Source organism: Ipomoea nil, unplaced genomic scaffold (assembly GCF_001879475.1).
Source record: "Ipomoea nil cultivar Tokyo-kokei standard unplaced genomic scaffold, Asagao_1.1 scaffold0805, whole genome shotgun sequence".
NCBI lineage: Eukaryota > Viridiplantae > Streptophyta > Magnoliopsida > Solanales > Convolvulaceae > Ipomoea > Ipomoea nil.
The window spans coordinates 3682828-3739396 of NW_017617233.1; the positions used below are offsets into that span (position 1 = coordinate 3682828).

The 56569-nt window shown below is 35.3% G+C and overlaps 6 protein-coding genes across 8 annotated transcripts; 4 read left to right on the forward strand and 2 right to left on the reverse strand.

The window, feature by feature from the left end:
• Positions 1–11365: 11365 nt before the first annotated feature.
• LOC109177496 lies at positions 11366–12651 on the forward strand. The gene is made up of 2 exons (XM_019326862.1): positions 11366–11880; positions 12404–12651. Exons 1-2 carry the CDS (start codon positions 11460–11462, stop codon positions 12484–12486), a joined length of 504 nt encoding a protein of 167 aa, XP_019182407.1. The 5' UTR covers positions 11366–11459; the 3' UTR covers positions 12487–12651.
• A 6218-nt stretch (positions 12652–18869) lies between these two features.
• Positions 18870–20366, reverse strand: LOC109177627 (U-box domain-containing protein 3). Its single transcript, XM_019327042.1, has 2 exons — positions 19928–20366; positions 18870–19746 (listed from the first exon to the last, which is right to left on the reverse strand). The coding sequence occupies exons 1-2, from the start codon at positions 20140–20142 to the stop codon at positions 18948–18950; spliced, it is 1014 nt and encodes a 337-aa protein (XP_019182587.1). The 5' UTR covers positions 20143–20366; the 3' UTR covers positions 18870–18947.
• A 4813-nt stretch (positions 20367–25179) lies between these two features.
• Positions 25180–27573, forward strand: LOC109177802 (red chlorophyll catabolite reductase, chloroplastic). The gene is made up of 2 exons (XM_019327270.1): positions 25180–25565; positions 26777–27573. Exons 1-2 carry the CDS (start codon positions 25206–25208, stop codon positions 27386–27388), a joined length of 972 nt encoding a protein of 323 aa, XP_019182815.1. The 5' UTR covers positions 25180–25205; the 3' UTR covers positions 27389–27573.
• Positions 27574–34765: 7192 nt separating this feature from the next.
• Positions 34766–35781, forward strand: LOC109177803. Its single transcript, XM_019327271.1, has 2 exons — positions 34766–35353; positions 35438–35781. The coding sequence occupies exons 1-2, from the start codon at positions 34868–34870 to the stop codon at positions 35495–35497; spliced, it is 546 nt and encodes a 181-aa protein (XP_019182816.1). The 5' UTR covers positions 34766–34867; the 3' UTR covers positions 35498–35781.
• Positions 35782–38845: 3064 nt separating this feature from the next.
• Positions 38846–41869, reverse strand: LOC109177801 (B3 domain-containing protein Os01g0234100-like). The gene is made up of 7 exons (XM_019327269.1): positions 41333–41869; positions 41124–41231; positions 40932–40963; positions 40678–40831; positions 40371–40577; positions 39902–39992; positions 38846–39792 (listed from the first exon to the last, which is right to left on the reverse strand). The coding sequence occupies exons 1-7, from the start codon at positions 41513–41515 to the stop codon at positions 39086–39088; spliced, it is 1482 nt and encodes a 493-aa protein (XP_019182814.1). The 5' UTR covers positions 41516–41869; the 3' UTR covers positions 38846–39085.
• A 4140-nt stretch (positions 41870–46009) lies between these two features.
• Positions 46010–53193, forward strand: LOC109177800. Of its 3 annotated transcripts, none has more exons than XM_019327267.1 (12): positions 46010–46424; positions 47200–47301; positions 48011–48098; positions 48356–48458; positions 48647–48782; positions 48948–49046; positions 49225–49330; positions 49411–49796; positions 49921–50100; positions 50746–50943; positions 51531–51854; positions 52819–53193. In XM_019327267.1, the coding sequence occupies exons 1-12, from the start codon at positions 46146–46148 to the stop codon at positions 52909–52911; spliced, it is 2094 nt and encodes a 697-aa protein (XP_019182812.1). In that variant the 5' UTR covers positions 46010–46145; the 3' UTR covers positions 52912–53193. The 3 variants fall into 3 exon arrangements, with proteins under 3 accessions (XP_019182812.1, XP_019182811.1, XP_019182813.1); XM_019327266.1 differs by having other exon boundaries at positions 48011–48091; positions 48349–48458; XM_019327268.1 differs by having other exon boundaries at positions 48011–48091; positions 48349–48458; positions 49417–49796.
• Positions 53194–56569: the final 3376 nt, after the last annotated feature.

The following is a 56569-nucleotide window of genomic DNA, read 5'->3' on the forward strand; positions in this document are numbered from 1 at the left end:
TGTAAAATTTGTATATATTTAAACTTTAGATATTTAATTCGTAGGTAGATCTATAGATATTTTAGTATTTTTTTTAAGGGTGTTATTTTTTAACTTTCAAATGTACCAAAAAATAAAAAGTTGAAGTTGAAAATGAATAAATAAATAATTATGGTGAAAGTTAATCACTAATTAAAAATAAACAATGGCTCTTTAATAGTGAAAATTGAAGTTCAGTCAATATTTTAATGAAGTGAGTGATGATTGGTAACCATGCATCCAATTGTATTTATGGACTTTAGGTTAGATTAGGTAGTAGACAAGAAAGGAAGCCTATGAGAGAAAGTAGGATTGATCTAAATGCAAGGCAAGAATAGAAGATTAAAGTTAGAAATTGGTATCTTTATAGTGACTTGATCTGATTGAAATTTTGGAATAAAGCAAAGTTTGAGATGTAAGTTTTTATCTTTAATTTTCCTTTTCTTTCGATCACACAAGTTTCAGATTATTTTTATTAAAAAAATAATGATTATATTAGCCATTTGGTGGGTTGATTTAGAATCTCTCTACCATTGTGAAAACTATGGTCAAATCTCATATGTCTTTCTAAAATGATGAATGATTAAAAATTAAGTAAAAATGTAATAACATTTCTATAATTATGATTGTGCATTTGAAAAATCTTCTCTAAATATAGTAATATACTATCAAGTATTTTAAAATTCACAGTTAAACATTATCAAATGCACAATTGTAATTATATACGGAGTAAAAGTCACCGCATTTTTTCTTTAATTTTTAGCCATTATATTAATCATATTAGATTGACATATGATATTAGTTTTCACATTCTCACGGAGGAATTCATATGAAAATCATCATCTCTATGAAAACTGTGGACAAATCTGGATCTAAGAGTTGAAATGAAGTAATAAAAAAAAAAAAAAAAAAAAAAAGACGAGATAAGTTTTATAAATGTTACAAACTTCAAAGTTTTTAATATTTAAAAAAATGACCTTGTTTTTTGTTTTATTATTTTTCTTCAATTTTCAACTATTAGATCTACTGTACTAAATGGATAACCCAGATTTGTTCATAATTATTCTTACCTGGAGAATGGTTCTAATAGGAGGCATGACCTATTTACGGTTACATGTAGTCATACCCTAGTAGTAAAAGGTCGCTAGTAAAGACATAAAGTTCATTATTTATAACTACAAATTTTTTCAAAATGGACATTTTGGGGATTGCTTACTATACGGTGTTATCTCGTTTTTGTCTAGTTTAACACTATTTTTAGACTCTGGTTGTTATTTTTTCTTTGCGTTCAATCATAGGACATATAGAGTCTAAGGCCCTAAAGGTAATTTTTTTAGTTTGGTTTTCTAACTTTAATAATTTGTTGTTCTCAAACAATTCTTATTGTAAAGAAAGAGTTCGTTCTCGTTCTCATCTTAGTAAGAGGAGGAGTTTGCAATGTCCTCTACTCCGAGCTAGTGATTTAATTTTTTTTTTTTTTTTTTGGCTTAATAAAAGTGTTTGTTAAAAAAAATCTCTAAAAAAAAAAGATATACAATTGACGAAAAATAATAAGATTATAAGATCTTTTCTAAATAATTTATTACAGTAGGAATCGAACCCCTTGTCCCAATTGGATGTATATAAAAAAATCTTTGTATCTTTTTTTTTTTAAATAAAAAAATATATTTTTAACTTTAACAAAAGATGCAAAAATTACAGGTTAAGAAAAGGATTATTCAAATCTGACCGCGTAAACAACGTACTACCTTAGTCCATATTGGCCCTCCATTAAAAGGCAAATTATTGTGTGAACCACAGTCCAAAATGATGTGATTTTGATGTTACAAAATAAAACATTTCTTGCTTCATGCATGTGTCAAAATAATGAACATTCTGAGATAAGATAATGTAATATATATATATTAAAATAATGAGTTTTCAAAAAAAAAGGTGAAATTTCTATGATAAGATAATGTATTTTATGAGTTAGAATAATGTACTTTATGTATTAGAATAATAAATTTTATAAGTTAGAATAATGTATATTGTACTTTATAAGTAAGAATAATGAAATTTCTGAAATAAGATATTGTATTTTATAATATACTTTATGCGTTAGAATAATATGCTTCATGTGTTTTTAGATCGTGATTCACGCAATAATGATTGCGATTAAAAGTGATAATAGTTATCAATGAAAAAGTAGAGTTAAGGAGCCATCGCCCATCGCCAAGCATTAAAACAATAATCATTTCACCGAGGCGCCATTGACAAATGGAGTGAACTTGATTGGTTAAATCCTAGTTGTCAATCCGATAGACAAATGGATGTCACATATAACGGTAGACTAAATGTTTTGTCCAAGAAAAAGAACAGTAAATAATGTATGTTCATCTCTTTGCAGCTCTTCCACTGCTGTTTGAAAAGGATGGAGCCACTGAGAAGGAATATACGGCGCGTCAAAAAAAAAATCACTTGTTAATCTATGATTAACCAGTAAACTAATGGGTAAACCAATTAATTTGTTTGACGGTCAATCATTAACTAGCACATCAAACGATTTTTTTTGTCAACACATCAAGAAGTGTTTTCTGGAGCTAATAGTTACTCTTTGACATTTGTGCCAACTAATTTAGACGAAAAAAGAAAGGTTAAATAGGTCATTAAAGTACACACGATAATACAATTAGACTATTTTATTTTTTTTTAGAATAAAGGTCAAATAGGCCACTCAATTGCACACCAAAGTGCAATTAGGCCATTGAACTCAAAAAGAATGCAATTAAGCCATTGAACAACACAAAAATATGCAATTTAGGCCAAAATGACTTGTTTACCTAGAATAGTAAGTTACCAATTTCAAAATTAATTTTTTAAAATAATTTTTAATAAATAAATAATTAAATTATTATTAAAAAAAAAAAAAAAAAAAAAAAAAAAAAAACAGAAACTTCCGGCCGGAGACGAATCGTCTCCGGCCGGCTACGTCTCCGTGGCCGGAGACGGACCTCCGTCTCCAGCCATGGAGACAAAGACCTTCGTCTCCATGGCCATGGAGACGAAGGGACGGTCCCTTCATCTCCCTGGCCATGGAGACGAAGGACGTCGTCTCCATGGCCGGAGACGAAGGTCTTTGTCTCTATGGCTGGAGACGGAGGTTCGTCTCCGGCCATGGAGACAAAGCCGGCCGGAGACGATTGTCTCCGGCCGGCAGTTTCTGTGTTTTTTTTTTTTTTTTAATTTATTTATTTATTAATATTTTAATTATTTATTTATTAAAAGTTATTTTAAAAAATTAATTTTGAAATTGGTAACTTGCTATTCTAGGTAAACAAGTCATTTTGGGCTAAATTGCATGTTTTTGTGTTGTTCAATGGCTTAATTGCATTCTTTTTGAGTTCAATGGCCTAATTGCACTTTGGTGTGTAGTTGAGTGGCCTATTTGACCCTTATTCCTTTTTTTTTTTTTCAAATTACAATTGAATCCTTAAACTAACCAATTTAATGTAATTAATCAAATTTACAGGTTTGTCAAGTTTCTAATCAATCATCCAAAATTTAAAATATTTTTTAAAAATAATTATTAAAAAAAAAAGAGCGCCTCCGGCGATGGATTCATTTCCATGGTCAGAGAGGCCGGAGACGAAGAGTCTCTTCTTTCTCCGGCCTTGGAGATGAAGAGTCTCTTTGTCTGTGACTATGGAGACGAAGAGTTTCTTTATCTTCGGCCATGGAGACGAAGATACCTTCTTCGTCTTTGGCCGGAGACAAATAATATTTCTTCTTCTCCGGCCATGGAGACGTAGGTCTCTTCATCTCCATGGCCAGAGATGCTCTTTTTTAAAATAATTATTTTTAAAAAATATTTTCAAATTGGGGTGACGTTTTAGAAACCTGAAAAACCTGCAAATTAGACTAATTGTATGAAATTGGTTAGTTTATAGATTCAATTGTAATTTTTTTTAGATTCAGTGATCTAATTACATTATCGTGTGTATAGTTACGTTCAATGACTTATCTGACCCTTATTCTAAACTCTAAAGAAAATAAAATTAAAGATTGAATTACACACACGTAATACTACTAAAAGAACATTGTTAGAATTATGAGTTAGAATACTATACTTTAATATTAGAATAATATATTTTATGTATTTTTAAATCGTAGTTCACATAGTTGTGTAGATCATGGTCCTCATAATAATAATAATGATTGATTTTTTTCCCAAATCAACTGCTATAAAATTGAATTGAGTTCACTCAACCCGCCCGGCCCAAATGGATAATATCTTTAAATCCTCCAAAAAAGGCCATGCCCACGGGCCATCAGAATACAGCCCAACTCGAACTTCTTAACAAATTTCTAAACATTTATTTACAAAATATGTATCTAATTTAAAAAATTCATCCTTTTCGTAAATTGCCACCCATCTCCTATCATTCTTTTTTTTTTTTTTTTTCTTCCGTGTGTTTTTAATTTCCTCTTATTTATAGGTGATACATTATATATTACTTTCAGTTTACGGTATGTATCCTATTCAGAAAAATATTAATACATCATTTAAAATTCTGAGTCAAGTATAAAACAAAATGACTAACATTGGTCTACTATTCGAGACAACACAACATGAAAAGATATCAACTATAACCCGCTGCTACAAGATCAGGTTCCTTGTATTTAAGTTATTCAGCATCTATATCTAATATATTCTTCTTCTAAATTGATTGAACATATTTCCTCTCCATTTGGGTCAGACCACTACATGCAGCAATCTTGTCAAAAATAAGGTTTGATAAAGACTCATTGCATCATATCCCATTTGCACTGTTTCTGCCAACAGTTATGCCATGAACTCAGATCCACCTTACAAGATTGATTCTGGTTAAAATATACAATTTATATACTAAATGTTCATAATTTACATACTGAATGTTCACAATTTGAATTATAAATATTTAATATATAAATTGTGTATTTTTAAACACATATTCACCTTGCAAGTTGGACCCGGATCCACAGAGTCAGGCATTTTCAAAACGAATTAAACGGCGTGTCCGATTACAGTTTCTAGAGGTTGGTACCTCGAAATATATGGGAGAGTGATCTGAGTAGGAGGCTTCAAGGAAATAATCTTTCATAGTATTAAACAACGTCTATATATTTTCCATTCTCTCTTTTCCCACCAACGTCTCAATTCAATGAGGAAAATTAAGCTTGGCTTTCTTGTGGGCACTAAGTCCGATACACAATATAGAAGTTGAATAGCTCATAGGTTGTCAAGCTCACGGCAATTCCATAATAATTTAGAGGAGTTAATTCCAGCAATGGTCCTCCGACTATGTTGATTTTTCATAATTGGTCCTTGATTTTTAATTTAGACAATTTAGACACTTGACTTTCGAATTCTTTCCAATGTTAGTCCTTCCGTCAAATGAAGGTTAAATGGATGTTAGTTTTAGGTGTAAAATAGTCATTTCACTTGCTTAGTTTATAATAATCTCTTCCAAGGCATTCTCTGATCTGCACGTCCCCATGTTCAATTCTTAAATTTGAGCGGTTTCATCTACTCGGAATAACAGCTTCCTTCCTTTTAGGGATATATATGAATATGATGATCGAAGCTAAGAATAGGTCTGTGCCGTGCATTTGCGCCATATATATATATATATATATATATATATATATATATATATATATATATATATATATATATATATATATATATATATATATATATATATGTGTGTGTGTGTGTGTGTGTGTGTGTGTGTGTGTGTGTGTGTGTGTGTGTGTGTGTGTGTGTGTGTGTGTGTGTGTGTGTGTGTGTGTGTGTGTGTGTGTGTGTGGCCTTTTTAACTGTGTATTCATTTTAACTGAATTGCATATTCAAATTAATAAAAAGGCAGACACAAGAAAATCTGCATGTTTTATGAGGTCGAGAGAATCGGGAGCACAGAAATGAAAGAAACACAAAAAGAGAGGAACCAGACGACTAATATGACATATGAGTGTTTTGATTCCTTTTTCTTGATAAAGAATCTGGACACGGGGAAGGAGTTTATCGTGAAAGAGTGCAACGAAAAGGGAATGTGGAATAAGCTGAGTGATCTCCAGACTGGGAAGCAACTAACCATGGTACTCCTGGATGGTTAAGGAGCTAATGCACAGAGCACATGGGAGATCAGACAGTAAGATAAACATGAACTCTTATATTAGCAAGAGTTTCAGGTACATCAAGAAAACCAGTGTGGCTCTCATGAAGAACATAAATGATGTGGCGAATTCCATGAGTTTGAAAATCACAGATAGAGATCCCACTTTGCCTGTGTATTAATATTTTAAAAGAGTGCTCACTTCCGACACTCTCCTGCGGAAGAAACCTTGGACTCAATTATGCCGGAGAAGCGGTCGTTCTGATTTTTAAATCTCTGCTCGCCGGACCCGTTGTATCTCCTTTGATCATCATTACGATCGTCGTGGTTCAACTGGGAAGCAACCAGCTTATCAAGAGCCCTCCAATCACTCACTCTATTATTATGCTCATCGTCTTCTTCTCTGTTACTTCCATGGACGTCGGAGATTGCCTGCGGATTGGACTTGTTTACAACGCCGGAAAGAATGTCGGTACAGACCTATTCTTAGCTTCATAAGATTCATATATATCCCAAAAAGGAAGGAAACTGTTATTCCGAGCAGATGGAAACGCTCAAATTCGAGAAGTTGAACATGGAGGACGTGCAGATCAGAGAATGCCTTGAAAGAGATAATTATAAAGTAAGCAAAAGTGAAATGACTATTTTACCCCTAAAACTAACATCCACTTAACCTTCATTTGACGGAAGGACTAACATTGGAAAGAATTTGAAAGTCAAGTGTCTAAATTGTCCAAATTAAAAGTCAAGGACCAATTGTGGAAAATCAACATAGTTAGAGGACCATTGTTGGAATTAACTCTAGTTTAGAGCATCCACACCAAAGAAGATTTCACGGTACACAAGAAAAATTTATCTACATGGAAGAGAGAGAGTGTAGGAGAGAGGTTTTTGAGCTCCTCCTGCAAATGTTGGGAGAATTCAGAGTTGGTGGGGCCTACTATAATTTATGCTAGTGGTGACAGCCACGCATGGCTGTCACCAATGCGCCCAGCGGGCTCGGCGCGCCTGACAATCATAAATATTTACATTTTTTTTTTAAATTCTGTTTTGCAATTTTTTTTTTCCTTTTTTTCTCTTCCATCACATCTTCTCTTTCCTAATCACTCTTACATTCTCCCCCAATTCTCCCCAACTAGTGTGGATGCTCTTATAAGAAATCATTTTAATCTGTAATAGATTTATGTTCATGTTTTAAAAACATTTTTTACTTTTAACTAAACACTAGAAAATGAAAGTGTTTTGTGGAAAATGAATCATTTTCCATAAAACATTTTTTATATTTTCAACGATGAACTCACATTAATGACTTAATGAACCTATAAGTGTGATTTAATGAACTTGTGAATTTGTGATATAATAAACCTGCAATATCTACTTAATGAACTTAATCGTAGTAGTGATATAATGAACTTGCAATAATGACTTAATGAACTTACAGTATTAACATAATGGACTTGTAGGTTCATTAAAAAAAATTGAAAAAAATTATCAATATTGATGTCGTTTAAAATATCCTCTCACTTAAAAGTTTTTTAATGATATATATATTTTTATAACTTATTGTTATTTGTACAAAAAGAAAAGGAGAAAAACAAAATTTATTATATTTTGATTCTAATTTTAGTTTAGGTTGCAAAATGGACTTTGGTTCATGGTCCATTTTCACCATCTCTCCCCTCCCAACAAATTATTATGTGGATCATGTTCCACACAGTGCTATGTGGACTATAAAAAAAATACATTTTTAATATACGAAAAGTACATATATTATTACGTAGAAACCACTTTTCTCTCCCAAAAACTCAACTGCTTTCTCTCCCATTTTTAGCTGCTCACATGAAGTAAAGGCTCGGCTGACACTCTGATGGAGGATTGAGCCGGTGGTGCCATTAGTAGACCAGATTTGTGAAGAAGCACCGAGTTCATCCAACAACTTCGGCTTCAAGTTTGTAAAACAGTCTACGATCCAAGTTTTCTATAACATTGCTAGAAATTTTTTTTCTATGTCTGACGGTAAAAAATGCATTGTCATCCTAACGATCTGTATTGTAAACATTTATGCTTATGATTAATGAATTAATTAGCTTTTTATTTTTCAAAAAAAATACATATATTATTTGTGTACTGAATGTACATTATTTGATAGTATAAAAAAATAATGTACTTTCAATACTTAAATAATGTACTTTTTATTTATGGTACATACAATTGTATGGACCATGATTCACACAATAATGATTGCTCCCTCCCCTTAAGTGACATTGGTTTAAAAAAAAAAAAAAAAAAAAAAAAAAAAAAAAAAGAAACAACTTTTTATTTTCATAAGCTGCCTAGGGATTAGTCAATCACACCATACGTTATAACATATTTAAGAAGTGAATAATATGAAATGACTTATAGGGGTGTCTTGTATTGTTCAAAATTAAATAGAAGATGCAAATAAGTAAAATTATTCTTTTTGTTTATGAACAAGTTGTCCCGTATCAACGTACAAATTAATTTCATATGTTGATCTATAACTTTCAATAGCTTGCCACACATGGTTATCTCATGATGGACTTTAATTTGTTCGGTCAAAGTTTATGATTATCTCATTATTAAGGTTAATTGAAGTCTTAATTGTTTAGTTAATTGTTTTCTTCCGAAATAAAAGCATTTGACGCCGGCAATCACGTAAGTAGAACGTGGAAGAATAAGAGTAGAGAAGAAAGTCCAATTTCTTTGAATTTCCAAGCTGTCCTCAACTACTTGATTGAGTGATGCACAACTCAATTCTATACGTATTGCTCCTTCTCTGATCTTTTGGGATAACCTTAAACCAGCTTTTAATAATTCAACTCACTACATCATTTCGATATTTTGAATATACCATAAGTTCTTTATTTTATTTTTGGTCTGACCCTATCTAATTTTTGAATGATTTATCAGACTTTGTGTTGCGATACGGCTATAGAGTTGTGAAAAAATCAAAAGTGACAATTGAAATTTAAACATTAAAAAGGGTATGATGGGATAATTGGCTCGATCGAGCAGCCAATTTAAATATATAGGTTATCACGACCTAGTTTAGTCGCTTTAATTTGGTTCAGAAACGCCATAATCTAATCCCGAAATCGATTCACAAATAACAACCCATAGGAATCAATGCGAGAGGACGTGGGATATATGGTCTCAACTTAGCTCCAAGAACCCGAGCCAGCGAAGACTGTATGGTGGGAGACATTACAAGAATATTAGGAGACTTATACTTCATTTAATAATCACGAAGAGCCTATTGACCTTCTTGATTTATACCCCTTTACCAGTTAGGATCACAAGACAGAATTTACCACCGTATCTTCTGGTAGTGAGGTCAGGCCCCCTACCCCTGAACTTCCATCCCTCTATTTACCACCTTATCGCTATCATGGGACATTTGGAACAGATCGAAATTGTGATGTTATTTGTCTGTTGTTTATAATGAAGTGGTTGGAATACGACATTATATTGTGAATGGAGGTGTGGTGTGGCCACTATACACACACACTCGGTGCATGCTGTGCTATATATCATATCATATCATGCACTCTATAGTGCCACTTCAAATCACACCCATACATATGATATTTGGAATCTGGGTCTTTAATTTGGAAAAAAAATATCAAGGCGAGTTTAATTTAAACTTCGGTAATGATATTGTGAGGATTACATCTAAAATGGACAAATTTCTTGTGTATATTGTTATTAAATTATCATGATTTACATCTTCAATTCCCAAATACTCTGTGGGTATCAGGGGCCCTTCATGTTAGGGATTCAACCTTTTGGGTGAAGTTTGATATTGCTTCTTTATCTTAGGCTACTGTCTTTTATTATTATTTTCATAGCACGCCAATGACCCCATTGTGCACATAATGTAAGTGTTCTAAACAAAAACTATGAATAGTATCTAAATCTAAATCTTATATAAAATTCAACCATGTTAAACTTTTAATTGGAATAGGAAAAGTTAACAAGGATTTTACCATATCCGTAAGTATATAATTAACAATTATGTCAACGCTGATTAATTGAGATGTGGTTCAAACTTAAAATTTTTCTTATTATAGAAATTAATGAGTAAGAATAATAAATAGTTAACAGAATATTCAGATATTAAAGTTTATACTAACGGAATGTATGGTTATTTAAGGGAAGAAAATAATATAATAGTGGGTAAATAAGAAAAATCATAAAAAAAATATTAAAATCAAATAATATGAACCATTCATTTCAAGAAACAATTACACCAACATTATTTTTTGTTCCTGTTAAGGGCCTAACTTTTTTGGCTTATATTAGATTGTAAGATTAAAAATGTGTTTTTATGGTCTACACAATACTAAATAATTTGAGGGCATAGATTCTTTAGTCTGAAAATGTTTGAAAAAGTATAAAAATACTACCTTGTAAAGAATCATGAGTATTTAAAAAATAAAATTAAAAGTAAATGAGGAAATAAATTAATGTTTATATTATGTAAATAAAAAACTATTCGAAATATAAAAATGTCGGTTATTTTTTATTAGTTAAAAGACAAAGAAGATTAGTAGAGAAGCAAACATTATGCTCATGTACTTTTTTTGGTTTATTTAATAGACATAAGATGATGGAAGTTAGATCAAAGACTAATACTATACATATTTATAAAAGTAATGCTACTCGTTGTTTCCAAATTTTTTCCTTTTAGTTTCTCCTTATGTTATAATATGGATATTTTATTTACAAATTGATAAGGTAAGTAAACTCATGGCCACCCAATAATTATAAACCACGTTAAAATGAAATTTATTCAAAAATACATTATAAGACATAAAAAATATATATATTTTTTATTTATAATAGAATAAATTTCGTCTAATATAATATATTGGGATCAAATCAAATAATTAACCATTCGATACATTTCAATTTCATAATCAATCAATTAAAATATATCACATTAATCAAAGTTTATCCCGTCAAAAATATTTTAAGATTTTTTTTTTTTCGTGCTAAGATAGAACTTTTGGTACAATTGTGCAAGTAGAATATATATATATTTTTTTTATCCAATACAAAAATACTTTACAAAAGGAATAAACTAAAGAACGGGCCATGCTGACTAGGACCAACCAATGCTTAGCGTGCAGGTCCCACCCGTGCGGGCCCACAGGTTGGACACTTTCTCAAGGGAGATATAGTCCAAGCAATCCTCATTTCCACCATTTGAATAAGTAACATATATCCCCGCCGGCGCCGGCGCCGAGCTCCCTGTAACAGGGGCTGCGCCACCGTGAGGGATCCATGTCAGGCGACCACGAGCGCCAGGAGGAACACCCACTTCCGCCGCCGGCGAAAACGCCGCCCCTTCTACCGCCACTCGCGGCTTCGTCGTCCTTGTACAAACAGAACACGTGGTCCCCGGAGACTTTCCGCGACGAGGTGTGGCAGCGGCGGAAAGAGAACCACGGGAAGCACCTGAAGCGGCGGAGCAAAAGCGTCACCGATGAAGATCTCAACGAGCTGAAGGCGTGTATCGAACTCGGGTTCGGGTTCGAGTTGGACTCGCCGGAAATGGACCAACGCCTCTCCGAGACTTTCCCGGCCTACAGCCTCTTCTACTCCGTCAACAAGCATCTCAACGACACCGTTTCAAAGACCGCCAACGCCTCCGATTGCGACACCGCCTCCTCCGTCGGCAGCCCCGACGCCATGTTCGCCCCCGGTAATCTCTCTAATTTTATATTCTATGTATCCCATTTTACCTATCATAATTAAGTTTTAATCTAACTATACTGAATATTAGTATACAAGAGATCTGACCTCGTATAAGAGCGGAAGCTATAACCGTGTTGATTTCCAGCCACAGTTGATGTTCCTGTTATGTTGCCTCTAGACCGTTAGTCATGTTTTGCCTTAGACTAGACTCAGAACTCTAAGTGGTGTATTGGTGTCTACTGATCAGTCTGAGTACAGTAACTTGAATGTGTTGTCTAATTCGAAAACCTATATCCCATCAATCCAGGTTTATATTAGACACAGAGTTTAGTTGACTAATAACTTCTAGTTATTCATCCAACCAGACCACTTAATAAGTCTAATCAACTTGCACTACTTAATTAAAGCCTTAATATATAATATACAATATATATTATTAGGGAAAATCTTAAGTGATTTTGCTTAAAAAGCAAGTATTTTGAAATGATTAATATATATGACATATGAATCTGAGTTTGTGGTGGATGAAGGAGAACGGCCAGAGATTGTGAAGACGAGGTTGAAGCGATGGGCTCAAGTGGTTGCCTGTTCTCTGCGTCACTCTTCCAACTAACGTACGGTGATGATGACGACGACGAATGATCAGTACAGTGTAACCAATTAAAGACAGGTTTTTTGTTTTGTTTTTTTCGATAATGTTTGTGTTACAAATTGATGATGATGACGATGATTTGCCATGTCTTTTCTTATGCTCTCTATCGTGTTCTTACTCCTTTTTTAGAGCAATGATTGTGAGAGGGAGGGATGGCCGGAGATTACTCTCTCTTTCACGATTCCCATTCCCATTTGTAGCTAATATGATGATAATTAGTATATATATTTATTGATGAATATATCAATACAACTATAATTGTTTTTATAATTTTTTTTTTTTTTGAAAAAATTTGCATTTGTAGTCCTCTAGTTATGCATGTGCTTCCTTAGTTATATCTCTGATCATCTTTTAACCCTTAAGTTATATGTCACGTGTAACGATTTTAATTTCTGAAAGACCAAATCAGTCATTTTTTTAAGTGACATATTGGTGATAGAAATAACCTCTGAATGATTAAAATTGTCACTTTAAACATATAACTTAAAGATTAAAGATGGTCACACATATATTCTGGGACTAAGTCTGTACAACATGTATAACAGGAGGGTTAAAAATGTAATTTTTTAAAAAAAAATAATTGTGTTACGTTCTAAATTAATTAAAATTTTCAATGATTATTAACCTCCTAATCAACATGGAGTTCTCTAAATGGGTTTGGTTATTGATTTAGCAGTCTGGGTTATTTGGAAATTGGTTCTTGAAATTATTAATAATATTTTAAAAATTGTAATTGTTATATAGATTTAAAAAAGATGCGGTGGCATTATGGTAATTTTGCTTATTGTTGAAAGCTTAAGGTGTGCATTTTCAAAGCTTAAGGTCCGTCATTTTAACACTTTAAGGTGTATTAGTTTTACAATTGAGAACTTAAGGTGCGTCATTCTAAAGTTTAATAAGGTGCGTATTTTTAAAGTTTAAGGTGCGTCATTTTAACATTTGAAGTGCATCCGTTATATACTTAAGGTGCATAAGTTCTATATTTAAGTTGCGTCATTTTAACACTAAGGTGCGCCATTCTAACACTTAAAGTGCGTCTTTGTAACACTTAAGGTGCGTCATTTTTACACTTAGCTTCTACCTTCTAGAATGCGCTTTAAAAAAAAAAAATTCATTGATTTGAGTCGTTGAACTAGATTTGATCAACGATTCAGATCTTACCGCATGTTTCATCTAAGAGACTTTTCGCACCAGATCTCATCATGAGCAATTGCTTAGACTGAAATAATGCATGTCTTGAGTGGACTCCACCTTTTGAAATATTCATCTAAAAGCGTTTACCAACTTCACTTAATGAGCTAGACTTGGGTGGAGAAGATTAGAAAATTAGAATGATTATTAGTATAAATTGTAGAATAGAGATGTTTGGTTTTGACTTTTTCTTTGGCATAAGCTTTCACCGCCCATGAACACCAACTCCATTTCAGTATTCATGATGACTACTTTTTTCCTAAAAGAAAATTAAATGACCTAAATTCAATCCACAAAAAAGATAGATCCAAATCATCCAATTGTCTCTAATTTGATCAATACTTGTGTTAGTTTAAATTTTTATCAATAATTCTTGAGTGATATTATTTATATAATATCAATTAATGTAATAATATGTAAATTCGAATTTTGCTAATTAATATAGTTCTTAGATGATAACAAAAAACAAAACAAGAAGTAGAATTTAACTTGAATATGATATGAAACAAGAACTTCTTGGTTGGCAAATGGTTGAGTATTGATAGGAAATACGATGGTTTATAAAATTATTAATTAAAAAAAAAACTCCTGAAAGTTAAAAATTATCAAGAAGAGTTCGAGTGCAATTTTATACATGAATATTATACAAATTTCCAAATTGAATATTTATGTTAAGAAAATTGAATGTACCTAATATTATTCATTTACTAAATAGTCTTATAACAATTTACAAATCTTTTGTGTGACTGTAAATGCCAAAAATTATTTTGATAAATTTCTAACCTCTTCTAAGAACTTCAATTAGAATTTACTAAAAGATAAAAACCAATGACACATACACATATATAGGAACACTCACATGATAACCTATTTCTAATAAAAAATAAAGAATCAATCCCAATATCTATCAAGAAAAATGTATCATATTTGGAGCAATGAAAGAAAAAATTATGTGAAATTTTGATAATTTTCTTGAACTTTAAAGTTAAGTACACTTCGCAACATTACATGGTTCATTTTGCAACACTACATATATAGTATACTTTTCACATAAACTTTAAAGTGTACTTATTAACAATACTTAATGGTACACTTTGCACCACTACAAAGTGCGCTTTTACATAATACTGGATGTCTGGATGCACTCTACAATGTTACAAAGTTCACCCTATAATATTACAAAATGTACTTTAAAGTTTAAGTTATTTACCAAAATGCATTGTGTTATTTTATTCTTTGCTTTAGAACTGTTAGATCTGATCGAATGGTCGACTAATAATAGTTTATAGTTTTCTCCCGAAACAAGTTTACACTATTGAAATGATTTGTAAAGTTAGCATTTTTCGTGTCTGTGTCATACGCGTCTTGAGTAGTAAAGAGGCCTAATTTACTAAAGACACAAATGACTCACTTTGTACTAGTGCAATATGAGTATTATTTAAAAATTCTCAAAATATATATTTTTTATACATTGATTTTGTGTGTGTTTTAAGCGATTATTGACCAATTAATGTCATTTTAATGAACTTATAGTATTGTTATAATGAATATTCAATCATATTTGAAATAATTATTATGAAATAATTATTTAAAAGACTAAATTTAATGCATGGTCGTAACACAAATTATAAACTATCACAATATTCAATTAAAATTAGTAATTAATGATTCATTCAAGATCAAATGCTATTTAAAAAATATATATACTACACCTACGATCTAAAAATTGTAAGGCACAACAATGTGTTCAGGAAGCAGGCTCAAATATATGCACTCGCAAAACAATATTCATTTCAAAGGGACAACATTGTGCTCGAGAAGGCATGACAATATGCTCTGCAAGAAGGAAAAAAATGCTCTGGAAGAATAAAAAAATTAACTTACTTACACAAAAGTATCATAATGCTACCATGTTTTTTTTTTAATTGCTTCATTCTGAACATTGATCTGGACTGAATCAATGAATAAGATTAAATCATATTTTTCACCTAAATCTTCTTTTTCACTTCTGTTATATATATATATATATATATATATATATATATATATATATATATATATATATATATATATATATATATATATAATTAGGTTCTGGTGCGGTTAGAGTGCTCAGGTGCAGTTTAATCTGGGCCATTCATCTTGCGTAAATCAACGTCCAGGATTATCAAAATTTTTTTTTTAAAAAAACACGGTGATAATTTTGTAATTTTTGAATCTAGGTCAAAATTAATGTGAGCGGTTCTGTGATTAATGTGCGTGAGTTTTGTATATAAGATGCGTGAGTCTTGTGCATAAGGTGCGTGAGTTTTGTGCTTAATATGCGTGGGGTTGTGCTTAATGTGAGTAGTTGATAAAACTTAAAATTTGGCTTTTGTGTTTAAGGTGCGTGAGATTTGTTCTTAATATGAGTGGAGTTTGTGCTTAATTTGCATAGGGCTTGTGCTTAATGTGTGTGGGGTTAGTGATTAATGTCAGTAATTGTTGAAACTTAAAATCTGTGAGTTAGTACTTAAAGTGCGTGGGTTTTGTGCTTAATATGCGTGAGATTGTGCTTAATGTGCGTGAGTTTTGTACTTAATGTGTGTGAGTTTGTGCTTAATGTCAGTAGTTGTTGAAACTTATAGTCTGTGAGTTAATACTTAAATGCGTGGATTTTGTGCTTAATGTGCGTGAGATTGTGCTTAATGTCCGTGGGTTTTGTACTTAATGTGCGTGAGTTTGTGCTTAAGATCTAACACTTAAAGATCGCGTGGCTTTCTTCCAGACACGCGTTTTTTTTTTTTAAATTTTCATTGATTTGAGCCGTTAGATCTAGATTTGATCAACGACTTAAATATAACCGCACAACCGCACGAAAAGCTATACCCGTACATGAACCCTTCCCTATATAAAGCTTTGGATCCATGAGATTGATGAGGATATGAGGAGGTAAGAGCCACGCCCAACTGTAGCCGACCAAGCTTTGCATTTATGAGATTGAGGAGATTAGGAGTCAAATTAAAGTCACACCAAACTGTTGTCGCCCAAAGCTTAAAAGCTAAGTTTTTGTCTTTATGAGGAGTCAAACTTTAACGTAGAAAATGATCATCAAAAGGAAATTAAATGTAATCATCTGAGAAGTTTTTTGAACTTAATTATTTTTAACTTATCCTTAAATGATCATCCTTATAAAGGCACCGGCCCTTATCTCTCCTTAAATGATCACCCTTTAGTTTACTCAATCCTCTTGATCCAATGCATGACTTAAGGTTCTAACCTTTAACGACTCATACTAATGTTTGATTCCTAAACCCTAACAATAGTATTATTATTTTTAGTGTTTGATTCTGAAAAAGCTATCAAATTGAGTTTATTAAGAAAATGTTATGACAACCATCTAAGAATCATATATATATATATATATATATATATATATATATATATATATAATTAATAATTATTATTTAAACTTGATTATGTAATTTTCGTAATATCAATTGAACCAACTATATCCGGAAAAGTAATTAAATAAGAAGCCTTTATTATTAATTTATTATACCCAAAAAGTGGATACTTATCCATTTCAATACCCACTCGAGTGTATATATAGAAGAACATTTTGTTTCTGATACAGCAGCTAAAATCTTTTTGTTATATTTGCAAAAAAAAACCTTTTAAAAACCGACAGTGATAGTCTTCAAGAATGAAGTTTGAATATCAACTTCATTTGTTTATACTCTCTCTCCTCTTTGTGCTTATTTCATCATCACCCACAAATCAAAATCAGCATCATCAACACCCTGCTACCATTCTATGTTATCAACTTGAGAGAATCCAACATTGCTTATCATTCCAACCACAACCATCAATATTAGCAAATGATATTGATATGAAATATGGGATAGGGAAGAGGTTGGTACCTACCGGTCTAAACCCTGATCATCCACCATCATCAACTTCAACAAAAGATATTGGTCTAGGATATGGAGTGGAGAAGCGATTGGTGCCTACTGGTCCAAATCCTGACCATCAATCATCATCAACGTCAACTAAGGTTTTAAATTTCATATTTGAAGGGGTGAAAAGACTAGTGCCTGGTTCAAATCCTAACAATCCACCATCATCAACTCCAACAAAGAATATCGATCGAAGATATGAGAAAGTGATGGGATTGGTGTCTACCGGTCCAAACCCTGACCACCCACAGTTGTCAACTTTAACCAATGATTTTAATTTGAGATTTGGAGAAGTGAAGAGACTAGTGCCTATTGGTCTAAATCTTGACCATCCACTATCATCAACTTCAACAAATGATATTGATCTGCTAAGAAATGGGGTAGTGAAGAGATTAGTGCCTACTGGTCCAAATCCTGACCACCCACCATCGTGGACTTCAACAATGGATTTTAATTTGAGATTTGGAGGGGTGAAAAGACTAGTGCCTACTGGTCCAAATCCTAACCATTCACCATCATCAACTTCAACTGGTCCCAACCCTGACCACCCACCATCTTTGACTTTAACAATGGATTTTAATTTGAAATTCGGAGGAATGAAAAGACTAGTGTTTACTGATTCAAATCCTAGTCATCCACCATCATCAAATTTAACAAAAAATATGAATCTAAAATATGAGGAGACAAAGAAATTGGTGTCTACCGATCCAAACTCTGACCACCCACCATCATTGGCTTCAACACATAATATTAATTTCTGATTTGGGGTGGTGAAAAGAGAAGTGGCTAGTGGTCCAAGTACTCCTGACCATAATGCCAACCATTATCCCCCTACCATCGGCTTCCCCAAAGGATTATTATAATTTGAAGTGGTGAAATGTTGGTGACTAGTTGTGATTTAATGGAATAATAATATGATTCGTTTTAATTAAGGCATGTTATTATATCGACTTACTTTTCTATGTGTGTTATGTATGTGTGATTTCAAAGAACATGCCAGTGAGGGACAAGGATGGTGGCCAATTTTTTTCATGCTTAGAAGTCACATTCATATTTCATATTAGCTGAGCATCAACCATTGACCATCATATAGAAATTAAAGGTCTAAAAATATACATAAAGAAAGTGAAAATCAATCAGTGATGAAGACGGCTTATGTAAAAAGTGTACAGATAAATGGTCAGATTTAAAAATTAACAGATTTAATTATCTCTTTCAACAATTTTTAAACAAGAACTTTGAAGATTTAAAATTAGTGTGACTTAAGTTATGATTGAATTGAATGAGATGAGATCATGTTCGAAGTTTGGCAATCATCTCCTCCAACACCGCCACCGACATTCCGGCTCGATCTCCTCGGTCAATCTGGCTCATAACCTCTTCCAACAGCACATTCTTCGCCTGCGTCTGCGGGTTTCTTTGACCGCCGCCGCCGCCGCGATTCGGGCAATCTCTGAGGAGCAAAATCAGCGCTTTCGCCTTCTCCCGGGCCGTCGCCGTCCCGTCCACCGTCAACTGAAGCAGCCCCGCCATGGCTCCTTCCCGCAATATCACCCCCCTGTAGCTCTCCCTGCAGCTCCGGCAAAGCCTCAACAGAATCCCCACCGCGTATTCTTTACACAACCTCGAACCCTCCTCCATAGCCTCCACCAACACCCCGACACAACCCGCGGTTTCCGCCGCCTCCTTCATCGCCGCGTCCGATGAACAAACCATGTTCTCAAGCACCGCCGCTGCTTTCTCCACCATCTCCGATGATTTCTCCGAGGAATTTATTATTTGGAGCAGCAACGCTACTCCTCCTCCTGATACGGCTATTCTCGGGACGATTTCGTGGCAAGTTGAGAGATTGTGTAGTACGGATATGATATCAAGACTGATGATCATGTTTCTAGCTGTGAAGAACTGTGATCTGAGCAGATAGAGAAGATGTTCAACCGCCCCTGATTTTACAATCTCCACCTTGTTTGCCATGCAAGAAGAAAGTGTCAAAAGCGCTGCGATTGCTAGCCCACATAACGATTCATTCTGGAGCTGAAGCACCATTGCTATCACTGATATTGCCCCAAATCTACCAATCAGGATCTTATTCCTAAAAATTAAAAAAGAATTAGTATAGGATTAGATTAGACTCTGATTGCTCCATCTCAACAAAAGCCTAAGCTGAAAGTTGGATTGCACATTCATGGCTATATGCTCAACAGGCTTGACCCTTCATGGAGCTTCGCGAAACGATATATTATACAAGAATCGGGAAGAAATTTGCAGCAAACCTTTCACTGCCATAGGCTAGATTAAGCAGAGCCAAGAGTGAGGCTTCAATGGCTTCATAATCTTGGGAATGGAGCATGGAGATCAATGGAGGAATGATGTCTTTTTCAGGTATTTTGTGGCGTTGTTTCCTCGTGAATTGCCCGACTTGCTTTGCAGCCATGACTCGGGATTTTGCATCGCCAAAGATGAGAGCTTCCACCACCATTTCCTCCATGGATGGAAGCCCTCGATCTCCAGTATAATTAACTACTGCCACCCTTCCTGTTAAGTTATTATCAGCTTATATATTTGGATGCAACAGTTACCGTTTGGATAAGGTATATAGTTTGCTTCACAAGTATGTAACGTCTTTGTAGCTTTTTGACACTCTTTTTGACATAATTGTTTGGCTTAGAAGCAATCTCTGTTCCCTTTTCAGCTTTCCACTTAACTCTCTTAGATGGAAATACCTTGCATTCAATCTCCACTTTCCTCTTATAGAAGAAACTATCGTCAGCTCTCCGTGCTACAGTACAACTAACATGTTGCCCGGTTGATTCCTGAGTGATAGAGTGTAAGCAAGTACACAGGATGGACCCAGATCAGAACAACCACTGTATAAGAGTTACCTCCATCACTAATGTGGTGGGGCTCCTTGTGAACACCAGACACTAGTCTTCTCACTTAATAGGTTACTAAATCATCATAATTTACCTTTTTAGTATCTGGTGAGCCGGGATATGGGGGCCTACGAGTGAGGAAATTTTACATTTTGTGGGCAAGAACATCTAACATGTTGTCCGCATTCAGTTAATTTCTAAGTGTTAGATTGTGAGTGAGGATACAGACAATAGCAATGTAAGAGTTACCTCCATCGTGCAATATGGTGGGCTCCTTGTGACCAGTCATCATAATAATTTACCTTTCCACAATCTATTGAGCTGAGATGTGGAGGCCTGAGGACGAAGAAATTTTACTTTTTGTGGGCAAGTATATATAATTAACATGTTATATACTTATATTATATTATAAATGGCATGAATTTAGCTTGGAACTTACATAAATGCTTGATTTATATCCAAGTTGTTGACTCACATAACGAGGTGGACGAGACAATATTAACCTAAAAAGTTTGGTAGATTATGGCTAAATTATTCAAACAAGATTGAACTTGGCACCTGAAATTTGCTTTGTTAGATTTGATGATTCACCTTCCCATGCATTACGAACAGATGTGATTGGCAAACGTGATCTCTTTCTTTTCTCAGTACTTTCAACAGACACAAGAAAACAGAGAAGAGATCATATATGAGATCATATATCTCTGACTAATAAGATTTGTTATGTTTCTCATAATGGATAATCTTAAAAATTCTAAGTGGGAGGCATGCATATCACTAGGAAAGTACGTAGTATTATTATAGTATTGTTCAATTATATTTCCCGATAAACAATGCAGATTTTCCCATATCTTTATGATGACAATCAGCTAAAACCTTTGCTTTAATTTGATTCTTTACTCAGACAAGTTTTCCTGTTCTTCCGGTCCATTACATACTTTCTCAACCTACTGAAACACAAAGAACCAATAACGCCTTCACTAGCTAAGACTCGAACTCACAACCTTCCAAATAGAAGTCCAACCCGAATACCATTAGACCAGATAGTCTTGGTGGGCAAGAACACTTAGTTAGTAATGAAATATGACTAAGGCAAGAACACTTTTTTTGAAAACCAGACTAAAGACTTTCATTAATCACTGAAAAGATTCGAAATACAATCAGGTGGGGTTTCAACCCACTCTCCCGAGACAGACAAAGAACCGGTTGCCAGGGCTAAGACATGAGCCACGCGGTTCGCTGATCTCTTGACATACTGGACCTTAACGGACCCTATGTCACAGGCAATCGACCAACATTGCTTCACAAGAATACCAACATACGATAAATCTAAAGAACAAGAATTAAAAACATTGCAAAAAACTAAACAATCAGACTCGAAAATGATGTTATCCCGCCGCAAATTCTTTAGCCACGTTAGTGCTTCTTTGGCTGCCAAGACCTCTGCCCATAACGCATTTGGGTTGCACTCGAGCTGTCCACACTTCGCTGCCACAAAACGCCCTTCATGGTCTCGTATAACAGCGCCATAACCAGCACCATTCGTGAAAACAGCAGCATCCACGTTGCATTTAAGATAGTTACGAGGTGGAGGCTGCCATTGTTCGGAGCTGCCACTCGTGACTCCCGTCGGGCAATCGGCTTGAAAAGCCTCTTTCCAGGAACTACGCAGGCGCAAGATTTGAATACGCAAAGACTCCATAGTAGGAGAAATATTCCGCCACACCTTATCATTCCTTGAAAGCCAAACTGCCCAAAAGGACGCCGCAAGAGCCACTGCTTCCTCTGGGTTCGGCAACTGCAGTGTAGCTTCCATGATCTGCTGTACGGTTTGACCCTGTAACGAAGGATTCAGAATCCCACTGCCTCGTGCGTAGACACATTCACACAGAAGATGCTCGACAGTTTCCCTGGGAGCGTCGCATAGAGGGCAACCACCGCCTATCCAGACTCGCTTAGACCTCAAGTTCTCTCGTACCGGTAAGATCCCACGAGCGCAACGCCACAGGAAAGATTTAACCTTGGGGGGAATCGGTAAGGACCACAAAGCATTCCAAGACTTGAAGTTTCCATCAAGAGGAAGATGGGAATTTGAGGCTGTTAATAAGCGATAACCATGCTTAACAGAGTATTTACCCGATATGTCGCCACACCATCGCCACGTGTCTTTGAACAGCGGACTGGACGGAGTTCGGATGATGCGCTGTATATCTTCTTCATAGAAAATTTCACGCAAAATTTCCATATCCCAATGGCCATGGCCATCGGTGAGACTATACACCGTAGCGTCATGCAGATGATCGCATGGGGGAGTGTTTAGATTTGGGTTTGCTGGGTGAGAGAGCCATCCCCAGCCCCATATACGAGTATCCCGGCCATCACCTATGCGTCGTCCCACACCCATTTTTAAAACCTCTTGTCCTGCCATAATGCTGCGCCAAAGGTAGCTTGGGTTGTTCTCCATAGGTGCATCCAGAAAGTCACATCTAGGAAAATATTTGGCTTTCAAAATTCGGCTCACCAACGAGGTCGGATAAATAAGCAATCTCCAGCCCTGCTTAGCGAGGAGTGCCACGTTGAACTCATGTAATTTTCTGAATCCCAGGCCACCCTTACTCTTTGGGACACATAACCGGTTCCAGCTGAACCAATGAATACCCCTGTGATCAGTACCACCACCACCCCACCAATAGCGGTTGAAAAGTTTTTCTAGTGTGTCACAAACTCGGGCTGGCAGAAGAAAAGTGGACATGGTAAATATGGGTAAAGCTTGCGCTATGCTCTTAATCAAAATCTCCTTACCAGCTTTGGATAAGAATCTATGTTGCCAGGAACCAATACGTTCACGAATTTTATGCTCAATGAACCGAAAAGTGGCGGTTTTATTCCTCCCTAGAGCCGACGGTAGTCCCAGATATTTGCCCAGGTCATTTGCTTCTCGGACCCCAATACATTCTGACACCAATGCGCGGGTTGCAGTAGTGGTATTATAGCTGAAAACGGCACTGGATTTGTCATAATTTATTAACTGCCCCGAGGCTGCGCTATACAAATCCAAACACTGTCTGATGGCCAAAGCTTCGGAGTGGTTTGCCCTGAAGAAAAGTAAGCTGTCATCAGCAAAAAATAGGTGGGAGACGGACGGGGCGCCCCGTGCAACTCGCACCCTGTGGATCGCTCCACTATTTTCTGCCTGTTGTAGCAACACAGATAGGGCCTCGGCACATAAAATAAAGAGATAGGGGGACAACGGATCCCCCTGGCGTATACCATGTGTAGGATAGACTGTACCCACGGTCTCCCCGTTCAGTTGAATAGAGTACCGCACAGTCGAGACACAGAGCATCAATAACTCTATCCAGTCCCGAGAAAAACCCAACGCTGACAGCATGCCCTCTAAAAAACCCCACTCCATCCTATCGTACGCTTTAGCCATATCTAGCTTTAGCGCCACCCACCCCACAGCCCCACAGGTTTTCCGTCTCAAGAAATGCCCTATTTCTCCCGCAACAATAATATTATCGGTAAGAAGTCTCTCAGGCACAAATGCACTTTGAGACTGTGACACGATAGTTCCCAGGCTACCTTTCAACCTGTTTGCCAGCATTTTTGCTAGCACTTTGTAAACAACATTACAAAGCGCTATAGGACAGAGATCAGACACTTTTTCCGGAGCTTTTTTATTTGGTATAAGAATAATATTTGCGTCATTGATCCCTTGCGGGAATCGTCTATCATTCACACATTGAATCACAAACATAGACAGGTCATGGCCCAGGATTGGCCAAAAATGCTGATAGAACGCAGGTGACATACCATCCGGTCCCGGAGCTTTCTCCGGGGCCATTGAGAACAAGGCTGCCTTTACTTCAGGTACAGTAATGGGCTGCGAAAAGGCGGTGTTCATTTCATTGGACACCACCTTTTTGACTCGACCAAAGATATTAGCCGGCGTATTCTCAGAACAAAAAATTTCAGTAAAATACCTCAGAACCTCGGTATGCATCGCCAAGTCTTCTGTCCAGTCCCCGGCTTGATTTTTCACACGCAGCAGCATATTGCGACGACGTCTGGCCGAGGCTGATTTGTGAAAGTATTTCGTATTGGCGTCCCCGTGCTGAAGCCACAGTTGCTTTGACCGTTGCTTCCAAAAAATTTCCTCTAAGGCAAGAACACTTAGTTAAATATAACTGTTAACATTTGTGTTAACACTTGTATTCTGCAATATTTTTGAGATATAAAAGAAAATAAGAGAACAAAATCTGGATCATTTGATATTGTACTTACTTTCTTATAAGTCATTAATCTCCCCTTTACAAGGGACATGGATACCTGATTAAAACTTATGAGATACAAGAAGATATACAAAACCTTACGAGAGATACAAGAAGATTGTGCTCAAACTCTTCATTTTTCAAATTAAATGTTATTGCGCACAAGAAATTTGTCCACTTTAGATATAATTTCCATAATGTCGTTGTCAAAGTTCGAACCATAGTCTCTTCTCCCAAATACTTTTTAGTGAACCAGTGAGTTAAATTCGGACAGTAACATTCAACCTCGCAGTTGCATTAACCATTTCTTGTAAGTAGGTTAGTTAGAGAAGTAAAGAATGTAATGACTAATTAATGAGAAGTAGTTATAGTAATCTCTGCATTGAAATACTGCCAAAAAGAAGATGGAAGCCACTATGGCTGCTTCTTGTGCTTACTTGCTACCTTGTACTACATCCCCAATTTCCCTTTCCCCTTTCCCACCTCCATCTCCGACCTTGCATTTCTTCAGAAATCGAATCCCCTGCTCCAAATTTCCATTAATGGAACCTCTGCACAGCGAATCTCGGACAAAATTCATGGAATTTCCGTACGTCTCCGCCCCACACAGAGACCTCATGGTGCAACTCGTCTCCTCCGTTGAGACCCGACTTGAATCCGCCCTTCAGCCTTGTACTCTCCCACCCGATGTCCAGTACTACCAAAACCCTACTGGCTCCGCCAATGCCTCTCTCCATGTCCGATCCGGCCTCCCCTCTTCCAGGGTATTATCTCTATCTCTATCTCTATCTCTGTTGTTGTATTTACTATTTTATTCTAGGTTAGAAGATTTATGGAGTGATTATTAGTTCAATTTTTGTGATTTTTGGATTTTGAAATTCCAGGAGCCAAGGTAATGCAGTTCAATAAAATTTCTAAAGTGTGCTTTTCTTAATAAACAAGCCTATGCTACTTGATTCTGTTACTACTAAAAGAAAAACTTAACCTTGAGTGTATTTTTAACCAAAATTTGCTTGGAATTGGAAATCTTGAATGGGTAACAAAAGGATCCCATCCAATTTTTATTTCCAGTTTGCCAACATTATATACTAATTGTGATTTGAACTTAAAGTATGTGATAAATCCATGAAATTGGCCTGGGGATATCATGGATCACCCATTAAAGTGAAGAGGTGATTGATTATGAAACATGGGGGATCTCATATTTTAGGGATATGATGTTAAGTGTCAATAAATAGTAAAAGAAATATATGTTTTAGATGGAAACTTAAAAAGGGAGAAAACCACCACTTTTCTTAGGGTGGCTGGCTAGAATCTCCAATGTTTAATTGTTTGTAAATGTGCATGGAGAAGATGGAGGATCGAGAGAGGTTTCTGTAGCTTGTAGATGATTGTAGACGATGGTCCCTTTTAATGTTCTTGTGGGCTTACTTATATAGGCTTCTTACATGGTTTGGTGCCTCTCCATTAATTGGTTAAGTACTTTCTTAATTTGTGGGGTAGTGGTCTTAATAAGACCACAGATTACTATGCCACTTAACTTTCCTTGATTAGTAAAGTTGAGTTACATAGTTGATAGGTGGAAATGGTCCCAGAGTAGATTGACTAGAGGGCCAATCAAGGTGTCTTACATTAGACAGAGATACCATGAATATGAACAAAATAGTTTAGGTATTCTTAGTTTAAAGTTAAACTTCTTGTGTGTATATTTAAAATAATGATTGAGAAAGCTCGTACTTATATAAGCATAACCAGCCATCTTAGCAATTACTGGTTTTGTCCATGCAACTGTGAGAACTAAGGTATTGATCCCTTGCTTGTTCTTGCTTATATAAGTGCTAGTTTTCTTATTCATTAGGTTAAGTATACTGGTAAAAGTAATAACAAGAATCAAAATGTGAGATTATAAATTTATAATGAAGGTTAGAACAGATTGATGATGCAAAATTGATGGAGCTATTCAATGTGCAAACAGATTGATTTCATATTGGGGAGTTGGGTTCATTGCAAGTTGCCCACTGGTGGAGCTTTGAACATAACAAGTCTCTCCGCCTATTTGAGACCCTCCACCGATGCACCAAACTTCTTAATTGAGCTCATCCGGAGCAGTCCGGTGTCTCTAATTCTTATCCTCGACCTCCCTCCTCGAAAGGACCTTGTCTTACATCCCGAGTACTTGAAGGAGTTTTACGAAGACACCCAACTAGACAGACACAGACAACTTCTCGAGAAGTTGCCTGAGGTGCGACCTTATGTCTCTTCATCTCTATATATCCGATCCGTTGTCTCTCCATGTGCCGTTATGGTCTCCATAGAAGCTCCTGCTGACCAGACATCACGCATAGAGGAGATTATTCGAGATCATATTAGTCCTATAGCCAAGGAGATGCTCGAGGCGTGGTTGGACATGTGTGCATGTGTTGAGAGAGAAGTCGGAGGGGATGAGAGTGGTGGATTAGGAAGGCGAGACCAGATCATTAAAAACAAGACAATTGAGATTGATCTTGGATCAAGCTTCCCTAGGCTGTTTGGAGAGGAAGTAGCGAACCGCGTTTTAGGAGTGTTAAGGGGCATCTACAATGCTTGAATTTGGTCAGAGCATTATAGAGTAAGTGGTGATAATTGTACTTACTGTTGCAACTGAGCTGTACTGCTATAATATGTATAAACATGCATAGATTTGAATGGATTTTGACTGTTGTGGTTAGGCCCACATTGTATTGTAAGGCAATTGCTACATGTCAATATATAGGAAGCTCTTGTGATGAAAAATTCCGTACTTCTCATCATAGCTGGCCACTTGGACTGTTGGACAGACTGGATCCTTGTTTAGTTGTTTTCTCAAACTATCTTCCAATCCTATGCTGCCAGGTCACCATTTTGAAACTCGGTAAGCTCACCCAAGATCCTGCCAACATTCCTCTAAAATCTTCGTATGGACAAAAGACACAACATGGGAATGGGAATGGGAATGGGAATGGGAATGTTACCAACACCATTGAATTGAAGCATCATTTCATGAGAACAATTTGCACAAAGACCAAGCTTTTAGATTGCTGTAGCAAAAGTTTAAACAAGAAGTATGGAATATGGATATTCCCAAGTTGCAGATAGATATGTAGAAAATCATCTAAAATTCCCAACTGTAACCTTTCTTTGTATGATTGAAAGTTCAAAAAAGTTCTCCAGTTATGAAATGAGACAGAAGAAAAGTTGTCAGACTCGTTGATCTATCTTCAAATTATGCCCAAGCCCAAAATACCATATTGTGGTTAAAGCTTCAAGAGTAAAATTTACTAACTTTCCCTTCCTATTCAATGAAGATCATAATATTTTGTTTCTCCAGGGATGAATAGGAAACCTCCATGCATGGTCTTCTCAGTGTTGAAGAAGTGAGACTTGTTGTTATCTTAGCTTTTTGCTTAGTAGATTAATTAGGAAAGCTAGGTAAAGTTGAAATGAATTTGTATTTGAAAAGAATTGAAACTACAGCAACCACATCTATCTTATCTTACCTTACCTTGAATATGGATGGCATAACAACTAACCTTTGCAAAAGTAGTGCTGTCCATTTTGAATTTTGAGGACCACAATATAATTATGTAAACCTCAGTTCTGATCTGCAGCGGCTAGGCCACGACTGATAGCAGCAATCAAGCACTGTTAACTATAAGTACTCTGTCACGCCTGATAGCAGCTCATGCCATACCAGATCAGAGCCAAGGTACGTGCCTGTGGAACGACTGTGCTTTGGAATTCCCCTTCCAACTCCTATGCATTATACTGTATGTATAATGTATCAACCCCCCCATGTGAGGCTCGTTTGTTCATAGTCTGATCTTGATAGCAGTGTGAAGTATAAGTGGCATTATATTGTTTCATTCCATACAAATTGCCTTAGCTTTGATCAGGTAGTTTATTTTTTCATGGTGACTTTAATTTAATAGCTTCTTTAATCAAATTATTTATTAAGAAGATGTATGCTCTTAAACTTGATAGTTATGTTAGAAGTAACATTATTATAACCATACTAGTAGTCTATCTATTCTAAACACCACATATATTACAACCATATAATATAACTATAATAATTATACTAACAATAGCAAATTAAATTTGGTTCATGGAACAGGTTGAAGATCAGATGGAAAAATATTCAAGCAGGTCAGGAAATGGATAAGATTTATTCTATTGTTTGGTAATTACTTTTATTCTTTGGAATAGTATTTTTAGAAGAACTAATTTCACTTTTGGTCCCACGACTTTAGAGGTTCTATCATTTTTGGTGCAAAACTTTAAATTTTTTCAATTTTGGTGTCTAACTTTGTTATTTTTATTAATTTTGGTCCTTTCGACCAAATTGACTGCGAAATATTGCTGGATTTTACATTTTACGGGCAAAATCGTCATCCCAAGGAAAGATATTCAATATCCAAACAAAAGAAAAATCATGTTAAGAGAAATATAAGAGTTTGGCAATCGTCGATGCTATAAATCTCATAGATCTGTGTCTAGTTTCTGTCCGTCTTCCCAATTATTCTCATCGATCAAACACCTATAGATATGATTTTAGAGTGATTTTGTTTAGATATTGAAGATGTTTCCTTGGGATGACGATTTTACCCCTAAAAATATAAAATCTGGCAATATTTCATCGTCAATTTGGTTGAAAGGACCAAAATTGATAAAAACAACAAAGTTAGGCACCAAAATTGAAAACTTTTAAAGTTGTGCACCAAAAGTGATAGATCCTCTAAAGTCGTGGGACCAAAAGTGAAATTAATTCTTAAATATAATGGGCTATTTCCCTTGCAAGAGTAATAAGTTATTCTAAGGAGGGTTTGGTATTAGGATAGGATATTCGTCCTATCGTGAACTTAACAATGCAGTATCTATTCGCCTCCATTGAGGCTCGATCACATAACCTCTCTTATAAAGGAGCAACTTGGTATCATTGAACAACAAGGTCCTTGGCAGTGAGCACAATACTTATAATCTCATCCATCCATTTGCAACCATTATATCATGGACTACAAGGTGGACCACTAACATTTTCTGAGTGTTCAAACGATAGACTTTGCATTTGCCTTTGACTATAAAGGGATATTAACTAACTATAATAGAATAACGTTCATTTTTAGTATACTGAATGCTCATTTTTAATACATTGAATGTTCATTTTTTGAAAGTTCATTATTTGGTATACTATCTAAAAATGAACATTTAGTACATTAATAATATAATAAACCTTCAATACATTAAAAATGAATATTTATCACATTACAATGTTGATCATGGTTCATAGTATAATTTGCCTCCATTATTTGGGTTAAGGGCTATTAAGGAGAAAAAAGGCAGTGATATTGCGCTAAGCAAAGCTTCACACTACTAAATTCGATTAAACTAATTTTAAAAGTGTAATTTAAAAGTGACAAGAATAGTGGAAATGAAAAGTGAAGTATATTTTAATTATTTGCTATAAATAAATTTGATGGAGCAATGAAATTTGGTCATCACCAACCAAACAAGTGTGGACAAACTTTCACCTGTCTTGATGCACCGTAGAAATGTGTATTTAGGTATATATATATAGGGTCTACAAACAACTTCTTCATAAATTAAGAAATTTTTATTAATCATCATTTTTGCTATTGTCAGGACGTACATTATAATTGGTCATGGAAGCAGATAGCTTCCAGTAGAATCTGGAGAGATAGTAGAGGTGTGTATGTGCTGAGTGGTACAGTTTCTATCAACATTTTTCATTTCTTATGAATTTGAATATAAGTGTATTTACATTAAATGGGTAGATTTTATACTGTCAGTTAGTAAGATGTGTATATATATTTAGATAATGAAAAGTTTACAATATCAACGGTAATAATTACAAGAAAGCCAGCAACATCTACTCGAAGATACACAAGAACACAGACCGACTCAAATCAAGAAGACCAATAGACAACTCACATTATGATTACCAAGCTAATTGTTCGATCGATTTAGCTAAGATTGCCTTCAAGTCAAATACTAAAAGTATAATGTGAGATGTGGTATATTTGTAATTTAAAAAATTGAGTAATTGGGCTTAATCTTTTCAAACTATAAAATGTTTCACATCTTTTAGTATCATTATTATAATTCGGTATGTGAGCGCCTATTCATATTAAATTTATAAAAAGATTTTAAAAAAATATTTTCAATGAATATACTCTTAACTATAGTCAATGATCTTATGGTCTAAAGACATGAAGTAACTTTTTCAAATGGGATGTCATGGGTTTGAGCCCCAGTGGAAGCGGTATTAACTCTTTGTACTTCTATTGGTTGATAAAGAGTAGTAGTACAATAAATATATTACATATGTAGATTTCTTATATACAATTGCATGTATGATCTTTATCTCGGATTATAAAATATTTAGTTTTTTTTTTTAATTCAGTTTTTAGATTTTTGCATTCTAGAATTACACCGAGAAAAAAAAAATTAATTCCTTAACAAAAAACATTTATAACACTTACCTCTGATTTTCAGAAAACTAATAAATGTCGCCATTATGACTCAACAGTTTTATTGTTTACTAAAATTTCTACGGTAAAATTGAATTGCGATATTTTAAATATTTTTTTATATATATAATATTTCTTGTCTGTGATAACATATCTTCGATTTATTCAAAAAAAAAAAATATGAGCTATAGTTTTTATTATTTTATTCTTTTTTTATTTCAATAAAATCAAGACATGACTTGAGAGTTCTACTCCATATATCATTTTTTTGCTATTGGTTATTAATGCAATCAATACATCATGAGTACATTATACTGTTTGATAGGATCTACTATATATATGAATTATTATAATAGTAAAATGAAATGAATGAATGGGAGATGTTTGACCGGGGGTAACTATCCTAGCTAGGTATAAATTAAAGAGATAAATTAAAGATTGTAAGGTGAAAGATAGTGACAGTGTGAATGAAGTTGACGTGGCGACGTTAGGTTCGTTGCTAGAAAGCCACAAAACAGCAGCAATATAGGGCCCGGTATATTATATATATTATATTATCCAAGATTGAGTCTTTCTGACTTATGGTTCAACGGCAAGAGAGCTAACTATATGGTGACAAATAAGTATCACATCAAAACCTAAAATATGCTATCTAGCAGTAGTCTGTGGTCACTCATGATATGATGGTCAAAAAGCCATCCATGCATGCACCTACTCCTCACTACCTAGCTAGCCAATTACTCCCACCATCAAAACGTTTTCAAAATAAAAAAAAAAAATACTATGTGTACTTTTTTTTTTTTTCAAACTTTTATTTTCACACACAAAATATTGATATAGACACTTGCATTGGAATTCACATATATAAGAAAGTAGTTTATCAGGTCCACCACATCAGAGAGAAATTTAGGGTGTAAGATTTGAGAGCTCACACAGTAGAACTCTTTAAAAATTGAATAATAACCTCCTGGTCATTGATTTAGTTAATGAAAAATCTGCATGCACGGGCTTAGTTCACTAGTTGAGTATATGTTATTTGAGAGAAGAGATCAAGGTTCGAACCTCGGCAGCGGTAGTACGTGTGATGATTATGTCTAAAGTGAGTAGATCCCTTGTGCGCACCGACATTTGGCCCTGTCTGTTGAGCCGCGCGCCATTGAGTCATTGAGTCACCGTGATTTACACCCTCCCAAATGCTCAGTCGGGACGGGGTGTTGGGGATTCAATCTTTTTGGGAGAAGTTAATGAAAAATCTTATTTAAGATTCGTTTTTGGAAGTAAGGTGGGGTTTAATTCCTGTCATAAATATTGAGGATTTAGCTTTGGGTTAGACTTCGTATTCGTAGAACTTTACATGTTGGTGTTGAGTCTTACGGATAAATTTGATCAATTTACTAGCTTCCTCATGGATCTGGTGATGAGTTCATGACGTCCCGGATATAATATATAATCCTATCTAGCGAAGTCAAAAACCTAAGTTATTAAAAAAAAAAAAAAAAAAAAGAGGCAAATTCTCCCATGATGATCCGTGAGACGGGTTAGGTTTTTTAATTTATAAGTATTATATTTTTTTCACATAAGTATTACAATTTTCATCAAAAGTAACTCTTCAACTCTTAATATTACATTTTGATTTAAAAATATTACATTTTTCGGCACAAGTATTACACTTTATATCATAAGTAACAATTAAACCATTTATCCCTGCTTAGCATTACATTTTTTTTTCTCATATAAATAAATATTCAATCCTGAATATTACATTTTGATTTAAAAGTATTACACTTTTCCTTAAAGTAACCAATAATTTATTCTTTATTAATATCACATATTTTCCAGCATAAGTACTACATTTTCATCATGATTCGGCTTGTTTCACATATAAAGATATATGAGACGGTCTCACAAGAGACTCACTCATTAAAATAATTGAGTAACACTATTTGTATAGTGGTTTGAGAGAAAAAATATTTCTTAACATGTAACACATCATGATGAGTGACTAATTTTATCATTATGGGCCCTTAGGATTGGGGTTCAACCTTTTGGAAGAATTTTATCATTAAAAAATCATCTGATTTGATAATCAAATAATCACAATGTACACATTACAATATATTTTTACAACTATTATCATTTTCCTTAAAATATAAATATAATAGTTACTTTTTATGATAATAATTTTGTCTAATGTAATGTATTTTAATTGTTAAATAACATATAGAGCTCTGATTTAGTAATAGTTAGTAGATCACAATATGTTACATTAAGTAAAATTTTTACCATCAAAATGCATGTAGTATATTACTCAGCTCATTAAAACTAATGAAAAAAATATAAGCTTCCATTCTAAAATTATTATTATCTTTATTTCCAAGAATAGTAGAAAAAAACAAAAGTATTACAGGGCGTTTGGTTGGAGGGGGGAATTATGTGGGAAAGGAATTGTAATTCTATGGGAGTTGAATTACTGGGAATAAAGTGAGAATTTAAATTCCAGTGTTTGGTTGACAGGAATAGAATTACTGGAAATTTCAATTCCAATGTTTGGTATACATGGGAATTGAAAGGAAATAAGTAGTATAAAGTCAAAAATGTCCATTATTGTTGTTAGACATTTATTTTAGGTTAAAAAAGGAAGGGGTAATTTTGACTCATCACTATCTTTTTTTCTCAGGAATTAAAATACTAGGGGGGGGGGGGGGGGGGGGACATGGGATTTTAATTCCATGAAAATGGGGGAATTGCAATTCCCTTCAACCAAACTACGGAATTTAATGGCCTTTGGAATTAGGTGGGAAGGAAATTTAAAATCCCTCCAACCAAACGCCCTGTTATAGGTTTAACTTTTTGTAGAAAAACAAAAGAATCTTTCAAGATATGAAGCTCAACCTATTTTGAAATTAAAAAAAAAAAAAAAAAAAAAAAATTACTTGTTCGAGATGAGACGAAAAAAGTAATTTAATATATGTAAATATTTCAGCTCAAGATTTGATTTGAACAACTTTAATATTAAACAACAAAGACATGAATCATAAGATAAGAAATAAATACATATAGGGAGCAAGGTAATATTTATATGCAACTAACAAATAAAGTTTGTCCTAACTATGTCGATATAAATGCACCCATCTACTTGAGGGAGGTGACAGCATTAGAGGGTCCCCTGCCCTAACCAAAATTTATTTATTTATTTATTGTTGTTCCCAAAAGCTTGAATCCCCAGCCCCAAAGGTCCCAAGATCGAGCTCATTCTAAGAGGATGTAAATTAGGGTAACTCGATCAGCTCAACACAGAGGCTAGAAGCCCTTCACTTTAAGGTTACTCTCATACTGTCTCTGCTGAGACTCTATTTCTGATTATTGTTTTGAAACTTTACCCATATGATTAACTAACTGAGCTGTCCATGACGGCTATTTATTTATTATATACTAAGATAAGACGAGGTGAGGGAGAAACTAATAATACTGTGTTCTGGGTTTAACGTTGGTGTTTCACCCACACTGCTCCAATGTCGCTCTAGACACCCCACCCTGCTTCCATATATGGACTACACAGAATGTACAACAACCACAGCTCCTCCGACCACAACAAACCCTTAGGGGCGGCTCCTCCGATTATGAGTCCCCGGATCTCTTTCTCCAACGACTTTGTCGAGTCCAGTAACGGCGGCGCCGCCGCCCATCACCACTACCAGCAACTCATCAAGAATTACCGGGACGCTCCCGTTTCTTCCGATTTTGAATTCTGCGTCTCCAACTACTCCGCCATGACCATGAGCGCCGACGAGCTCTTCTCCAAGGGCCGCCTGTTGCCCTACAAGGAGACCGGCGCCGCCGCCGCCGCTCCTAACCACCACAAGACCACCACTCTCAAAGATGAGCTTCTGGTGGAGGACGACGATGTCTCCCTCAAGCCTCCCAAGAGTCCGACGAGGTGGAAAGGGCTTCTGGGCCTCAGAAAATCCCACATTGGCTCCAAGAAAGTTGACAAGAATAGCGAAGACAAGAGAGATGAGGTTCTTGCCACCAAGAACTCATCACGGGTATGTTAAAGATTCAATTTTTTTTTAAAAAAAAATCATTTCTTTGATTCTAATTATTCACGTAGATGTAATATGGATTTGCAGGATGCATTGCATGGTGGAGGATCAAGCTCATGCAGGGACATGGAGTTTCGATTCAATTGACGTTGTTAGCTTCTTTCACTACATTATTCTTAGAAGAGCTTAGCTTATTGGAGGGGGTGGAAATATATTGTTATTAGTGTGGTTAGGAATTGGTATGACTTCTGTTTTAACTTGGAAGTTTGGGTAAAAACAAAAAACAAAAAAATTAGCTAGTCCGATGAATATGTTCTTGGATTTGGATTCATTTTCTATTAATTTAGTGTTTTCAAGCTTCCTTGTTTCATTACACCATTTTTGGCTGTTTCTTCAATTCTCTGTACCATAAATATATATAACTTCTTATTGTGCATTCATGGCTGCAAATGATATATGAATTGAAGCTAACCACACTATCAAACTTCATATATAACCATTACATCCTTACATCTTAACAACTTATAACACAAATCAATAATCTCTTATGCCCAGAAAAGTAACTCAATCGTTATTTATTTCATTCTTTGACTCTGGACAGGGATTTTGAGGGTTTAGAATTAACCTAATCGTTTAAACTGAGAAAGTTAATGTGTTTCTGGTTTTGATAACGCATCAATTATAACGTGTTACGTTAAACAGAATCTTTAGGGCGAGGAATATATTATGATATTTTTGTAATGTGGGATGGGGGAGGGGGAGGTGTTAATGAGGAGGAGTCAGCAGTCAAAGATGACAGCTAAGAGATAGCTGGGGGGTGGGGGTGGGGGGGGGGGTAAGGTTCAGATGCAGAAGAAGAAGCAGGAGGTGATACGTTAAGATTCATTGGTTAAAAACAGGAGGAAAGAAGAAGAGAAGAGAAAGCCAGAGGGTATTGCTGCTGCATTCATTATTAATGAATTGAATATTCATTAATTTCCAAAATGAATGTAATAAGAGAGGAGATGCCGGTCAAAAGTACTTGACGTCCGGAAGGAGCATCTCTCTTTCCTTTGTCAGATTCTCTCTCTCTCTCTCTCTTTTAAACTATATAAACAAACTAGTCTCCTCGCGCTCACCGCCATTCTTGTCTTCTTCCCCTCCCCTCCCTTTTATTATCTTTTCTACTAGTACTCTATTTTCTAACTATTACAACACAATTTTTTTTAAAGGTTTTATTATTGATGATATTCCATATCTTGATTAGTATTGGTTTGTGTCATTTATGATATTTAATGGTTTTTTATTATTATTTTTAGATATTATAAACATCTGTTGAAGGGAGAAAAACGTGAGAGAAACTTGCAAGACCAGCTTTTTGTCTGGTTACGTCGATAGTAGTTGGAGTTATCTTCTTGATTTAGTATTACTTTGCGAGCATTAGTTTAAGCTTTTCTATATATATATATATATATATATATATATATATATATATATATATTTAACTGTTAATTATGTCAATGTTTTTCTTAATCACTACAACATTTTAATGTTATAAATACTATTCGGTAATTCCGCAGTGTCCATAAACCAATTTAAGAACAACTCTATATATCCATAGTTTTTGTGGTGTCAAACTCATGAGTTAAAAGGAAGAGAAATAGAAGAGAGAAGGGATGAGGTGGTTGTCCCGTTAATTTTATTTATTTATTTTGTTCTGACATCTCTTTTCTCCTCCTACATGGCCTGAAAAAATTGAGAAAAAAACCTCATTCTTAGATTTACTTTTAAGATTGATTATGGTTCTCTTTGAACTTAGATCCTATTGTAGTGTAACCTTTAAACTAGTAATTTAAGACAACTTATCTCTTTTAGGCCCAAGCTTATGACCACCTTGGCCTCTACTTTACCTATCTCTTTTAGGCTGGTTCTCTTTCATATTCAAAACAAGGAATTGGGGGAAAAAAATCTTATTTGATGCAATTTAGATGAGTGTGCAATTAGATCTGATTTTTTTATGTACTAGGTTTTAACGTTTGTCACTAAATTATAAAACTCATGAATTAAAAAAGTTTATTTACAAAGTTGACTTAAAGTGAGGTAAGTAGGTGGAAGCTTAGATTTCAATTGAAGTGACAATATTTTAATTTACAACTATATACACTAGCAGCTGTCATTCTTTCTTCAAGTATATATGCACACCAAACTTAAATGTTTAGTTTCATAGTACATACGCCATGCATTGTTGCACGGAGTTCAAAACTGTCATAGCTTACGGGCTTAAATGACCATAAAGAAGTAAACTAGTTTAAATTGTTCATAACTGATCAGCTCAAATTAAAAAGGTCAATAAAATATTCCGGTCGAAAATCAAACTTGCGAATTTATGATAATCAAGTTAACAATAATCTGACCAATTTGACTGGGGTGACCTAAAAATAAGTATATATATTTTGAGTGGTGTGTATTAAATTTGAAACTTTCATACACTAAACATTTAAAATTTGAACATATATCACTGAACTATAAAATTATTTGCATAATATTTTCACCATAAATTAAAGTTTGACTTAAGTGAGGTATCTAGCTAGGATAGGTAGATAAAATATTGGATTTCGATTAGAGTGACAACATTTTAATTTACAATAATACATTAATACTTGTCATTCTTTGTTCAATTCAAGCATGCATGCGTATCAAAATTAAATGTTTAGTTTCCTACTACACGTATGACGTACCATGTACTGTTACACAAAGTTCAATATAGGTTTGATACTTCAAAATAAAATAATAATAATAATAATAATAATAATAATAATAATGTGATTATCGAGATATCACCTAAATGTCTTAAAGTATCTCCATCAGTGATTTTTGCTCAATTTCGAGAAGATCTTAATTGAAGTAGAAGACAGAAATCACAAAATGAGGAGAGAGAAGGATTGAGATTTCCCTGCAAGAAGTGGTTTTTAGTCTCTGAAGTGGGCCCCACCAAATATGAAAATTGGTCGCAATTGGTTGCGTCAGGAGCAACAACAGCGCCCAGTCGGACGCGTGCAGTACACGTTAAACTGTATTTTTTTTATTATTTTCAGATTTTTTTCCTTTTTTTTTTAATTTTTTTTTTGCCATCTCCTTTCATCTTCTCTTTCCTAGTTACACCGGTAAAAAACTCCTCAAAAACTATGTCTATTGAGGATACTCTTAGATACAGCTTAGATTTATTGAATTTGCTAAACTATATCCTAATGCCCCAAGACTTATGGAGGTAAATCCTGAGTTTGCCAAACTATATCTTGGCGCTCTAAGGCCTACGAAAGAGGTAAATCCTGAGTAACCTAGATTGCTCGACATTGCCAAACTATATTTAAGCGCTCCAAAACTTATGAAGGAGGTAAATCCCGAGTAACCTAAATTTTCCGGCTTTACCAAATTATATCCGGGAACTCCAAGACTTAGGAGGTAAATTCCGAGTTTCCTAAGTAGCATGTAATTCTCGCAGGGCACAATTAAGAATGAGCAATGCCAGCAAACTGTTTTTCAATTCTTACTATTTTCAATTCAAAGTAACAACACAGAGGAGAGCTCATAACCTAAATACTATTTTCTGAAGTTCCTAGGTTTACTTTCCAATTCAACTACAAAACACTATAGTTGTAATGTATTAAGAAACAGGGATTCTATTTTCATCTTCTCATTTCCATGCAAGGCAGAGGGTATATATGAAGCTGCACTGTAAACTCCGAGTCAAGAACTTCACCATGGCGCCTCGACCCTTTCCCGGAACTTCTCTTCATGGCTCTCGGCTTTCGACTTCAGAGCTTCAGCATCAGCGCCATATTTCTCACAAGTTTCCTTAACCGCAGCTAGCTTTAGTTCGAGCCTTCTTATCTCGTCTTCGGTGCGTGACTGGCCCGCTTTAGCCTCCCGATACCTCTTAGCGTCCGAGGCGCCCTCGGATCCAAAGGCGAGGCTCTGCAACCGTTGCACATGGGTTCGTAGAAACCCGGTTTTCATCCCCAGAAGCTCGAAGGACCTCAAGGACTTATCCCACTTCTCGAACTCCTTTACGGTGGTAGTGAGCTTGCAGGCTCTAATGGCATCAGCAATGCTCACGAGTTCGAAAATCACACCAACAACCAGCTCGCAACTAAGGCCCGGGAGAAGCCATTCGTGGAGGAAAGCGTTCTTGCTGCTGCAGAGCTCGTAGTATCTTCTCCGAACGTGCTCGGAGATACCAGAATCAACGCACCGATTGTTAACCACGATAGTGAAGTCCTCGAAAGTTTTTATGTCCCCGAACGAGACAGCAAGTCGAGACGACTTGGAATCCTCTAGAACTTCAGAAGCAACGCCATCGCTATCATTCCCAGACAGTTGTTTCGTGGAGCCTTTCTCGACTGCAATCAAAGGAAGAGACTTCTGGTGTTTCCTCCGTTTGTTGTTACAAGTAGCTCCTTCCACTACATCATACATATCGTTCCATTAAAGACCGAGAAATAAAATGTAAACAAAAACGGAGAATCGATGATAATACAGATTTAAAAGTTATCAGAACATCAATTCACCTACCTGCATTACTTTGTTTCGTAAAGACTTCCAAATTCAGGAGGCTAAGAGCACCATCCACCTCGGTTAAATCATTAGCCCTTATCACGTACACCTACAAATTTACATCGCTATTTCAAATCGATATTAAAGAGAAATAACGATACATAAAATCTGGCATTGCACCATCTAATGGTCTTAACCTTCTGAATTATGATATGCCCAAATGTCCAATCTACGTTTAGTTTTATGTATCGATGAATCTATCAGAATCTTTTATACATCCCGCATTCCCTTACTTAGTATTGGCAACCAAAAAACTTCATTCTTGTTAGGATTCACATAATGGCATATGATGTTATCTAACCACAACTAAGTTGCTAAGAAGGCTAACTTAGTTTTTCCTGGTGGCACAAATACACACATATATATGTAAGATATTGGCAATATTACGTACAATAGAGCGAATATGCACGTTTTTAATGTCACCCACCTTAAGCCTTTCGGTGCTGACTAATTGGAAAATCAAGACATCTCCTTCTAACAAAGTGTGAGCAGCAACGAATTTCCTCCAACCTGCACTAAGTCCCGTCTTCCCTGCAAGATATTTGACGCTAAATTCTTCCCCACTTTCGTTCTCGAGGACGAGTGTAGTGTCAGTCCTGGACAGATGTTTCTTACAGAACGGAACAGGGAAGCCCTGCGTATATAGGAAACTTCAGTGAATGAAACGAAAAGAAACGACTAAACACGATTAATCACCGGATTCAAAGTTATATACAGTTCGACCCGAAAATTACCATCCAAAAGCAACTACCAACGTGTGATCTAACTAACAGTTTCAAGAAGGTTGGATATTCCTCCCCTAGGCTTGACTGAACCTCCTCTGCACAAATCAGGGTTGGTGACTTCACTTGGAGATGATTGCTGGACCGAAAACTCGAATTTGCAGTGCTTTATGTGCAAGAAGATAACTTTCATTGTCAGAACAAATGGAATGCAGACAATTTAGGAAGAAAATAAGGAATCTTTATAATTGTCTAATTGAACTCACCCTGGAGACTTTCCCTTGTAATCATCCACTTCCTGATAAAAACAGTTCAAATTTCAATGAAAAATTGAGTTAAAGACAAAATTGAGATTTGCCATTGTCAAAATCTCAGACCAAACTGACACGAATCTGAACCAAATTCTTTACATTTATTTTCATAATTTCTTCAGTTATAAACAGTTTAGGAAAGCTCACATGGTTGAATTGAGAACCAGGGGGCCGGGGCCTCTTCTTCCTCTTCCTGATGAAAAGCAATGGCGAAAACTCATCCATCACCCCCTTCGCCTTCCTCTTCCTCTTTCCCTATCAACAGTAACCCAGATCCATCACAATTCAGCAAAATCTACCCACCCAAAACCACAGAGATAGAGATGAAGCAGAAAAAAAAAAGGGAATAAACTGACAGGAGAGGGCGCTGGAGCGTGGTCGGAGATGGGTAAACTAACAAGACTCAAATTCCCTTCATTGCCAGGCCTTCCAGCTTCTTCTTCTTCTTCTTCTTCTTCTTCTTCCTCCTCCATAATTTCCTCCTTGGGCACATCCAGGTCGCCGAGATTTTCTTGATTCAGAACCACCTTCAGTTTCATCGCTCCCCCTTTAAGCTTAATCTGAAGAAAGATTGGTCGCTAGATTTTGGAAGTCTAAGTTGAAAGGTGGGAAAACATTAAAGAAAAGTCGGCAAAATGGAAATTGCCGCTCCCCGATTCCAAGTCCAGGAGGGTGCTCTCCTGGAAAACTTTTGTTCCTGTTGCGCATCACTCACGCATTTATTCAACTTTTATTTGCGGTCGAATATTTTTAGGGTTAAAATTAAATCATACTTTTTCCATTCCCAAATGCCAAATATGGTCAAAATGAATCATTTCTTAACAAAGTTTTGCTGTACCCAACATCAGATTTCACCAAAAGATTTCATTTTTGACATTGTTGAAGTGAAAAACAATATGGGGTGTTGTTTATGGTCAAGGTCTTTCATTATTGCAAAAATGGGAGAGGAGAGCAAGAAGACTACAGGTTGACTCCTAGTTGCAATTTTAGCTCACAGTGACTTAGTTTTTTGCGTATCGTATACGAGGATGAATGAAATGAGACTACAAAGTTGCGTACATTGTGGGTGTAGGAATATAGTGAAACTAAACAACATTTCTCCATGGTTTTTTTACGAGGAAAAAGCCGTGTGTTCCGTGGCCATCGCGGTTCTCTCGTGACATGTCTTACACTTTGGGTGGGACTCTGCCTATTCTCAATATTTCAGCACTGTGTAACCAAATTTTCTACCCTCAAACACAGTAATTAATTGGTCAGGAGATTTAAGACTAATTTATATCTAAAATCATACATATATTAAACAATATCCATGACTGCATTCCACCTTGCATTACCGATCTTGCTCCAAAAATTATGTATTTATAGTTAATATATTATGTATCTGTATATAAATTGATAATGCGATATGGACCCTTGTCGATGGTTTAATTTGCCTATATTAAAGAGATGGGCTCCTCGCCTCCTCATGCTTCAAAAATTGTATTAAAAAAAACTCAAGTGGATGGAAAGCCCTCCAAACCCGATGAGGAATCATGTCTCTTATTTAATGAGTAAATTTTTTTTTAAAAAATCTTTTAACTATTAAGATGGTTCCTTGTGCGCAATAAGCAAAGGTCTAGACTTTGTGGTTCATGTTCAGTTTACCATGATTTACATCCAGTGTGGGGGACCTCATGTTCAGTTTATCATAATTTATATCCTCCCAGATGCTTTGTTGAGCCGGAGTATGGGGGGCCTCATGTTCCTCCCAGATGTTTTACCGGGGCGAAGTGTGAAGGACTCTTAGAGTTGAGGTTCAACCTTTTGGAATAAACTTTTTAAATCAATCAAATGTGATACGTTAACTTGTCAATTTGTACCAAAAGTAGTAAGTAATCCATCACAATTTTTGTTAGTTGATCATCTAAATTGAGGGTATTACCGTCATCTGCTTCTTCTTTACACCATGAACGACTAGGAATTTTTCTTACATAATCTTGGTGGAGAGAAAATAATAAAGCCTAACACTATTAAATAGACCTGGCAATTATCGACACGATCCGTTAACACGATACGAAATCGGACACACAAAATAACATATTAGTGTTTAACCTTAACGTGTCCCGGGTCATTAACGGGTTGACCCGTTAAGGACCCGTTATGTTTCGTGTCTTAACGGGTTAACCCGTTAAACCTATTAAGAACTTGTTTAACCCGTTAATATTAGCGTGTTAACCCGTTAACACGAACCCATTTACCCAATCTATTTATAACCTGCTAAGAACCATTGTCATTAATGAAATTACAAAAGATATTATGAACATGACTAAGGATGAATTTACTACATTAGGCCAATATCCTACGCAACAATTATTGATATTCAACAATTTGAAATTTGAATTTTTATTGTGTTCAATTTTATTCTAAAAACTAGTATAGACTCCTTTTTAATTATGATTTTTTGTTGTTATTTTATCATTTTATGAATGTTATGAATTGAATATTTTTAAATTTCTTTAATAGATTGAATTGTAGGTTTTATTTCTTTTTTTTATAGAACTTAACTTTAAATTTTAGTTTTTTTTTTTTTAAATATATTAATAGAAATAGCGGGTTTAAACGGGTTTCGTGTCATATCGTGTCGACACGACTTGAAACCTGTTAACAAAATGTGTCTATCGTGTCAACCCGTTAACAAATCGTGTTCGTGTTCATGTTAAAAATTTGAACCTGTTAGTCATAACGTGTCGTGTCCGTGTTTTGCCTTATCGTGTTCGTGTCGTTATCGTGTCGACCCGTTAATGATCCGTATACACAAATTGCCAGGTCTACTATTAAACATATTTTAACTAAAATCCATTTACAACAAGCTATTTTTCAAATCTATTTTAAAGTTCTTGTGACATTTATTGGATCCATAAAACTTAATTTTTAATGGACTAATTTTTATAACGTGGATACATAGTTGAAGTCTTGAAGAGTAAAACCACCTTTTTCCAACCTCATTGTGGTCGATTCTTAAAAGGTGTTTGGTTGGATGGAACATATTTTTCAAAGAATATATATATATATATATATATATATATATATATTTTGAAGATGAAAACTTAATTAATGCATTAAATCATTAGCAAGACAGTTTACAAGAAAAAATGGAAATATCAAACCATTTCCTGCAACTTGACACAGAAAAGGTCTCCCTAGCAACAGCATGAGCGGCACAATTCGCAGATCGCTTAACAAAACGGAATTCGACATCGCCAAGCGTTTAAGAAAATGTTTTTTTTTTCTTTTTTGTTAAGTTAGAGAAAATATAGTTTTATGTTGTTTGGTTCATGGTATTCATTTTTCATTGAAAAATGAATTCCTCAAAGTTGATGAAAATGAATTCTTTGTAAATGGGTGAGATTTTGTTTTCCGCAAGTCCTGGAAAAAAAATAACATGACTGAACCATTTTACCATTATGAAAGTTTCTTAATTACATATGTACCTTTTTTTTGAATGTTACTGGCCCTATTACATTGTAGTATCTGTTCATTCTAATTACATATGTACCTATTTATTCATTAATCTTTTTAGAGACATATTGATCTTTATATTCATTATTCCTTACCTTTATAAACCAACCAAATAATAGAATCTATTTTTCGGTAATTTATTTCTATAGAACTTCAATTTCATTTCTCTTTAAATATTCTCCAGCGAAACAAACGAGCTGTTATAAAATCAACTAAAGTTTTATTTGTGTGAATGATTATCCAATGTAAGTAACTATATTAAAATAAATAATAAAAATATGTATAGTATTTACCTAGGCTAGAAAAATCTTCAAAAAGTAAAATTCAACACCCACATTATAAAAATAAATTGCTACAAATGGATTATAGTTAGAACATATTTTGTAGTGTTGGAGTTTTTTTTCTTCTTCTCCACCAAGCATATATGAACATACTCTAGTTATTCCAGGCAACAAAACAAAGCAAATGACGCTAATACGCTACCATTTTGACAACCAGTGGACATAAATTGTGACAAATGACCACTTTTGACACAAATTAAAAAGTATAGGTATCACATTTGGTCAAGTTAAAAGTCTATGATCAAAATTGACACTATGTCAATCGTTCGTTGAAGGACAATTTCTGGTATTAACTCTGAAGATCCATATTTCTACTAATACAATTCGCTATCCACTAACCACTCAAAGTTAATTGTCAAACAATACAATTATATATGGAGTGATGTACTCAAAAAATTAATTTGTGATTTAGATCAAACTAACTAATACAATAAGGTAATAGTTAACTTGCATGTTTGAATAGTTATTACATGCTTGTGATGTGGTATTTTACAACATCAAAAAAATAAGGAATAAGGTTCAAATTGGCCACTGAACGTAACCTGAAAATGCAATTAGGTCACTGAACGAACAAAAAGTACAATTAGGCCACTGAACACTTCAAAAACGTGCAATTAGGCCACTGAACTCTCCAAACATATGCAATTTCACCGGATATCGGGTTACCATCAATTTTAGCAGGTTACCTGCTTACGTGGCAGCTGAGGTGGCATTTTTAAATAATTTTTAAATAATTTTAAATAATTAATTTTAATAATAAATTTTAATAATAAATTTTATAAAAAATTAAAAAAAAATAAATAAAAAATTAAATAAAGTCGTTTTTATTTTTTTAAATAAAAATTTATTATTAAAATTTATTAAAAATGATTTAAAATTTATTAAAAATGCCAACTCAGCTGTCATGTAAGCAGATAACCTGCTAAAATTGAGGGTAACCTGCTATCAGGTGAAATTGCACATTTTTGGAGTGTTCAGTGGCCTAATTACACTTTTTTTTTTGTTCAGTGGCCTAATTACATTTTCAAGTTACATTCAGTGGCCAATTTGAACCTTATTTGTTTATAATATAAAGAAGTAGAAAAATGAAGATGGAGCAGAGTTTTTTGCACCCAAGGAAAAAGAAGATATTCAGTGGATAAATGTAAAACACGTGGCAATATTTAACCTTGAATCCAGTTTTACTCACACGCCGCCTTTCTCTTCTTTCTTCCAGCGAATTCAACATTTCAACTTCCATTCCATCATCGACAAAACCAAGCCTCTTTCCTCACGCCTACGGGGCATTCTCCCTACACGTCACGCCCAATAATTCGAAATCATCGTCGTCATGGATTCCATGCCCGTGAATTGGGAAGCACTCGACACGCTGATTTTCGATTTCGCCAAATCTGAAAACCTAATCGATGACTCCGCCTCTGCGCCTTCGCCTCCGTCGTCGCCCTCTCCTTCCACGCCGTCTTCCTCCTCCTTCCACTTGCGCCTACTTATTCGACAAATTAGACGTTGTCTGGAGGCCGGAGAGGTCGATGCTGCCGTGGATCTCCTGCGCCTCCATGCGCCCTCCGTTCTCAATGATCACCGTATTCTTTTCCGCTTACAGAAGCAGGTAATTTGTCTGCACCTCCTCTTTGTGTGCTACAATATCGCGGAAGGAAGATTACGTTTGAAAAATATGGAGTTTTGTGTTTCTGTTTGTTTTGGAGTTCCGTTTGATTCAAAATGCTCAATGAATGTAAAAGTTTTTTTTTTTTTTAGTCAACCGATTAGATTTTTCCTTAGTTAAGTTGCTTATGTTTCTGCTTTGGTGGAGGGGAGAGTGGGGAATTGAGAAGGTTTGGGGAAGATTGATCAATGAGGATAGTTTCAGTATGTACTGAAGTTAAAAGAAATCAAGAGGTATGTATGGGTGTTGAAAATGTCTGTTTTCGATCTATAGGTGGCTTTTACCCTGGGAAATGAGGTTGCCAAATGGTTGAGTATTGATAGGAAATAGGATGGTTAAAAATAATTATTAATTAAAAAAAAACTTCTGAAAGTAAGAAATGATCTAGAAGAGTTCGAGTGCAATTTTACACATAAATATTATACAAATTTCCAAATTGAATATTTATGTTAAAAAATTGAATGTACCTAATATTATTCAATTACTAAATAGTCTTATAACAATTTACAAATCTTTAAATTGAATGCCAAAAATTATTTTGATAAATTTCTAACATCTTCTAAGAACTTCAATTAGAATTTACCAAAAGATAAAAACCATATAGTGAGGCCTTTCATGGAATAGGATTTGAAGAGTTTCCTTATTTTTATCTATCCTCACTGTGATTTAAGTTTTCTGTTAACAGTGAACTGAGTGGATATATTCATGGCTTGAACAGAAATTTATTGAGCTTTTAAGAAAAGGCACTGATGAGGATCGAGAATCTGCTATTGATTGCCTGCGAACATCTCTAGCTCCTTGTGCATTGGATGCTTACCCTGTATGTTGACTTATCTTTTCTGATTCTAAAAACATGATTATGTGTAAGCTGTTTAGATTTGTCCCAATAAAATGAAAATTTTATGATAAAATGATGATTTCAGTTGTAATATTTTTGAACCATATTGTTTTCAGTCATAAAACTTCCTTAACTTTGATGTCCAATTCTTCACTTTGCACTTTAAAGCGAGGCAGTGCCTTGCTGCTTTGCTACACTTTTCACGTAAAAAAAGTTGGATTTCATCTATTTCCACGTGTACAAAAAGTGCATAACTGCATACTCATTATTAATGGTGTATGTTTTCGCTGTCAGGTTTATGATTCTGAATTAAGTGCATAAAAACATACTGCTTTAAAGCATATTATTTTCAGCTTTCTAATCTAATTGCAATTTGGTAGCAATGAGCAATTGTCCCTGGGCTGGAAACATTCATTGAACTGGGATCCCTTTCAAACGAGCCCAGTATCAATGATACTGCCCAGGACACACACACACAGATCTGTGTGTCAGCTTTCTCCCATAAAAACTTGCCATGTCATGAACTGCCAATTAAGACTGGGGGCCACGAAAGTTCATTTTGTGTTCCACTCAGCATGAAACCAGAGCTAATAGTTTTGGGAAGATTAGAAACATTTGGTTGTTCTAAGAACTTTGAGAATATGAAGTTGTGTACCTGGGTCCTGATTAGTGTTTATTTCTGGTTTTGAAGGAAGCATACGAGGAATTTAAGCATGTTCTTCTTGCACTTATTTATGAGAGAAGTGATAATAATTCTCCTGTGGCAAATGAGGTGAGTGGTAATTGCCTTCTTGTGAGCTCTGTCACTTATTTATATTTACCTAGTATTTAGAGTAGCATTGATTTTATTTAGTGTGTGTGTGTGTGTTTTTTTTTTTTTGTTTTTTTTTGTTTTTTTGTTTTGTTACCCTTTCTCATTGCAAAAAAAGTGGAGGTATTAGATTAGAAAAGCTTTTGGTACTTGCTATTATAGCAGTACCTACATGTTATTCTCTATAATTGCATAGTTGATAACTCCTTTTCCTTTAGTGGTCAGAAAAGAGGAGGTTTGAGATTGCTGGCCTGCTTTCCTCAATATTGAGAGCGCATTTACACGCATATGACCCACTGTTTGCAATGACACTGAGATACTTGATAAGGTGACTGATTCTCAGATATACAGCGCATACACTTATGTTCATTTCATTCATCAGATATGCTTTTATACCACATACTGGCATACATCTTAGATCATTTTCATGCTTTTATCTTATCAATTAAGAAGTAAAGTTATCACAAAGGTAAATGTTTTGTGCCATTTTACTTAATTATGTTGTACAACCAGCAGCATACATAAGAATTTTTGCTCTCGGCAAGGAGTTTTGTCACCCATATCAGATCTTACTGAGAGATTGCTTCTTGAGGATCGAGACCTCCCTGCAACACCTATAGAAAGTCTATATGAAGCACCTCCATTTGACGAGGTAAAATATTTTGAATATCATGATAGTGTATTACTAGCAGAATATATTCACATCACCTTGAAAATATGTTAGAGACCCCTTAAACATATCTACCCCCCACCCAACCACCACCTCATCAAGAAGAAAAATTTTCATTTCATTGAACATGTTCCATTCTGAAATTAGGTTGATATACAAGCTCTTGCTCATGCTGTAGAGCTTACAAGGCAAGGATCAGTCGACAGCCTGAGGTTTGCTAAGGGTGATTTATTCCAAGCATTTCAGGTATGTACAACATTATATGTGAGATTCTTTAATTCTTGTAAGTTTTCTGCTTTGTCAGTTAAGTATTGCATGTACAAATTCTCAATGTATTAAAATCTTGATTAGCTAACTAGGTAGTACCCAGAATAGGGTAAGCCTACGTGACTATGTGTAATGAAGATTTAACTTGCTGTTGCAGAATGAATTGTGCCGTATGGGAATGAATATTTCTGTGCTTGATGAACTTGTCCATGAGTATTGCATTTATAGGGGTTTCGTGGACTTTAGTGTTGCATCACCTCCTGGTAAATCCTTTTTCGTTTTCTTAGATTTCTCTTAACCTTTCTATATGCATTTGCTAATTCTTATTTGGTATTTTCTCCAGCATCAGGAATTCAGGGTATTGTTAGAGCTATAAATGATGATCAATCAGAATCTGGATGTTTATCGCAGAACTCTTGCCTTGAAGTTGGGAACGGAAACAGCAAACTTTCGGATGGTGAGGCTTCTCATACTGATGTTCATATGGAAGCCTCACCGAATAGCAGTATTGACACTGTGAGTATGCAAAGTACTGATGTGGAAGAGCGATTCCTTTGTGAGACAAATAACCATGAAGACTGCAGCACCAGTGGAACACATCTGGTTGGAAAAGTTCAGAAAAATAGAAGTCATAGAATTGTTGAAAGGAATAAACGTAAGCGGTGGAGGGGCAGAGATCAGAAACTAGAGTATACGTCAGAAGCTACAGTTGAAAGATGCAGAGAAGAGGTAACTTCTATCACCCTGATTGCCAGCACAAGTCTGCTGAAAGATAACATGTCAGGCATGTGTTTTGTACTTTTGTTTCTAATTGTCTTCAAAATGAACTCTCTATTGGTACTTCATTTTGCAGGCTTCTCAAAAGTTGGCCTCAGTAAACATTGCATGCAGTAGAGAAGACAAATATGAGGCATTACTTGGTATCAAGGAGCTAGCAAGCAAAGGAATGGCTGCAGAGGTGGTTGAAGAAATTAATGCAATAGACCCAACTTTTTTTGCACAGAATCCAAGTTTGCTTTTTCAGCTTAAGCAGGTTAGTGTTGCCTTAAAACATTTTTCAGAAAGTAGAGAAACAGAGGGAAGTAAACAAATATATATATATATATATATATATATATATATATATAGGATTGTGATCATATGAGAACTAACCTTCCCATGAGTCCATGAGAACCAATCTCATCCATTAAAAAAAATAGATCTATGGATGAGGTTAATTGGAGGGATTAGAAATGCGAGTGTGCATATTAAGCATGTCTTGTGTGCAACATAGGGACATGCTTAATATGCACATATCATAATGCCTAATATGCACAGGCGCGTTTTTAATCCCCCAATTGATCTCATCCATAGATATATTTTTCAAATGGATGAGATTGGTTCTCATGGACTCATGGGGAGGGGGTTCTCATGGGATCGCATTCCTATATATATATATATATATATATATATATATATATATATATAGAGAGAGAGAGAGAGAGAGAGAGAGAGAGAGAGAGAGAGAGAGAGAGATCCATTCAATCTCCATATAGAAAGGAGGAAAAGAGAACAGAAACCTCATTTGCTTCTCTTCCCCCCTCCCAATGACAAATTAAGCCGTTAAGGTAATCATAAACTGCTCTGGCTTGTTTGATCTTAAAAGGGAGTGGCATACTGATTGTTATATTGGTTGCAGGTTGAATTTTTGAAGCTTGTCAGCTCTGGTGATCACTCTGGTGCGCTAAAAGTAGCCTGCTCATATTTGGGTCCTTTGGCATCTAGTAATGCTCAGTTGTTGAAGCCTTTAAAGGAGACTTTGTTGACATTGCTGAAACCTAAAGAAGTGGCACTTAGTGAAAGCTTGCCATTGCATGCTCTTGCAACGTCACTACAGGTAGGACAAATGGGAGAATTTATTAATTAAAATATCCTGTTATGTTTTTGTTCAATACTTCTATCCATAGTTGACATTTGAGTCATTGAGAGTCTTCAAGAATTTGATTCCAATTTTCATTTGCATTGAGCCACTATTCCTGCTAAGAATGATTGCTAACATATTGAATTGTCAATTCCAATTTATTGTGATGATGGGATTCTATAATATGATGATTTTATTCTGCATTATTTATTAGTGTATGAATCCATTATATGGCCATACTCTAGATGCAAATGCTAAGATGGATGTGTGGGAACACAAGAAAGGATTAAATTAGAAATGGTTCTGTTAAAAACACGGTGGAAGTGGCCTCTATAGGGGACCCATTTTGGTAAAATGGATTAAAATGGTTTGGCAGGTTAAACATAAACATACGGTAGAGTATTAAGCGATAGGAATGGTATAAGAAGGAATTGTTTATTTCATCTTTAATACCTAACTATCAATTTATACCAGAGTGCTAGAGCAGTATGGGATATTTTGATATTACTGAGTGCTTTGTATTGCTATTATGTTCTTAAACATGTAAATCTGATTGTTTGAAGGTTGCTACTAGCAAGAGGCTTGGTATTGAACAGCCCCAGCTTATGAAGATTTTGAAAGCGACACTCTACACACACAATGAGTGGTTCAAACTTCAAATGTGTAAAGATCGGTTTGAAGGTCTTCTAAAGATTGATTCGCTTAAAGATATTAGCGGTCACTCGCTTCTTGCTGCTGCTTCTAAGTCAGATGTTGACATGGGCACTCATGGATCGTCTCAATTTACTGCATCCTCGAGTAACAGGATGCAGGAAGATGGTAGCAGTCCAGTACAATCATCCGCCAGGGATATGGAATGTGATGAAACAGCAATACTTAAAGTCATGGTGAGTCTTACTAAATTATTTGGATGTTTTTTCCCAGAAAAGTTTCAGATATGTGTTTATGATCCTCGCTACTTAGTCTTAGGCAACTTAGAAGGTTCCGGATCTGGTTCCTCTTGTCGGGAACTGAATTTTGGGCATGTTTAATTATAGCCATTTCTGTGGTTGCCTGTTCATCATCTTCTCCTTCAAAAGGAGTACGAACCTTGCTGGGAAAGCACCATTCTGGTTGACTAGACAAGAGAGCAACAACATTAGATTGTGAAACCACCAGCACAAGCAACAGTCAAACCAGTGCTTGTCATTGCCTCTATGTACTGGCTACAAATATGGTACCAGTGGCAAGGATTCCAGTAATTCCTTCCCATGGACTATAACTGTTGCTGAGAATAGTTGGGCATTCTAGCCACAGCAATTCTCTCGCTAAGTATTTTACCAATCTGACAAATAATCTCTAATGAAGTTCCATTATTAAATATATATGTTAAGCACAAGAGACTGTGATTGGAAATTAGGGTTGGAGTGTTTCAAAATGTTGTAGTAAGTATTTGTTTTCCCTTTTCCATTTAGCGTGGGAATTGGAAGTTACTCTTCATGGCCTTTGGATGGAATTCCTTTAGGAAGCTAAAATTGGCATTGTTACATCTATAGGATGAAAATCCATGTATAGTACAAAATGTATCATCATTCATAGCAAGAGTCAGTGAGATTTGAAGCTTAGTTGATAACTGTTTGATGAGATGAAAAATTGTCAGTCTCATGTTGATAAGTTCATTTTCACTTTGTATAATACCGTAATGTTATACTCCAACTGTAGTACTCCCTTGACTGTGTACCTGTTTGTGTGTGTGTGTGTGTGTGTGTGTGTGTGTTGTTGTATGCATGTGCACTGGTGTGCGTGGGTGGGTGGGTGGAGGCCTGGTTGAAGGATCCCGGTTTAGTCTTGACATGCTAACCACATGTGCAGGAATTTCTTGCTTTGCCAAGGGCGGATGCAATTCATCTCCTTGCCCAGTACAATGGAAATGCAGAGATGGTGATTCAGCAGATATTTGCATGATTTGTAAATTGTTGCAAAACTCGAATATTCTTTAATTTTTTTATTTGATTGTATTGTACCATAGATTCTAAATTTTTTTGGTCTTTTTTCAATAACAATTTCACACGCTTGTTGCTGAAGATGGAAGTGAAAGTAGATGCCTTGGCTAATTGGAGTACTTGTACCAAACCAGCAGCAGCACTGTACCAATGGATCAGCCGAAATTCTAGGTAGTATTAGTGTATTACAGAGGAATAAGATGCAATATTTGTTAATATGGAAATTTTCTTGGTTTCCTGTTTACCGTGCTATATTTCTTCCTTGCATATGCGATGTGCATGACTGCCTTCCTCTTAAAACTGTTTAGCCCAGTTATTAGAAAGGTATGATTTCTTTTTTGTTAAAAGACCTTGTGGTTCTCTCAAATGGAGCTTACAGGTTTAAACTCCAGTGGGGATATTAACTTTTTATGCTTCTTCAATAGGTTGAGAAACAATCGTTATACTGTGTAACCGTGTGCTCCATGCATGGTGTATACGGTTGCGAAAACTACATCGTTTTGACTAAAAACGCGCGTCCCACTTAAAAAAAAAAATTAATTTTGATTTCCGTCAACAACATTATGTTGTGCAGAATTTGTACTATATAGTTCATTCATTCTGGATATTTACGCGAAAATCGAAACTGATTTTTTTTTTTCATTCATGCTGGATATTTAGTTCATTCGTTCTGGATATATAGTTCATTCATTCTGGATATATGGTTCAAATTATGCAAAACATAATACTGTTGTCGGGAATTGAAATTGATTTTGTTTTTTTTTTTTTTTTTTTTTTAAGTGGGACGCGCGTTTTTAGTCAAAACGATGTCGTTTTGGCAACCGTGTGCACCATGGTTGCACAACATAATTTGCCGTTGAGAAAGTATATGAATATATATTACATTGTAACGCAGTAGTCAATAGTATTTAGAAAAGGTATGTTTTCTTTTAGTGCTACCAAAATTTCAGTGTATATATATACTTAATATATTGGGAGTACAAAGAGTTAATATCTCATCGAAGTTTGAATCAGTGACTCTGGAAAAAAAGTTACAGAGATGTCATTGAGTTATAAGCTGTTTGGCAAAATAAGTATGATTTCTATATACAAATATTGTGTCCATTAATCAATATAATGTTAACTGTTTTTGAGGCGATCATTAGTGATATTCATTGCCCTTAGCACAGTTTTTAAAGAATTAAATGCTCATTTATGTGTGCGTGCATGTGTATATCATTGATTGATTCAGGAAAAAGAAAATTAGTTTCGGAGTATTAGTTTTATTCTTTTCATTTTTTTTCTTTCAGTAAAATCTAGATATATAATTGGAGTTCTACTTTTCAGAGTATATAACTATGAATTCAAGCTTAATTGCATAGTAGGATAGAATTATAACTAGAGTTAAGAACGACAAATTATATTATTATACCTGTGAATCAGGATCATGATCGTTGTAAGGTGATCACTGATTAGTATATTATAAATTTATTTTTAGTGTACTAAAATAGAAAATAGGAGTATAACTTGGGAGTTATTAAAATTACTCAATACGTCATAATGATTAGTTAAGATAGAAATGGAATCTCCATGCCTCATTCCTGACTAGTGACTACTAATTATTCCTACAATAATAGAGGGGTGCTTTTTGGTCTTGCAGACTCTGACTCTCTGGCCCAACACTGATATCTTAAATTTTAAGCAAAAGGTAATGATAACAAATAAATATAAATAACAAATTACATAATTGTTCCAATTCTTTTTGTTTTTCCATGCTTGATTGTGCTGACTAGGCAATCCAGGAATAGGAGGGGGGCATACCTTTGGTGAAATGTTGAATCATGCACGGCTCATCCCACGTTACGTTTTTTTTTTTGAAACCAAACGAGCATTGCATTAAATTGAATCTAAATGAAGAGAGTTACAAATGATAGGAGGAGGATCTGTGAACCACTTCGAATTTCAGACAAAGAAACGGACTGCCTTGCTAACAAGTGGGTTGCCTGATTCGCAGATCGCCTAGCAAAACATAAACTACAATGAGCAAAACTACTCATTAAGTTTTTGATATCAGCTAAAATCAAATGAAAGGATGAAACTCCAATCTCAGAATTGATACTCTGAATAACTTTTAAGGAGTTGGACTCAATGATAACGTTGTCAACGTTAAGGGATTTGAGCCAGGATAGTGACTCGCGGATCGCCACTTCTTCGGCCTCTTTAGATGAAAACAATCCTCTCCAGTACGTTCCCCTTGCAGCCCTGAACTGTCCATGATTGTCCCTTAACACACAGCCAAATTCCATGCGGCCTTCATTGGCACTAATGGCAACATCTACGTTCAACTTCATGAAGCCAAGCCTGGGTTTTTTCCACTGGTCATTAGGTGCAGCAGTTCTCTGCATATGCTGATTATCTGTGGTTGCAGCAGTTCAAGCAGAGTATTAGGCCTGTGATTTTGTTATCAAACTGCTCGGCGATTCGATGGATTGGCTTCTCCAAACAATGTTGTTCCTCAGATTCCACACATTCCAGCAGACCATGGAGAAGGTATAGAACTGATCTTTAGATAAGGTGGCCAACGCGATAGTCAACCAAGTCTGGAAGTTGTTTATGGTGCATTGAAGAGAATTAAAATGGAGATAATTCCAACAAGACTTGGTGTAGCTGCATTCCGCGAGAAGATGAATGATGGACTCGCTGCGGCTGCTGCACAGAATGCATTGTTCGTCACAGTTGATATGCCTCTGTCTTAATCTATCCTTGGTAGGAAGGCACGAAGTGCAAGCCTGCCATAAGAATGTCTTGACTTTCGACGGAAGCTTACAACTCCATATTCTACTCCAATGCTTAATATCTTCCGATCTCAACACTCCACCAATGGCCTTGTAGCAGCTTTTCACCGAGAACTTCCCATTGTCTTCAGGGCCCCAGATAACAGTATCCTGCACATTCTGATTGGAAAGAGGAATCTTCATAATCAAATCTGCATCTCTGGTGGTGAAGATCTCCCGAATGATGTTCTCATCCCAATACTTAGTAACTGGGTCAATGAGGTCTTCCACTTTGGAGTGTTCCATGAGAGGGTAAGGAAATGACATAAATTTAGGGTTGTTGATATCCGGTAGCCAATTATCTCCCCAAATGCGAGTGTGAGAACCATTGCCAATCCTCCATCTTGAATGCTTACGAATTATGTCTTGAGTAGCCATTAAACTACTCCAAATGAAAGACGGGTTGGCACCTAATCTAGCATCAATAAAATAATAATTAGGAAATTATCTCGCCTTATAAATTCTTGAAACCAAAGAATTGGGATCAATGGTTAATTTCCAGGCTTGTTTACTAAGAAGAGAAAGATTGAAACCATGAAGATCCCGAAACCAAGTCCACCCCATTTCTTTGGTGTGCAGAGACCCTTCCAGCTTTTCCAGATGATACCTTTGCAGTTGCTACCACCACCTTTCCACCAATAAGAGTTTCAATGTAGTTTCTACTTCTTGGATTAACCCTTTTGGCAGAAGAAATACCCCCATAGCATAAGACGGATAGCCTGAAGGACAAATTTCAGCAATATCTCTCTCCCAGCTTTAGAGATAAATCCGTGATTCACATCCCTAAATACGGCTCACAATACGATG

Bases quoted from the DNA above. Each gene is read 5' to 3' on its own strand.
- LOC109177496 (XM_019326862.1), top strand. From the start codon at position 11,460: ATGTCAGGCGACCACGAGCGCCAGGAGGAACACCCACTTCCGCCGCCG. The intron at 11,881-12,403 runs GTAATCTCTCTA...TGGTGGATGAAG, and splicing joins CGACGCCATGTTCGCCCCCG to GAGAACGGCCAGAGATTGTG.
- LOC109177627 (XM_019327042.1), bottom strand. From the start codon at position 20,142: ATGGAGGAAATGGTGGTGGAAGCTCTCATCTTTGGCGATGCAAAATCC. The intron at 19,747-19,927 runs GTTTGCTGCAAA...TTTAATTTTTAG, and splicing joins CTAGCCTATGGCAGTGAAAG to GAATAAGATCCTGATTGGTA.
- LOC109177802 (XM_019327270.1), top strand. From the start codon at position 25,206: ATGGAAGCCACTATGGCTGCTTCTTGTGCTTACTTGCTACCTTGTACT. The intron at 25,566-26,776 runs GTATTATCTCTA...ATGTGCAAACAG, and splicing joins CCGGCCTCCCCTCTTCCAGG to ATTGATTTCATATTGGGGAG.
- LOC109177803 (XM_019327271.1), top strand. From the start codon at position 34,868: ATGTACAACAACCACAGCTCCTCCGACCACAACAAACCCTTAGGGGCG. The intron at 35,354-35,437 runs GTATGTTAAAGA...ATGGATTTGCAG, and splicing joins CCACCAAGAACTCATCACGG to GATGCATTGCATGGTGGAGG.
- LOC109177801 (XM_019327269.1), bottom strand. From the start codon at position 41,515: ATGAAACTGAAGGTGGTTCTGAATCAAGAAAATCTCGGCGACCTGGAT. The intron at 40,832-40,931 runs GTGAGTTCAATT...TTGCACATAAAG, and splicing joins TACAAGGGAAAGTCTCCAGG to CACTGCAAATTCGAGTTTTC. The intron at 39,993-40,370 runs GTGGGTGACATT...GTAAATTTGTAG, and splicing joins TCAGCACCGAAAGGCTTAAG to GTGTACGTGATAAGGGCTAA.
- LOC109177800 (XM_019327267.1), top strand. From the start codon at position 46,146: ATGGATTCCATGCCCGTGAATTGGGAAGCACTCGACACGCTGATTTTC. The intron at 47,302-48,010 runs GTATGTTGACTT...CTGGTTTTGAAG, and splicing joins GTGCATTGGATGCTTACCCT to GAAGCATACGAGGAATTTAA. The intron at 51,855-52,818 runs GTGAGTCTTACT...CCACATGTGCAG, and splicing joins CAGCAATACTTAAAGTCATG to GAATTTCTTGCTTTGCCAAG.